Source organism: Colias croceus, chromosome 10, assembly GCF_905220415.1.
Source record: "Colias croceus chromosome 10, ilColCroc2.1".
NCBI classification, from domain to species: domain Eukaryota; kingdom Metazoa; phylum Arthropoda; class Insecta; order Lepidoptera; family Pieridae; genus Colias; species Colias croceus.
In genome coordinates, this window is record NC_059546.1 from 4,803,573 (window position 1) to 4,858,048 (window position 54,476).

Sequence of the window (54,476 nt, forward strand, 5' to 3'; positions counted from 1 at the left end):
GACGTCTACTTGAGTAATGAAAAACGATAAAACTGCGTGGGGATAAAACGAGGGTTGTTGGAACCTTCTACGTTTATCGCTTTGCGACGAATGATAGAGCTCTATTTTATAACCCCGCCAATTTCACTAGAGAATGAGATATAATGGCTGCTCACGACTCACGTACGTTTATATACAGTACTCCAAAATTAATAATGCGCCTGCAGATCTTCGCTAATTATCGTATTTCCAGAAACACCCGAATCTTTACTCTTACGACTAAAGACTTTACACTTATTAATAGTTCTAAGTAAATCAATAGTAGTTCAGGATACATCGCCCATTTTTGCAAGTGACTACTATCAAGCTGATTTTCCGTTTGTAGCTTTATTTTGATGAGACACCGAATAATTTCGTGTACGAAACTCTCGATTGTGGTAGCTAACAGAGATAACAAGGATAAATTTTTTTGATTTGATGGTTCTCAAATATTTATTACGCAATTTGTAGGACAATATGTCTGTTGAATTATATAAACATTAACTAAGTGAAAACAAAAAAATCAGCTTGTTAGTAATCATTTATGATGACCTCGTTATCGATACACTTTGGAAAGGGGGACTCTTTGAACAAACCATAGATTTTGTAGGACAAATATTTTTTCGAATCATTTAGGTAATTTTATTATCTTGAGATTGAAAATAAAAAAAAATTCTGTTAGTAATTTTTACCAAAAAATCATAACAAAACTCATAATTCTAATAAACTATGCATGAAGAAAATACATTTAACCACTCTATATACATATCGTCTTCGGAGGCTCGGAGAATATGACAGTTGCCGAACAGTCACGAATTTTTCTATGAGCATTATCAGTTTGGGAGTACTGTAAGTGTGAGTACTTACTGTGAAGATGCCAGCTTTCCTTAATCGGCCAGTAATTCACTTTAATCGATGTTTTTAAGCAGGTTACCTCTCTTCGTAGATTAAATTGATAGACGTCAATTAATGTTGCCTATAATTGGCTCGACCAAGAACTTCTTGGTCGAGCTACAAGATATAAGCTTCTTGGCAAGAAGCTTATATCTTGGGCTCGACTAAGCGTGACTAAGCTAACTAAGTACCTACTTAAGTTTTCATTATAATAATTATTTATGTCTACCAAATTCCTAATTCTTTTGACATTGTACATAGGTATAGGTGATTTTTAATACGTAGGTAGTCACTAGAGAGGCAGTTAAAGCGTAAAATCAAGTTTTCGTATAGGTACCTACCTATCTACCTACCTAGGTAGGTAAATACTTAATATTTGTTTATTTTTTTATCTTATTATTCTTTTTTACTTTTAAAGTGAATATTCTAAAGATTCTGTGTAAGTGTGGCCGTTATCAATATCGAGCATAAATAATAATAATAGTTTAAAAAAACTAAAAAAACACGCTTTTTATAGAAAACCGAACTAAAAAATAGAACATTTTATCAAATTAGTGTATTGTCATCGGTCCTCAATAAATCTACAAAGTTTGAACGAAATCTGGCCGTTTAAAGTGGGTCAAAATCGCGCCCAAAGAAGTCGGTTACAAACATACAAACATACAGGTGAAGCTAATATAAAGCGTGTAAAAAAAGCTTTCGTTTTTAGTTTGTTATAGGTATTGTATATATACCTACCTACTAATACTTATAGTAAGGAGCTCCCTTAAAAATAAAAATTGAAATGGAAGAGTAGGTATTACTAGGTACCTACCCACCTAGTCACCTACTTCAAAGGTTACAATAATTTATGTTTGTAAAAATGGGTGGATGTTTGCTACTCTTTCATGCATAAATCACTGAAGAGATTTTAATTATACTTGGCAGTGAACTATATCACATGAGTTACAACTTACACATGAGCTAACCTCCAAATAAATTTTGGTTCGTCCGCCGTTGAATCCGCGCGGCACAGAATGTCGAGGGCCCAAGTTGCATGAATAGAGGGGTCAGCTTTGCTATCGCCATCTAAATTATTTATTTCAGACACAGTCATCCCTACAAAATTAATGAATGAATGAATGAAAATGAATGAATGAAAAATACTTTATTGTACCTACACCTTATAGAATACATTTTTACAAACTTAAAAATATAATATATATATAGCAATGTACAGTAGGCGGCCTTATCGCTGGCAGCGATCTCTACCAGGCAACCCAGAAAAGATAAGCAAATGGAGTGTTGTATTTATTTTTATGAAAATAAATCTAGCATCGCAGGGGTGAAGGGGAAGTGGGAGGCGGACACGCGCAGGCTCGCTCGCGCACCTCACTGCCGCCATACCATAGAAATCTAAATAACAGTGCCTTGTTACCAATGCTGTACTCGATAGTTTACAAGAAGAAATAGTTCTTCTCATTTTAACATAATATTATTTATTTAAATTTAATATTAAAATTAAAACTCTTTTAAAATTAATGTATTAAAAATAATAATTTTGTGGTGTGTTATGTCTCACCAAGTTGTCTCACACACTTTCTAATATACACACCGCGACCGGCACAATTAGCGGAACAGAAACCGATGCGCGAGAACATCGTCTGGGATTTGATCGAATGGCAGCAGGTTCTCTTTACTAATGAGTGCAGAGTTCTTTTAAGACAGATTGATAGGAGACAGCGAATATGGAGACGCAAAGGAGAACGCCACATACAGTCTAATTTTGAACACACATTGGCTTATGATGGCGGTTCATTTATGGTTTGGGGAGGGACATGTTTGGGAGCTCGCACGGAGTTAGTGATAGTCACAGGAGGGACCATGACAGCAGATCGATACATCAAAGACATTTTAGAAGAACATGTTGTACCATTTGCCCCATTTATTGGTGACGACTTTATTCTAATGCAAGATAATGCTCGTGGTCGTAGTGCACAATCGGTACAGGCATATCTGAGCCACGTTGGTATACCGGTGATGAAGTGGCCAGCAAATTCCCCCAATATGAATCCGATAGAGTATGTCTGGGACTTGCTAAAAAGAAGGGTTAAATCCAGAATGCCACTTCCAGAACTTGGAAACGTATTACTTGAAGAGTTGGGATCGGTTGCAACAAGAAATCATCGATAACATAATCTGTAGCATGCCCAGACGAATGGAAACCGTAATCAGAGCAAGAGGGGGAAACAATCGTTATTAATTTTCGGTACATTAATTTTCTGGTTAAATTATTTAATGCTTACTTTTTTTATTTTTTGTGATGGTTCATAATCATCTAAAAATTTCACTTATTTCAAATTTCTTTATTTTTTCAATAAAAAATTACGAAGACTTTTCAAAGTCGTTGTTAAAAGATGTTAATCAATTTATTATTTTGTGTCTAATTACATTTTCGTAAAATATATGCCTTATTATCTCATAGTCTCACTTTTTTTTCTGTTCCGCTAATTGTGCCGGTGTGTATATTATGTATTCTGTGATATTATGAATTCGAATGTATTATAGTGTATAAATGTAAAGTATGTTACGACTAGCTTCCGCCCGCGATTCCGTCCGCGCGATTGAAAAAATTAAGATTTATTTTTTTCTACGTATTTTTCCGGGATAAAAAGTATCCTATTTTATGCCCAGGATAATAAGGTATAATTATACCAAGTTTCATCGAAATCGAACTATTCGTTTTCGCGTGTTTTTAATCACATATTTGGGTTTTGTATCGATCCAGTAACACCCTCTGCTATTTATTTTTTCAATATTTTCAATGTACAGAATTGACCCTTCTAAAGATTTATTATATACTAGCTTCCGCCCGCGACTCCGTCCGCGCGGATGTCGGTCATCGCGTGGATGGTTTATCTCTTCATTTTGAGTAACTCTGACAATGATAATATCTTATAAATATATATTGGACCCAAATACGGCTAGGCCTATAATAATACGCAACGTGTGTTCGCGGTTCTACAGAACAACGTCTATGGTTAAAACTGAAAAGATTAATTTTTTTCTACGTATTTTTCCAGGATAAAAAGTATCCTATTATACGCCCAGGATAATAAGGTATAATTATACCAAGTTTCATCGAAATCGAACCGTTAGTTTTCACGTGATGCCTGAACATACAGACAGACAGACAAAAATTTTTTTAAACACATATTTGGGTTTGGTATCGATCCAGTAACACCCCCTGGTATTTATTTTTTCAATATTTTCAATGTACAGAATTGACCCTTCTACAGATTTATTATATGTACATTTAGCCAGAAGGGCTTCTACATTTTAACGCGGACGCGGGGGTGAACTGAAGGTTCACCCTGGTAGCGACATGCACAAGGGCGTCCCCCCTTGACGGGGATCTCGAACCTTGGCTTGGGCTGTCGCTTGAGTGGAGGAGGCCAGAAGGGCCCTAATCGGACGGGACATCGCGCGGCGCGGATCGCAGTCCTTATATTATAGGAGTCGTGGCAGGCGTGGCATCGTGCGGCTCTCGTGTGACGCAAACGGTTCAAGCCAAATCCGACTTTCGGAGGTACAGGTTACGGCGCTGAATCCACTGCGGTACAGAACAACGTCTATGGATAAAACTGAAAATTTAAGTTTATTTTTTTTTTCTACGTATTTTTCCAGGATAAAAAGTATCCTATTTTACGCCCAGGATAATAAGGTATAATTATACCAAGTTTCATCGAAATCGAACCGTTAGTTTTCACGTGATGTCTTCACAGTATAGACAGACAGACAGACAGACAGACAGACAGACAGACAAAAATTTTTTTAATCACATATTTGGGTTTGGTATCGATCCAGTAACACCCCCTGCTATTTATTTTTTCAATATTTTCAATGTACAGAATTGACCCTTCTACAGATTTATTATATGTATAGATAGGTATAGATATAATTATATTTTAACCGCTAAATTGATTTTTAAAGATTTTGGTAGGAAAATAATTGATAAAATTGAATAAAAAAATTATTAATATTGTTTATTATTTCATTTTGACTGGCCGGTTGGCTTGGTTGGTAGTGGCCCTGCCTTCCAAGTCACTGGTCGTGGGTTCGATTCCCACCCGGGACAAATATTTGTGACTTGTGTGATGAACATAGATGTTTGCTCTGTGTCTGGTTGTTAATTATCTATATAAGTAAGTATTTATTTAAAATTATATATGTATGTTTATCATCTGGTTTCCATAACACAAGCGAAAGCTTAGTATGCGATCAGATCGTGCCGTGTGTGAAAATTGTCCCGAAATATTTATTATTTTAAATTTGTACGTCTAATTATTTATTATTTTTATTTAACATTTTTTAAATACCTACTATTATTATTTGATTTATTATTATTAAAAAAATAGTACTAAGCCCGATCTTTTATTTTATTAACTTTAATTTTATTTATTTATTTATTTAACAGTTTTATGTACCATTACAAATTTTACAAACTATAATATTAAAAGAAAAGGAAACATTCACAGCACATAAGGCAACCTTATCGCTTATCAGCGATCTCTTCCAGGCTGCCCAAAGTAAAGGATAAAGATTAATATTAAATGGGTACACGGGTGGCAATGAAAATAAAGATACTTAAAAGAGAGAAAATAAAATACATATTATATGAAAAATAAAAGAGGATATAATACATACTACAGTGCAACCTCGATATAACAAATCGGAAGGGAACAAATAAAAATTCGTTATATCAAGTAATTCGTTGAACTGAGGTTCGTTATGTTGAGGTTAGGTTGGTCTAAAATTCGTTATAAAGAGGTAAAAAAGTAGTTTTATTTACCTCAACATTAGCGACGAGCAGCAGTGTTTACATTACTTTCCATTAAACAAAAATGATCGTTTTAAGCACAAAAGCATGTCGAAACCTGTCGCGACATGAATCACATTCTATGAGAATTATGAATCATTACATTGGTTGGAACTTTATATAAAGGTTTTGGGTTGACGAAATTCGTTAATTAGAGGCAAATTAGAGGTATTTCTACTTTTTCTTGATAGTAAAAATTCGTTATAAAGAGGTTGTTCGCAAAAAATGTTCGTAATGTAAAGGGATATTTTATATTGACTCTTTAAGGACAATTCAAGGGGATTACGAAAAATTTGTTAAATCGAGGAAATCGTTATATTGAGGTACGTTATATTAAGGTTGCACTGTATTATTTTGAAGGAAAAGCTAAATCAGAGAAATTTTTATTTAAAAGAGTTTTAAAGGAACTTTTCGAGGAAGCTCGTCTTACAGCTATAGGCAAAGAATTCCAAAGTCTGATAGCGGTTTTTACAAAGGATTTACCAAGGAAACTAGTGTGGTGAGGAGGAAAGCTAAGGAGAAGGTTATCAGCGGAACGAAGAGTATAAACACCTGAATCTAGGAAATTAAATTGTTCTTTTAAATAGGAGGGAGAATTGGGATCAAAGAGGATGGAAAATAACAACTTCAACGCATTTGCATTCCGGCGAAGTCTTATAGGAAGCCACTTAAGTTTATTACGAAACTGGGAAACGTGGTCATATTTACGAAGACCGTAAACAAAACGAATGCAGAAATTTTGGAGACGCTCAAGTGTATTTAAATGCTCTTCACTAAGATCAGTGGTGCAGGCGTCAGCATAATCAAGGAGCGGAAGAAGTAGGGATTTAGCTAACATAATTTTGGTAGAAATCGGTAAGAAATGCCGTAAACGTCTTAGAGAACTAGCCGCTGCGTAGAGTTTGCGACTTGTCTCTTTTACGTGGTACGACCAAGACAAAGTCGTGTCAAAGTGTACCCCAAGGTTTTTTACAGACTTTTGAAATTCAATGACGGAGCCATTTACTTATATGAACTTTGGGGATGTATGTCCAGTCAATCCGCGAGATTAAATAGGGGCTACCAATGATTATGACTTGGCTTTTGCTTGGGTTAATATTCAGACCGTACCTCCGGCTCCAATTCGAAATTCTCTCCAAATCGGTGTTCGTGTTTAAGATTGCGGAGGATAGGTTCTCGAGGGTGGACTGGATGTATATCTGGAGATCGTCGGCATACATGTGATAGAGAGAAGATAAATTATTGGTTATGGAATTAATAAAAATAGCAAATAGGAGAGGGGACAAAACGCCACCTTGCGGAACGCCTGCAACAACATCACACCAGGACGATGACTTATCCTCCAATAATACATGCTGTCGGCGACCGTGCAAGTAACTGTGAATTCAATCAACCACTGTAGGAGATATGTTAATAGAATGAAGCAGTTGTAGCAGTATGTCGAAATCGACGGTGTTAAAGGCATTACTATAGTCTAGGAGGGTTAGAACTGTCAACTGCTTCTTTTCCATTCCATTACGTATGTCATCCGTGACTTTAACAAGTGCAGTAGTCGTACTATGTCCTGGACGAAAACCAGATTGGAAGGGACTGAGAATACTGTTTTTGTATAAGAAGGAACTTAACTGTTGGTGGATAAGGCGTTTAAGGACTTTGGAAAGGAAAGGAAGAATGGAAATTGGACGGAAATCTGAGAAGGATTAGATTTCTTCGGGAGAGGGATAATTTTAGCGTCTTTCCAAATGTCAGGAAATTCACTGGAGGAAATGGAAACGTTGAGGATGTGGGTTATGCTTATGACAGGAGCAATTATATCAAGGATGGGGACAAACATATTACGACTAACTGAGTCACATCCGACGGCATTCGATGAAATGGACAGTATATTCTTTTTAACATCACTAACAGTGAATTGATTAAAAGAGAACGGTGGATGAGTAGGAGTTGCAGTTGATGAAAGATATTGAAGTGTTGACCTTTTTTGATCAGGACGAAGATGGGAAGAAGATACAAAATGTTTATTCAACAATTCGATATTTATATTGGGGGGTGTGTTATTTGATTGGGATTTACCAACTCCTAAAGTTTTTAAAAATTTCCAAATTTTACATGTGTCGCCGTTCTCGACGGAATTATGGATATGGCGTCTTTGTGCATCTCTACACAATGTATTGCAACGATTCCGGATATTTCTGTACTTTTCCCGTGCAAAATCGGTTTTAGCGGTTTTGAGCTTGGCTTTAGCGTTATTCTTTTTGTGCAATAAAGTTTTTAATTCTGGAGTAAGCCAGGGCGCAGGAAGGTGCTTAACTTTAATACGTCTTAGCGGGGCATGCTTATCAAAAATCTGTAGGAGCAAGCAATTAAACAAGTTAATTTTTTCATTTATTGAACAGGCGTCATAAATCATATCCCAATTGACATTCTTGGCATCGTCTAACAGCATTTCTAAATCGATACCACCAAAATTACGCCGCAAAAGGTAGGAAGGCTTGAGTTTGGGAGGACGTAGGTTGTAGGATAAATGGATGAGGTCATGGTAAGAGAAAGCGTCGGCTGAACACTGACCATAGTTAGAGACTAAATTAATATTTGAAACTATCATGAGATCTAGGAGTGAAGGATTACAGTTGGGACTGAAATGTGTAGGATTCAAAGGCAAGGTTTGAAGGTTAAAAGAATCTAGAAGGGAGAGTAATCTATACTAATATTATAAAGCTGAAGAGTTTGTTTGTTTGTTTGTTTGTTTGAACGCGCTAATCTCGGGAACTACTGGTCCTATTTGAAAAATTCTTTCAGTGTTAGATAGCCCATTTATCGAGGAAGGTTATAGGCTATATTTCATCACGCTACGGGCAACAGGAGTGGAGCCACGGGGGTGAAACCGCGCGGAGCAGCTAGTTTTTAATATTTAAGAAGTCCACACGTTTTTCAGATATTCCAATTAAACATTTTTTTTAACTATTTATAATTAACACAAGAAATATTTAAATGGAATAAACACACCCTATTCACTTGGCAAACAAATTTAAAATTACATATTTACACTTTATTCATACATAACATCCATCCCTATTTGTCACACACACATCTATATAGTATCTATAGCTCATCGCAATTTGTGCAATACACGCGCTCTATACCTACTATTGTAATATAATATATTCTAAGGCCTCACCCCGAAAGAAGTCCCGTAGACGTGGCGCTGGGGGCGCCTGCAAGGGCGCCTGAAATAATGTTGCCAGTATTATTTAATCAAACTACCTAGATTACTAGAGTTTGGGAATAATACTCTATTGTTTCATGTTTGTATGGAAGTTTATTATATTACACGAGAGACAAGACAAAAAGTGCCAAGACAAAATAGTTTTACACGAGAGACTCGATATAGAACTATTTTGTCTTGGCACTTTTTTCCTAGTGAGTACTATACTATTATCTCTATATTATTAAAATCTCTCAACATTTTTTTTGGAAAAAATCTCATTTACTATTTGTTTTGAAAAATATAATTGTAGTAGTTGAAATATAACTTCAGGCCGGTTGAAGAGCTTTACCGACTATCAGTGCGTGTTTGGAAATACGCGTGCGTATGGTCGGTCTAGCCATGAACGCCCCAAAATTCAAACTGTCACAACCTTTAACTTCGCTGTTTGCGTAGTAGTAAAATAACTTCGTTAAAAACAACCGACTTCAAAAACGGAAAAAAAAGATTTGATATTATTAATTACCACAAATTTGTTTTGTTGTGTTGTATTTTTCAACACGACTCAAACGAGCCCAAACTCGATAAAGTTGAGTCAATTTATTACTGAGTTCCTATGGCCACCTTCCGATTCCATCGTCAAATCAGCTCTATGTCATGATAATATTTCATCGCTATCCAATTCACATACGTATACAAAATGTCAGCTCAATTGGTTACCGGGAAGTGAATCAAAGTTACTTGCTATGGGACCAATTCCACACCATTCTGCATCAAACAAAAAAAATAATCACGTAAATCGGTTCATAAACCTCGGAGTAATCGGTGTATATACGTATGTACATAAAAAAATATACTGGCCGAATTGATAATCTCCTCCTTTTTTTTGAAGTCGGTTAACAAGAAGGATGCTTCACAGTTCACTGCATCGTCAACTGCCAAGTTCATTTCAGTGAGATGGGTTTTTGAACTGTTACTGTAATAGGCATGACGAAAGATTTTGAAATCCTCTTCCATAATGTGTGTATACGTTTACTATACAAGAAAAACCCTATATTTCGCTAATATACTTAAATTTAACGAAGATAAAAGCCATTTTTGAAAAAATATTTATTAACTGTGCCAAAACAGCTCACAGGTGTCATGGCGTAGGCGTGACGTCACTCTTTAGTAAATACGTAATTATTTGTACGCATTGCGAAGAAAATTAAAAGAATATTTATTTAATATGTGTTATAGAAACGAATCTCAAAGTTTATAAGTGGAGTGCAGTATTGCAGTGTGGATCCACATAAAAATAATGCTCAAAAATGTGTTAGTAATTATTTCAAGCGAGAAAATAATAAGAAATGATTGTATATGGTTGGCGCGGAGAACCCCGAACCACGTATTCGTGAATTCGCAATTATATTTCTGTTGTGAGTCGATAAAGCATACGTGAAACAATAGAAAATAAATAAAAATGCGTATTCTCAACATATTCATAACAACAAAACACATCTGACGTGAGTTGTTTACTTAAGCGTGACGTCACGCGCGTTTTTGTCAAAATGGCGAACTGCAGAATTTCAATGTTTTATTTTATTGATAATCTCATTGATCTTAATGTTTTTAATTTATTTATTTTTTTCCATTTTCCCTTTTCCCTTATAAACAGTAATACGATCATTTATGGATATTGTCGTCATGCCTATTCTGTTTCTGTCGTGTGTTAGTCTAACTAAAGGTGTAATGAAATTACGCCGCTTTTCCTAGGTGTGACAAGCATATTTTCGAAAACTTTTTGAAGTGAAACTTCTTTATCGGGGATGGAAAAAAATTTAGTGCAACATTTTTTTCGTTACGCGTGACATTTTTCCGTTACGCGCCATCTTTTTCTTATCTCTACTACGCGTGATTCGACCTATTTCTGTAAAGTTGCTTAAAGTAAATTATTTTTTGAAAAATAAGATCATAAAGAAGTTTCACTTCTTACGTGTGTACACTAGTACACGCACACATTTTTTTAACTTCAGTAATTATGAATATAAATTAATAACGAAATATGATAAAAAAAACTTTTATTTTATATAGTTAATAACATTATCATCAACAAACTTACAAAATTATATTGCTTATAAGTAATTATGATCACTTAATGCTCTAGTAACTGTAATTTTTTTATCATTATCGATGTTTGAATGGTCGGAAACTGTATCTCTGCCGCTTTCCGTAGAATTTATAGTCCCGAACGTACCTTCCTGACACTGTTCGTCTAAGCTTTGCCTACTCGATTCTGCTGGAATAATTATTTCATAAGCAGCTTCGGGCAATGTGATTATTTCTTCTGTGCTTTGTGCAATATCTTTTTCTACTACCTTTTTTTTTCGTATCTTTTTTGCAACTTTTTTTTTTGCATGTGGTCGACTCTTCCCGTGAGACTCATTTTTACTGGATCTTTTGGTTACTATGTTGTCCTCTTTTATAATCTTAGACACAATTTGTTTTGACACACCTAAAAAAATACATATCTTTTACCAATACCTTTTTAATAATATTATTTAATACGGCTTCTAAATACGAGAAAATAATATAATGAAAAATTTGAAATATTCCAGAAGATACGCGTGTCATTTTATTATTATACTTCGATTATTATCGAGGAGGAATTATGCTGCACAATTAAATTGTTGATTGAAAAAATATATGTATTTGTAAAAGTGGCAAAGGCTGTTTTCCAATTACAGAGCATAATGCGACTCAGTGGCGCACAATGCCGAATTATGCTGATGCTTAAGGGTCTCAGCACACATATGGGATCGGAAAGGGATCGTAACCGTATCGCCTCGAGCCGTTCAGAATGGTTTGTATTAAACTCCCTACTGCAACGCACACTAATCGGAATAGTAACGTAATCGCCTCCCCTCGGAACAGGCTCCGAACTTGCAATTCCAGCGCTAACGGCTCATCGTCCCCGCGCTTACGTCTCTCCGTCCCCGCGCTTACGTCTCTCCGTCCCCGCGCTTACGTCTCTGCCTGCTACGACTTGCCGTACTTACCGTTTTTAGGCGTAACGCCGGTGATCGGCCGATCCCTTTCCAATCCCATATGTGTGCTGAGACCCTTAATTGGAACGTGAAATGCACCAGCAGGTTGCGCTAAGTTCAGTGTTGAAAAAAAAATATTCATAGAGTTAGCAATAACCTCATTAATGTGTAAATAAATTAGTGGTATACATAATAATTGGTTGAAAACTATTTACGGTTATTTTAAGTAATTTGGCTTTTGATTATTTCATTAACATTTTTTTCAATGTTTGTACCTTCATCCATACTTATATTTTTTTTAACACAATTTGAATTAACTTTGATTATTTCGAAAAAACTACAATGAAATGAAAGCTTTATTTTTTTTTCCAACAATTAATAATTACTAACAATAAATCGATTGCACGCATCAATTCACGCGCATTACTTTTAATACGCACTACACACTCGTTCAACTTCGCGAGGAGCGCATACGTTCATATTCAGAACGAACTTCGGGTTTTTGCGCCCGAGTCAAAGGGCGCAAAAACCAACAATAAACGGAAGTCGGCCGAGGCGAGGTAAAGTTGGACGAAGTAAGCCGAAGTGCCTCTCTACATTATTCTATTCGTCTAACCTCGTTCAACTTCGCGAGTAGTGTAGAGGGGGTGTTATATTATTTCAACAATACCAACCTACGGGTAAAACTAAATACTATTGTATGGCAACCTTAATATTTACCGGTCATGGCGGCCACTCGAGACATAACATTCATTATTGGGATCAGAACATCTTTATTTTTCTTTTCCGCTTCACAAAATAACTTCACTTTGAAAATCACCTCTCGAGCTGCACTTTCCAATACTTTTGGCATAGTAAACAACAATATAAACGTGGATTATTTAATAAAATTTAACAAAGCTCTTCAACCTGTCAAATTTAGTTCACACGTTCGCCGTGGGTCTCCATTAGTGGCGACTGGCGTCTTGCGGACTCTAGTACCTATGGTTCCCATAGAATTAAAAAAGATAAAAAGACCATAGAGATGAATTAAGCTAGAATTATTAAGAATTAGTCTATGGATCATAGTATGAAACTCGAATTCTGATTGGTTGAAAAATTCACCTTGTTTTGCTTTACCAATATGGCGCTGCTGGTGTTATGAGATGACAACATCGCAGTTTGTGTCTTGTTTGTCATTTTAATGTAATTTCTAATCTTTCATATCTACCTCAAAGTGCAAGAAAAATAAGTGCATTTAATCTAAATTTGTGATATTTAGAGACGCGGCTCAATAGAGACTTGTATTAATTCAAAGTAAATTCGAATGCGTCCCTGAGGAAAGTACTTAGGTAGCTCTTGTAAAAATGGCGGGTGTGTTATCTTTATGGTTTCTGTTTTCCTTTCTATAGGAGAAAGTCAAAGTGGATTAGGTACGTGAACACTGAACAACACATAACTGTGTTATTTCTTATCGTTTGTGCTTATAGAATAACAATATGAGATAAATATTATTTTGACATTTAAAGTGTAGTTGGTGAAGACGGCGCAGGTGTAATCGTTTTTGATGAAATTATCAGAATGTCGCGTTGGGGCAGAGGCCGAAGCGGCAGTGTGGCCGTGCCGCTCGATAGTGCCCTATTTAGAGAAAACAGTAACTGTCCCACAGCTGCCCGGTCCGCGGGTACCGTGGGCAAGTGGGGAATCACAAGCTTTACTTCCATTAGAAGCGCCCCTTACGGTAAACATTTTATGTTTGTTTTTTACGATTGAAGTTATTTTAATTGCGTAAATAAAGTAAATAAAATAAAGTATTTAACCTATTCGTTATATTATATGCTATAAATCTTGGCATTAAATTATTCTTATTGGTTTTTTAATGTCATTGTTTTCCTCTTCTAATATGCAGTGATCTAACAAAGCTATGATACCCATTGAAATTTTAATTTCAGCCTACCAAAGTAATGTTCACAAGAAACCAGTTCAAGACCAAAATAGCCCACTGACAGTACCTGCTGTAGAATCAGAACAGCCACCTCCAAAACCCAAGAAATTTTTCAAGTCACGTAACACTGAATTGTATCCTCCAGTACCTCAAATTACATATGCTCCTCCAGTTCATCCTGCACCACTTTCTCCTGAACACACTACTAAAGAGAAAAAGACAACTAAGCGAAGCAGATACAATAGAGATTCATCATCACCTGAACTACCAAGACGTAATTCGGAAAAATCTCGAGGTAAAAAGAATGCAGTTGCTACTAAAGCAGCGAAAAAAGAGGATCCTACAGCAGAAAATTCACAACCACCAAACAAGCGTTACTTAGTAAGAAATCGTGATAAAGTGATTAATTATGCAGAGGATGGAAGCAACAGTCCTATACCTGAATTTACAAGATATGAGCCATTACAGCCCAAGGTTTCAACTCCAAAGGCCAGTCCACTAGTAGCCAGTGCATCACCAAAAGCTATTCTTAGCCCATCTCCAGTTAAAAGTGAGGTAGCAAGCCCATCAACCAGTAAGGAAAGTAATGAAGAGCGTAAACCACCACCAATTGTACTTCGTATCTCCAAAGGTACATCTAGAATTGTCAGTACAGATTCCAATGAAGGTTTCACCTCCCCTGGATCAGACCGGCATTCATCTATGGATAATCATTCCGATTTAGGGTTAGACCATAAGAAGAGTCCTTCCGTGGATGCTATATGTTCACCTAAACATGAAGGACTTAAAATTACCATAAAATGTTCTGGTTTCAATCAAGAAGGTAAGAAAGAAAAAAAAAAAGAGAAGAAAGATGGCCACAAATCTCACAAAAAGCACCACAAGGTGTCTTCAGATGATGAACCTCTAAAGAAACCTAGCTCTCCACAACCTGGTTCAGATGCTTATGAACTTTATAAAACACTTGCTTCTCCAGCACATGAACCAATACCAGAAAAAAATTCAAACAAAATTAAGCAGATAGACATTATAGAATCCCAATTGGCTAAATTTGATTCTACGCCAGATGACACAAATGAACCTCTTCCTGAGCCAAAACCACCTGAAGTGGTATCAGGTAGATCTCGACGAAATAGACCCAACATCAATTATAGTGAAAATGATGATGAGGTGTATGTAGCAGCTGGAATATCTAATAAACATGTAGCAAAGACTGTAAATGAAGTTAAAAGAGAGTGTAGAAAGACAAGAAAAAAACAAGAAGGATCACTTGATCCAATACCTAGTAAATTGCAAGATGTTCCTCTAGAACCAGAAAAAGAATCTGAATCTCCCATCGAACAAAATGAATTGATTAATATTTTAGCAGGCACAGATAAAACTGAAAGTATACCTAAGTTAAAAATAAATAAGAACAAGAAAAATAAGCATGGCCATAATAAGCACTCAAGCCCTGATACCAATGAAATGATTGAAACTGTTAATGAAGCAAATGACACTAATGAAGAATTAAATTCTGAGCAACAACCTACAGAAGTCAAACAACAGGAAGCTACAGAAGTGCAAAGCCAGACTCAGACTCAATCTACTGACTCTGCATATAATAGTTGTCCCAATGAACTATCAGAAGAAGAAGTGCAGAAGCAATCTCAAGATGTGTTTAAGTCACCTCACTCTGAAGAACATAATGAAGAGAAACCAAGTGTTAAATTAGTTATCACAAAGAAAAAGGGATCTATATTCAAAAGCAAATCTTTGGGTAATGATAATCCATCTCCACTGCCTGCTCGTAAAAGACGACATCTTTATAAACATGAATGGGCAAATGATGTAAGTATTTATCTTGTACATATTTTTATATTTATCCAGATTGTATGCAAAAACTTTCCAGGCATAATAAATATTCTAAAGTTATGATAGAAAGAGCAACCAAGTCTTCTGGATAACAAATCTTAGAAGATAACTTGTTGATTACTAGAGGTCCGCCCCGGCTTCGCCCGTGGTACATATTTCGCAATAAAACGTCCTTTCTCGGGTATCAAAATATCTCTATACCAAATTTCATGCAAATTGGTTCAGTAGTTTAGGCGTGATTGAGTAACAGACAGACAGACAGAGTTACTTTCGCACTAATAATATTAATATGGATTATTATCAGTTTCTGATAAAAAAGAAATGAAGCAACCATAATTTTTTTTTTTTTTGTATGTATAAATGCAATCTGTTCAAGAACATTCAGCAAGCAACCATAATGAAATAAATTAATTATGAGAATTATTAGAAGAAATAAATTATTCCTATTGAGCAATTAATCAGTATCAATGTTATTAGTTATTACACTGATTCAAAATTGATTTAAATTGCATTAAAAATTACTCTAAAAACAATAGTTATATTTGTGTATGGTGAATGTTATTGTATTACATACTTTATATCACATACTTTTAGATACTTATGATTGAATATGGCTATAACTATAGTAATTAATAATTAATAAATAAAATACATAATAAAAATGAGGCATTGTGTTGTTTAAATCCTAATTAAATATATATGCACTGAAATAAGTAAACTTTTAACATGTTCATTGTTGCTGTTGTTGCAACATTAAAACCAATAATATCTATCAATCAGTTTGTCAGAATGTAAGGTTAAATGGGACTTTGATTAGAAAGAAAATTGCATTCATCTTAATTAATGTAAATAATCTGGATAACTAACATCAATTAAAGTTTAATAATGATGTACACTCGCAATCATTCCTAGTAAATGCCTTTTTTAAGAATCAGGAAATTAAAAATTATCTACAGCTTACGTCAATCTCATACATTTGTAGTCTATTCTATTGAACGCTACGCTAACAGAAAGCCACTTGGCTAGGGGGGCTGATCCTTTATCTATACTATGAATGTATGAGATTGACGTAAGCTGTAGATAATTTATCTACAGCTTACGTCAATCTCATACATTTGTAGTCTATTCTATTGAACGCTACGCTAACAGAAAGCCACTTGGCTAGGGGGGCAGGTAATTTTACCTAAAAAAAAATTATATATATAATTATGTATATCCTATAGGAGGAACACTAGTGCATATAATGTAATACTTGTTTTAGTAGTTAATGATTATTGTCAATGTTTACTATTTTGTTCATATCAATAACACAATATAATAATAAAATTACTATTTATCAGAAATGTTTAAAGTTTCATGTTGCATTTATTGATAATATACATTTTTTTTTTATGTATATCCATTCATAATAAGTAAGAAGAAGTAAAGAGCTTGCTTTGTATTCCTTATTTTTCTATGTGATGGATCATAAGTTCTAAATTTATGTATAATATCTTCAGAAGGGTAATGAGACTCCAAGACCTGAGCAACCAGAAACAACTGAAGTCCAGAATCCAGCCAGTCAAGTATCTGAAGAGCTTACCAGAGTTACTCGCTACAGGGCAGCTGATCCAATTATAGATGACCCAATATGTAATGAACCTGTTAAACCGTACACCAGTGTTAGATGTGCAAAGGAAGCTAAGGAGGTACTAGATAAAACTAAAGAAATATAATTGTGATATGTAAAGTAATATTTATCACATTTTTTGATATATTTAATTCTTGTATGTTTCAGTACTACACTGTTGTGAGGAATGTGAAGAAAGCTCATCAAATCCAAGAGATAGGTGAATTCCAAGAATTTAATGATGATGTTGAATATCTTCTAGATGCTTTACAGGTAAGCAACTTGTCAGCACTGGTTTATATGTCGTATTTATTAGTTATGTTCTATCCTTACTTATTATATTGTACTATCTAAAGAATTCCAAAATACTAATCTTGTTTAGTTTGAGACTAGGTAGAGTCTTGTCCAAAAACTTTAGTATATTGTTTGTAAGCTGCCAAATTAAATAAAAATAATTTAATCAGTTACTTTATGTGAAATCACACCTTACAAGACATTCTTATTTAGAGAACATATTATTATGATGAGTAATGTATAATTTTGTTTCACTACAAACAGGACAACAATCCAATGTCGACACGTTGCCTGTCGGCCATCACGCTGGCCAGTAAATGTACGGCGCCCGCGTTTCGCATGCACCTGCGAGCGCACGGCACCGTGCAGAAGTTCTTCAGTGCTCTACATGATGCTACTAATGATCAGGTATAGATTTTGTTCTTTTGATTAAAATTTAAAATTTAAAATGTATTATTTCAGGCAGTTTTATACAGTTCATATTATGCATACTTTGTTTAAATTTTGATACTTGTATTATTTTTTAATTGCATATTGTGCTACATTGTCAATAGATATATTTTATTAATTAAGTTTATCTTTGCTATAGTCACATTAAGTTTTGTACTATAATTCTCATATTAATTAATTTTTTAAGTATAGGTATTGATTAAAAACAAACTTGTTTATCATTGAATATGTTTCAGAGCTTGGGGCTGTGTACAGCAACAGTTATGTTTGTACTATCCCAAGATCGTCTCAATATGGACTTGGATCGTGAATCACTGGAACTCATGTTGAATTTACTGGAGTCTGATGCGTCTCACAAGTAAGTACCCTTAGATATTTAGTACATATTTATATGATTTCAATCATATAAATATGTAGTTTTATATTTTAACTATAAGTATTTGGCTTTTATAGATGTAGATTTGATTCATTTATTAAATGTTAAATGTGTTAGGAATGCTCTGGATGACTGTGGCTTGACATCAGCACAACTTGCTAAGACACAAGAGAGAGTTCGGGAACTATGTGCTGAGATCAAAAATCAAGGAAAAGCTAAGCATTTAGATTTGGATAATATTACTGTAAGTAAATTTTATTTTTTACTTTCTTATATAGTATAACTGTAGACATTTTATTACTTTTGCAATTTTGCAAGTAAGTGTCATTAAAGTGTACTTCTGTACAGGTGGGGCATTTAGCCATGGAGACACTATTGTCTCTGACGTCGAAACGCGCCGGCGAGTGGTTCAAGGAAGAACTCCGCAACCTGGGTGGCGTGGACCACATCGTGCGCACCATACAGGACTGCGCCGAGAAGCTGCAGGCGCCGGCCGCCACCTGGACGAACACACACCTGGATATATTGAGGAAGGCTGACCGGTGCATGCGGGTTTTGGAGAATGTGAGTTGTGATTTAATCTTATACGAAAAACTTGAAAATTAACAATATACAGGTGGTGGCTTAATCGCTGACAGCAATCAGGAAAACCAATTCAACAGAAACTAGAAAAACTTCAATAATATATTCATATATTTATTCACAATCAAAAGTTAAAACCATTCATATATTTGTTTAACTGGTTATATTATAACAGAATTTTATAGCATTTTCCTACAAACACATCTCTGCTCTCCATATTATTCCACAGTCTAATACGAAGAGTTACGCGGCGCGCAGACCTTTGAAAGCAAGCTCCTGGTCAATAGTCAATACCGCACGGTATTGACTATTTGTATTATTGTTGGGATACATTTGATCAATAGTTCAACAGTGTTATTTCCATAACATCCCACGCACTATACAGTGTTGAAATTTTTGATGGGCCCTGGAGGAAAAGTATTTGAAATACTGGAGGTAGTAAATTTTGCTGAAAGGAAACATTCCATCATTTTGAAAAAGAAATAGAATAGAACTGCATTCAATAAACCGAAATGTAAAGTTATTGACCATCTGTCTAGTGAACAATTAGTTGTAAGAATTAAATAACAAATTTTATTTTTTTAAATTTTTAGTTGGTTGATTTCCGGTCGTAGCAAGTGAATTTTCGAAAATCTTTGAATTATGTTCTATTTATTTTTCAAAATAAAGGCTTTAAGCAAAATTTGCTATCAACATTATTTCAAGTACTTTCCCTTCAGGGCCCATCGAAAATTTCCACACTGTATAATAAAGCATGTGTGCGAATCGCATATGAGAGACAGTAGCAGTTAACGAAATGTGTGTACGTACAGGTGACGCAGATGAACGAGGCGAACCAGCAGCACCTGGTGTGCGGCGGGCTGGGCGCGGCGGGCACGCTGGCGGCGCTGCTGCGGCGCTGCGTGGGCGAGGCGCGCGCGCACCTGCCGCTGCGCCACGCGCTGCTCGACGCGGCGCTGCCCGCCGTCAAGGTGCTCGTCAACCTGTCGCACTCCTTCGCCCCCAACGGTGAGTACACCACTACGGTGTGCGGCGGGCTGGGCGCGGCGGGCACGCTGGCGGCGCTGCTGCGGCGCTGCGTGGGCGAGGCGCGCGCGCACCTGCCGCTGCGCCACGCGCTGCTCGACGCGGCGCTGCCCGCCGTCAAGGTGCTCGTCAACCTGTCGCACTCCTTCGCCCCCAACGGTGAGTACACCACTACAGTGTGCGGCGGGCTGGGCGCGGCGGGCACGCTGGCGGCGCTGCTGCGGCGCTGCGTGGGCGAGGCGCGCGCGCACCTGCCGCTGCGCCACGCGCTGCTCGACGCGGCGCTGCCCGCCGTCAAGGTGCTCGTCAACCTGTCGCACTCCTTCGCCCCCAACGGTGAGTACACCACTACAGTGTGCGGCGGGCTGGGCGCGGCGGGCACGCTGGCGGCGCTGCTGCGGCGCTGCGTGGGCGAGGCGCGCGCGCACCTGCCGCTGCGCCACGCGCTGCTCGACGCGGCGCTGCCCGCCGTCAAGGTGCTCGTCAACCTGTCGCACTCCTTCGCCCCCAACGGTGAGTACACCACTACAGTGTGCGGCGGGCTGGGCGCGGCGGGCACGCTGGCGGCGCTGCTGCGGCGCTGCGTGGGCGAGGCGCGCGCGCACCTGCCGCTGCGCCACGCGCTGCTCGACGCGGCGCTGCCCGCCGTCAAGGTGCTCGTCAACCTGTCGCACTCCTTCGCCCCCAACGGTGAGTACACCACTACAGTGTGCGGCGGGCTGGGCGCGGCGGGCACGCTGGCGGCGCTGCTGCGGCGCTGCGTGGGCGAGGCGCGCGCGCACCTGCCGCTGCGCCACGCGCTGCTCGACGCGGCGCTGCCCGCCGTCAAGGTGCTCGTCAACCTGTCGCACTCCTTCGCCCCCAACGGTGAGTACACCACTACAGTGTGCGGCGGGCTGGGCGCGGCGGGCACGCTGGCGGCGCTGCTGCGGCGCTGCGTGGGCGAGGCGCGCGCGCACCTGCCGCTGCGCCACGCGCTGCTCGACGCGGCGCTGCCCGCCGTCAAGGTGCTCGTCAACCTGTCGCACTCCTTCGCCCCCAACGGTGAGTACACCACTACAGTGTGCGGCGGGCTGGGCGCGGCGGGCACGCTGGCGGCGCTGCTGCGGCGCTGCGTGGGCGAGGCGCGCGCGCACCTGCCGCTGCGCCACGCGCTGCTCGACGCGGCGCTGCCCGCCGTCAAGGTGCTCGTCAACCTGTCGCACTCCTTCGCCCCCAACGGTGAGTACACCACTACAGTGTGCGGCGGGCTGGGCGCGGCGGGCACGCTGGCGGCGCTGCTGCGGCGCTGCGTGGGCGAGGCGCGCGCGCACCTGCCGCTGCGCCACGCGCTGCTCGACGCGGCGCTGCCCGCCGTCAAGGTGCTCGTCAACCTGTCGCACTCCTTCGCCCCCAACGGTGAGTACACCACTACAGTGTGCGGCGGGCTGGGCGCGGCGGGCACGCTGGCGGCGCTGCTGCGGCGCTGCGTGGGCGAGGCGCGCGCGCACCTGCCGCTGCGCCACGCGCTGCTCGACGCGGCGCTGCCCGCCGTCAAGGTGCTCGTCAACCTGTCGCACTCCTTCGCCCCCAACGGTGAGTACACCACTACAGTGTGCGGCGGGCTGGGCGCGGCGGGCACGCTGGCGGCGCTGCTGCGGCGCTGCGTGGGCGAGGCGCGCGCGCACCTGCCGCTGCGCCACGCGCTGCTCGACGCGGCGCTGCCCGCCGTCAAGGTGCTCGTCAACCTGTCGCACTCCTTCGCCCCCAACGGTGAGTACACCACTACAGTGTGCGGCGGGCTGGGCGCGGCGGGCACGCTGGCGGCGCTGCTGCGGCGCTGCGTGGGCGAGGCGCGCGCGCACCTGCCGCTGCGCCACGCGCTGCTCGACGCGGCGCTGCCCGCCGTCAAGGTGCTCGTCAACCTGTCGCACTCCTTCGCCCCCAACGGTCAGTACACCACTACAATACTATTGCATAGTCTAGGTAATCGCGCTGCATCGTAGATTATATTCGCTTACCACTAGGCGAGGTTGTGGTCAAGAATTTCCCTTTATTACTTTCAAAAAAAAAAAAAAAACAACTAAATAACTCGCATCATTAAATGTGTATTTGTACATAGCGATTTAAAGAAAAGTAAGTAGTTTGCTTGTCTAGATTATCATGCTTGTGTGTTTGCATTATGATGTAAGTATAAGTATGTTAAAATAAAACTTATTGATATAATTTCGCACACAGAAGTATTATGAACCTTTATTATTATTCTATGTACAAAATTAATATCATTTTACGACATCATAATATGGCAAGCAGTTATGTTTTGGGCATTTTGATTATAAGTTAGATGAGCTTGTTTTTCAAATGAGGTTTTGCGTGACACAGTCTATGATAAATTCGATACAGATTAAATCTAGTTTCTTTGTGAAAAATCTAATAGTTTACAAACACCCAACAAACGTTTTCGTACAAGCAATTATCATTACTCTTTTTAACAATTGTCTATAGAATCTAGGGTTTAAAAATATATAACAATGATTACAGCATCGTCGATTGGAGCTCAGGTTGTTGGTGAACAACCATCAGTCATGGAGATGTGCTTGATAATGTTGAACAATCAGGACAACTTTATTCCAGACTCAAATAACTTTGACTTCTCTGTCTGTGTAAGTATTATTTAATCATAACAACTATAATGTGGAAAAGTAGAAAAAAACAAATGTAGATAAATACATACATAAATATTTGATAAAACACTTGTCAGTTGTCACTGAAATCGTGAAATTGTGAAATCTTTCAATTAATTATTTTGTTAATGTTAGTATGAAAAACTTAATATGAATTGTTTTTCATATAAAGTTAACAAAAATAAAAAATGTGCATACATTAGGCACATATTAATTGATTTTTTTTTGACAAAATATAATGTTCCAATATTTCACACCGTTAAGTGCTTTATTTTTCAAATTGTTTTATATATCTGTTTTCCTCCTTCCAGGTGTTAATGTTACTAATAAACCTAGTACAAAACAACGACGTGAACACCCAACGGTTGCTCAGCGTACGGATCCGTGTGGACAACGAGAACGATATCATATCGCGCAGCGTGTCTGCACTGGATTTGATTATCGACTTGTTCCATAAACGAGTCGAACTTGCCAAGTAAGTTGATGTATAAATCATATAAACTACCAACTACAATTACAGCATACAAAGAGTACAAACTTTTCACGGAATTCACTTATAGAACGAGTGACACGCGTTGCCGCGCAACAAATCCACTCGTTAAATATTTAATTACATATTATGTATAAAAAATCCATGGAATAAGTCATAATTCTTACTTAAAATATTATAGGCGAGCTGAAGAAAATACGGACGCCATACTTGATGGCAAAAAGGATGGCGAGGACAGTGATAACAAGAAACAACCAGATGACATTGATGAAACTGTTGCTAAACGTGAGTTTTGTTTGCATTCATTTATTTTATATCAGTAATAAATGTTATATTTGATCCACCCAGTATTATATTCGTATTTTTTATTTATAATTTTGTCGTGAATAGTTAAAATAAAATAAAAATAAATCTCGTGAAAAGTTGTCAATTTTAAATTAAATATATGAAATAAGTTCGAATCAAGAAGCTTATATCTAATACACTGGAGATTGCACTATGACCATTAAGTTGTAACAAGGAAATATGACCTAGAATGACGTCAGTCATGTTTTTTGTCTCTTTATGTTGAGTGACCACGCTGGTTTGTAAATTCAGGATTTTTCAAAATAGAAAAAACTAAAAATCATGGTCTATAAATAAAAACGACATAGGTATATTTTTAACAGTATTTATATTATAATATTATGGTCATACTTTATAGGTACATACAATTTTAATTGGTATAGAATGATAGTTTTAAATAACTTTTGGCTACAAAGCTTGGATATGAACCGATATATAGCATTAACATCCTTTGTAAATAGAGGAAAGTTGTGTTTTGGATTAGATGCTGTTTACCAAATTGTAAGCTACTCAGATCTTCTTTTTAAACGCGTTGCTTCCACTGGTCAATTTCAAGCCAAAATCATCAAAGAAAAACTGTTTAACGGCCTTGCACAAATTTCAGCTAACTTTACAAAGTTTATTTTTCAAAAGGTATTTTTTTCTGGGTTGTAATCCTCAGTAACCTTGATGGGCACATATATTTCTTTTTATTTTACTTTTTGCAAAGCTGAAATACGTAAAACAAAAAAATATAAGGTAAGTTAAAAAAGTATAAATTTCAATGTAAAAACGAACAATCTTATAACTACATGTGAGTGCAATACCGATGTCGTGTGTTGTTTCATTACTAGTAACAATCTTTAAAATGGTGTTCTAAATTTTCATCATAATATTGTTATTACAATATATTCTCCTCGCTATCCATAAAAACTGGTCATCATGGTTACCTTACTTGTTAAATTTGTTTATTGAAAACTTTTTGAAAAATGATAAAGTATTGGGGAAATAACAAATTTAACATGACTGCTTACTAAAATGATGCTAAATTAGACAATTTTTGCCATTGAAATGATTCTAAACAGGTAAATGCAGGAGTATTGAGGAATATTGTAAATAACGTAAATATACACTTGCCTGTATATTCTATGCCAGAATTTGGTATCCAAACACTTCTGCAATTTTGCACAATACAATGCATTCTTTATATTCGGAAAATATTCATTAAATAAGCAACAATATTAACTTAAATATTCGAAGCGACGCAATTTTTTTGACACACATGCCATATTGACAAAGTGAGAGTTGCTACAATTTTATTATGGTGACTACCCATATTCAGGGAGTATCGCTTTTTAATAATTGGTTCAGATACTTATTTTATTTAGCATAAATAATAATTGTCTCATCCAACAATGCTTCTGAATGACGTTTTTGGCAATTTATCTACAAACTCATGTACAAAAACTAACCTTTTGCACAGAATATTACAGCATACATAGTAGCCTTGGGAAAACTTCGTATTAACAGTGGCAATACCAAGTTAGGTGTGAAAGTGATAAAAAACATGAACTGGGCAATATTTTCTTGTTACACGTCAATGTTCATACCGAAATCTCCAGTGTATTAGATATAAGCTTCTTGGTTCGAATCAAGAAGCTTATATCTAATACACTGGAGATTTCGGTATGAACATTGACGTGTAACAAGAAAATATTGCCCAGTTCATGTTTTTTATCACTTTCACACCTAACTTGGTATTGCCACTGTTAATACGAAGTTTTCCCAAGGCTACTATGTATGCTGTAATATTCTGTGCAAAAGGTTAGTTTTTGTACATGAGTTTGTTGATAAATTGCCAACAACGTCATTCAGAAGCATTGTTGGATGAGACAATTATTATTTATGCTAAATAAACTAAGTATCTGAACCAATTATTAAAAAGCGATACTCCCTGATTATGAATAGTCACCATAATAAAATTGTAGCAACTCTCACTTTGTCAATATGGCATGTGTGTCAAAAAAATTGCGTCGCTTCGAATATTTAAGTTAATATTGTTGCTTATTTAATGAATATTTTCCGAATATCAAGAATGCATTGTATTGTGCAAAATTGCAGAAGTGTTTGGACACCAAATTCTGGCATAGAATTTCACAGGCAAGTGTATATTTACGTTATTTACAATATTCCTCAATACTCCTGCATTTACCTGTTTAGAATCATTTCAATGGCAAAAATTGTCTAATTTAGCATCATTTTAGTAAGCAGTCATGTTAAATTTGTTATTTCCCTAATACTTTATCATTTTTCAACAAGTTTTCAATAAACAGATTTAACAAGTAAGGTAACCATGATGACGAGTTTTTATGGATAGCGAAGAGAATATATTGTAATAACAATATTATGATGAAAATTTAGAACACCATTTTAAAGATTGTTACTAGTAATGAAACAACACATGACATCGGTATTACACTCACATGTAGTTATAAGATTGTTCGTTTTTACATTGAAATTTATACTTTTTTAACTTACCTCATATTTTTTTGTTTTACGTATTTCAGCTTTCCAAAAAGTAAAATAAAAAGAAATATATGTGCCCATCAAGGTTACTGAGGATTACGACCCAGAAAAAAATACCATCTAATATAAATAATCTAATAAATAATATCTAAATAATCATCATAAACTATCATTCTATACCAATTAAAATTGTATGTACCTACCTATAAAGTATGACCATAATATTATAATATAAATACTGTTAAAAATATATGTCGTTATTATTTATAGACCATGATTTTTAGTTTTTTCTATTTTGAAAAATCCTGAATTTACAAACCAGCGTGGTCACTCGACAGAAAGAGACAAATAACATGACTGACGTCATTGAATGTCATAGTTTCTTGTTTCAAGTTAATGGTCATAGTGCAATCTCCAGAGTATTAGAGGATATAAGCTTCTTGGTTCGAATAGACTTACTTCTGATTGTCATTATTCAAAATACTGTTCATGAAGGTTAAAATATGATCTCCTGTATTTTGTTTTAAATTCATAGTTATCACTTCTTTTGGGAGTCTTGAGACGCCCACATTTTTTATTTTATCCAATCGACATATCGCGAAAATCGTAAAGTGCATTAATCGTAATAAAAGTGCTTTAATCTAATAATATTATAAACGCGAAAGTTTGTGAGGATGGATGTGTGTGTGTATGTTTGTTACCTTTTCACGCAAATACTACTGAACTGATTACAATAAAATTTAGCACACAGACAGAGGGTAATTTGAATTTAATTCTTTATTTACGATAAACATGAGATATTAACATATAGGATAGATTTTATACCGGAAATCCCATGGGAACGGGAACCATGCGGGTTTTTCTTTGAAATGGCGGGTGAAGCCGCGGGCGGAAAGCTAGTATTGGATGTAACTGACGTGTTTGTGTATGTATGCGTGCAGTGCTGGCGCGCGCGGGCACGCACATGGAGCACACGATGGTGGGCGCGTACCTGGCGCTGCTGGTGGGGCAGGCGGCGCTGGGCGCGGGCGCCTCCCCCGTGCGCGCGCGCCTGCCCAGCTACGCGCCGCTGCTGCCCACGCTGCGCAAGTACTTCGCCTTCCTCTCGCTCACCGCCAGCGTGAGTATTCGCATTTTATGCTATTGAAAGATTAACAAGCCTATTTATTGACTGATGGTAGGCAAGTATATATTATTATATAGATGTCGTTCCGGTTACTCACCGCTCGCGTAAGTATTTTTATGATATTAGAATGCAGACGAGCAGATGCATTGCCGGACCGGTAGTGCGCTGTGGTCGACGTTCCTGTAACTCACTAACAGCGTTTGTAGTATTTTTAATTATTATTAGAAGGTAGAAGGACAGACGCATTGCCTTGTGTTAAGCGAGTGCGCTGTGAACGTCGTTTCTTTCCCTCACCGCTAACGATAGTGTTTTGTTTTTATTTTATTGAGGAGATTATCAAACAGATTGCCCGTAACTTTTGTTACGGAGAAAGCTAACAGATATTATGACACATCCGTTTATTAATGACTTGCAGTGCAGCATTTTTCATGAAAATGTTCATGGAATTTTGTCATGGAAATAGAATTTAATGCAAGTCGACCGTCTTACATTAAATTCTATTTCCATGACAAAAAGTTTGCTTCTGTTCCAAATGTTCGTGAAAGCATAACAGCGCACAGAGTTGAATATGTTGTTACATGCTTGATTTACCTGCGGGTTTTTTGTGGGTGAAACCACTCGGCGCAGCTGGTATAAAATAAACTAATGGACGCACGAAATTTTATGTGAATAAGCAAAATCTTTTGATGAAAAATATATTGCGGCATTCAGAAGATAATACGAGATCGCAACCATCTAAAAATTGTATTCCATATAAAAGTGTTCGTAAATTTTAAGACTTATTTTTGATACTTTTAACGACAATTTGTTAATCTATGTGCAAATCTTATCAACCGGACTATAGTGCATTTAAGTTATACATCACTGGACAATGCAATTAGCGTTCAATGTGTAAAAAGCTAATAGGCTTTCTATCTACGGCTGCGTGTGTGATTTTAACCCATTGAGCCCAGAGCGGCCCGATCGGGCCACGACACAATAGATTTTCTATTGTGTCTGTGATTCTGGGGGCTGAGTTATTTAAGAATGAAATTATCGTCGGCTATATTTATTTGTCCGCATTCATATTTTATGTATGTAAAAAGTATTAGATACGAAAAGTTAGTTCATAAATTAAAATTTCTTTAAATTCCATTGACATTAAATCACACAAGGCTATATACCTGATAATTAAATATTATTAAGAGTAAATATTATGTAGTAAACAAAACATTTGCTAGCTCGTCTGCGTGAATAGACTAGCAGTTCCGACGTATCTACAAATAATGAAGTCAAGATAATCGTTCTCAAGTTATGGCTTGATTAATTGAAAGTGAAGTGAAAAAATCGATAATATCAACATACTCCTGTATATTTATAATTTTAAAACATAATCCACTCGATATAGCTATCCAATTCAACGCGTAACTTAACATTCCAGGCGGAAGCGGCGATAGTGGCGCACGTGAAGTCGACGCAGCGGATAATCCAGTTTATGGAGAACAGCGACAAGGAGGGCGAAGCTCCCGCCCCTGCCCCCGCACCTGCGCCTGCTCCATACTACTCGGGCTACTACCAGACCTCACCCTCCGATGTGCCTCAGGACATGTCGCTGAGCAACCTCAACTACGGAGCCAACTATTCTTCCGGCTCCGACAGGATGTCCTCCTCCATGGAGGTCGACGGCTACCATTGAGTAGTGGGAATGACGTGTGCTCGACAAGCGTGGACATGTCTGTGGACATTGTGACAGTATGCCCGTGGTTGGCGGTTACCATTTGAGACTCTAGCCGTGTGACAAATGCTCGACAAGTATGGAAATGGAACCCACTTTGGCGTTTACTTTTTTTAAACGCTTTCGAATTGATGCATGTGGATTTGCATCAATTTGATGTGTTTAAATTTTTTAAGTGTAAATCAATTTCGATATTTTTGCTTGAATAGATAATATTGGTTGTAAGCTAGTGCCGGATTTAATAGGTTTTTAATATTTATTCAACCATGAGTATAAATACTGTCTAATAAGTAAGTTTTCTAATAAAATGCTCAAAGTTGGTTCTAATTTTCATACTCTTTGCAACCATATAATTTTATGTGAAAGGCTAGGTACCCTACTCCGCTCTGAGTTTGTAATTTACAATTTTTAAATGGAATCTTCAAAAATCGTTGATCATGAACAAGAATACTTTAAATGTGTATGGGTCTGGATACCTCGCGTTTACTCAAATACATAATATAAAGTTATGTGTGTTCCATTTGAAGCATTATTGTACACGGCTCAAAGCTTACGCTGAGTACTAAATGTGTTTTGTTTTTGAAATTTTATTGTGTGCGTGTGATTGGGAGACTTGTAAATAAAATCTAAATCAATTTTATGTATAGATAAATCATGAAAACATGCCATTCGTAATGTTAGAGTTTGTTTCCGTATAATGAATTGTTACATTGTTTTTAGTACCTCATCTTTTGTAATATTCCTTTGTCGCCTTTGTAAATAGATCCGCATTAGATAGTTGAGTTGGATATGGGTTATGATCTTAATGAAATTGAGATATTTCCGAGTTTAAGCCTTTACTGGCAGTATAAAAGTGCAAAGATAGTCAATAAGTGTATAATAGATGTGAATTCTGTTATGTGAATATGTATGCACTTTTTGTATAGAACTGAGAGTTACAATCTATCGAGTATTGTTCTCACGAGGCACAATTCTTTGTAACTAAATAAGTAGCTAGTTAAAAAGATCGACTCTGATCGACATACACTGGAAAATATAGCATTATGTGACGCTGGTCGGAACGAGACGGAATGTTTTCGCAATGTACAAACACTGTTAATTACATGAGAGACGTTTTAAATAAATAGGACAAAATATCATGACCGGACTTTTAATTACATGGTTATTTTATCGTTGACATCTGAAAAGAATATGTAGACAATTTGACTGATCGCTTCCATTTCACTTGTAGTACAGGCCGATTAAGGAAAGCTGGCATCTTCACAGTACTCTTATGCAATTTTACTATACAGTATGTTCAAAAATAAATGCGACTCTAGTTTAATTGTAGACTTGAATTGTAAAATCGGTGCGTTGTAGATAAATATAATTATGAAAGCTCTCATAATTTAAGTATAATAATATGTAAAATAAGTAAAAAAATAATCTTATCCGCGTGCCGCGAAGTATCTCGTCGAATACCGAACGTCTTTGTTTAAATTACATCATTCTGTATTTATAAACAATTGCAAAATAAAAACAATATTGATATGAATAAATAATGATGCGTATGCAGTATGACGTCACGCCGCGCGTCTTCACAGACACTACACATTGCACGTGAAATACACGTGCAATGTGTAAATGTGTTGACGTTACAGCTCTTAATCGGCCTGTATCTGTGATATTTCCGTACTTTGAAACTTTCTCTGCCTGCAATATGTTGACGAACAAAGCATTCACATAGTATTTATTGAGGTTGAAATAATTGCTTTATAATTTATGTATATTGTTGAATATTGCATCAGAATGAATTGGTTAGTTGCTAGTTTGTTATAGTGAATGATAGCCTTTATGAATAGCTTAGGGTTGAAAGAAATTGAATCCGGATAATTAATCTTTATAAGATTTGGAGAATATTTCAAATTTTCTACACTATTATTTTTTAACTCCATCACAATTGTTCTTATTTTTTATTTATTTTGCTCATTACATAAACGTTTGTAGCTTTAATTATTTTTGAGGATAGTTTTAATGTTTCTTTTCACGAGTAGTAATTAACACGATGGCACCCTACTTAATAATCTTTTAATATTCTGATTCTGTGTCCCAGATTATAAACTAGTGTTGGGTAAATTATTTAGGTACAATTTTAAAGAAAACATATTTTGGGGAAATCTTTTTATTGAATTAAATAGCTTCTAGTTTATCTTTTAAATGGGTATCAAATTCTCAGTCTTAACATGTAAAATAATTATATTTGTAATGTATAGGGAATTTTGTGTGAATGCCTCCCGATAGTAGTCGGTTTTGTGTTTTGTGAAATTCAATATATTACACACTATGTAGAGTTGACAGCTTTATTATATAGACGTACATACTTGCAGTCATTTTATTTGTGTTAGTATAGCCTGACTTTCGTACCTAAATTCGCGGCTTATTATAATAAATTGACTTTATAGACTGGATTATTCGTTGTACAGTTTTATTCTTATATCTAAATTATATTTTACGTAATTTATTGAACTATAGTTGTATGAATTTTGCTATGTACGCGTTGCGTTATATCTTGTATATCACATATGTTTTCTATATTATGTTGTTAGCCTGTGTCGAGAGTTTGATATCTTGAGAAATTATTGTAAATGTAACGTGTAATTATGTTTTAAAGTATTACGTGTAATTATTATTAAAAGAAGGACAAATAAAACAAGTGTTTCTATTACCCTTTAATAACCTCACATCTAAACGCTAGAAATAAATAGAACATATACATCTTTACTAATATTATTATGCTAAAGAGTTTGTATGTTTGTTTGAACGCGCTAATCTCAGGAAATACTGGTCCGATTTGAAAAAATGTTATCGGTGTTAGATTGTCCATTTATCGAGGAAGGCTAATAAGGCTGGCTATATACAGGGTGTCCCACTATCTGTATATTAAGCGCGAAGGGACTTGTAGTTTTGCATACACTGATCACGGGAAAAATACTTCAACGACAAAATTACGTCAACAATTTTTTGCTCAATTTTTCCTGTTAATCCATGTTTTCTTCTCTGGCTTCGCGTAGCCGGCATATACCGCTTCGCTAATGTGAGCATTTTGTCTATGAAAACATAATCTTAAACGATAGCTCACGTGCTGGTGGCAAAGTAGGGCGGGTTGTTTGTTATGGGTGTACACATAGAGTTTTAAGAATTCATCTAGTTGAAAAAAAAATGCCTCTTGAAATTTATAAGTATTTTTACATATTCAGCGTATGCAAAACTATAACCTCCTTTGAGCTTAGTATACCAACAGTGGGACACCCTGTATATCATCATGGTAAGACTAATGAGAGCAGAGCACTGCGGGTAAAACCGCGAGACACAGCTTGTTTGTTATATAATCATCATTTATTTAAAATAAATATAGGAGTACAAATTTCACCAATGTTATTTTATGCCAGTTTTATGACTCGTTAGTATACCGCCCAGGAACTTTCTTATACCTACTGAAGCTATCTACCAAGCGAAATACTATTTATTTAATTTAGGGCTGATTTTTCAATCCTTGGTTAAAACATCGAATAACGTAAATACTGTATCTAAAATTCCATAAGAAATATTGATCCCATAAGAACAAAATATCTCTCATAATAATTTATAACGATTTGATTAAGTTAGTGATCAGTTATATAGTTACCTACATGAATTTTACGAATTGTTGGTATCTACCACTATACTACTTGCCATTACGTCGAATATTCACTATTTTATGCTATAACCGTAAAATGATGTTTTACGGAAATTTAAAGAAAACTTTCATTTTCTAAAAAAATATATTTTAATGTGGCAATTGATCTATATCCTTTCTACCGCACTTACTCTAGCTACAGCTGGAGCACGTATAGCTGGCCAATCCCCACTTTCTGTAAATGTTTTATTTACAGTCATTAGTTGTTCAAAATTGGCTTTGGCCAGCTTGTGTTTATTTGCGACTTTTTGTACAAGCTCTTCATCATAAACTTCTTCGGGATTGTCTAGTTTTAAGTGCGCTTTCATTTCTTGTAGCGTCACAAGAAAGCAGTTCCACGGGGACCAATCTTCGTTAACGTGCCATCGACACAATCTTAGCTCTGATAAGTCCCCACATTCGCTGATAGCAGAATGCGCATGCCATAACTTTTCCACAATAAAAAATATATCTTTCTCTTGCAATACAAATGCAAGAGACCCCCAACATCTTCGCCTTCTTTCGTCTCGTTGCACAGCTCTCAATATGAATTTGTACGGAGTCATGTCCACCCAAATACGTTCATTAACAGCCTTCCAGGAGCAAGACGTGCAAACTAAGAATCCACTTATTTTCGCGTTCAACGGGAAGTCTTTATAAAGTTTAACTTGATGACACATTTCACAAAAGTAAAGTCTCTCGTTTTGGATTTCTCTAAATTCTCTGATATCGTTACATTTTGTCACTCCTGAATTTAGTTCAGATGTTTTTATTAATTGGAATAGACTTGCTGTGATCCTGCGTCTTAAAAATTCTAATTGATGATTATCACACCGCCTAACCAGTAAGTCGCATTCTCTGTCGAGTAATGTTATTATTTCTTCAGCTAAATGATGACGGAAATCTTGTAGAGCAAATTTCAAGTCGACGAGTATTTCAATTCTCTCATTCGTCTGCATATCATCTCGAAGAAATGAGTTATATAGTTCTTTGAGTTTCCTTGCTTTTTGAGTTTCTATGGTGTCCTTGGTTATAAGTTTACCATCGCGTCCATACCAAGCAAAAGGCTTAGATATTTCTTCGAGAAACTTTTTCTCTTTAATTTTCCTACTGTCTTCTTTCACTTTAATTCTATAATCTTCAATACATCGTAATAGTTCGACTTCTTTGTCAAGAAGAAGTGTGAATTCTGCTATTTTTGGTCCTTTTGAATGTAATTGGGATATACGTGAAATTTCTGCATGTTTCCAACGATCGACCTTAAAAAATGATGATTAGGTTTTCATTATAAAGTAAATACTCGATAGTAAATTAAATACTAGGTACAATTGAAATTTACATTGATAGTACCTAATGGACGCTGGTTGCAGTTTTCTGTTGTTTTTTTTTACATTAAGCGGTAGGAACAATAAAAAATTAAATGTTAACATTATAACAAGCGAGATTTATTTGTGATTATACTAATAAACGGAACTGAAAATAAAATATATTATGATATAGTCGTTACCTAAAGAATAACTCACCATTGAATAGAGTTGATCAAAGTCTTCTCTTGTTTTTGGAAATGTTTTTGTAATGAGGTCACCCTTCAGACGACGCTCTATAGCTTCCTGTTCTAACCTTTCTTCTTCTTTCATTCTAGCTATGCGTTCCCTAAAAAATGTTATAAAATAAAGGTTTAAGTTTTTTTATTGACAATTATTATATTATGAATTTTATGTAATTAATGGGTTATAACCGTACTCACATGCATTCTTTAAGCCATCTTGCAATTTTTTGTCTGAATTGGTGATGTCTAAAAGCTCTTTGTATAACTGATGCATAGTGGTTGTGGTTCAATCGTGCTACCATTTCCTCATAAGTCTCATAGGGTTTTGGTGTTAAGATTTTATCAGTCACATTAGGGATGTAGGCGTGGACAGTGTTCATTTGAGTTGCTCGACTATACGCTGTATCCTAAAAAGTTATTTATTTATAATAATTATCCGTGTGAGGATTTCGTCAGACTTTATAATATATAATTTATTATTTATACTTACATAAATTTTTTCACGCATTTCAGCCGTTTGTGTATCGCGGCATGTTTTATTTTCTGGTAATAATTTTTCGGGCTTCTGTGAAGTCTGCGTGTAGGCATGGTGATAAATTGTACCTAAAAATTATAAAATAAAAAATTTAACAATATCCCAATTCATTATTTATTACTTAGATTAAATTTATAGAAAATGGGACAGATAACTGATCAAAATTACGGGACCTAATTATACCTAGGTACTTCAGGCAAATTCAAAATGTAGTACCTGTATGAACATTTTTGTATCCCCCCAAGAATGGTTTCTTTATAGGTTCGGAAAATATTTCAACGTTAATATGTTTTAAAGTAGTTCCAAAGGGAACTATAACCGTTAAAACATCATTAACGGGCATTTCGTTGTAAAGCTTTTCCAAGTTTAATTTCGCATTATCTTTAGTTAAAAGCTCTAGCTCAGCAATGCCATATTTATCATAATCCAAGTCTAAAAGCGCCATTCGGTCTTTCAACGGTTGTTCTCCACGCAATAGAACCAAATTGTCCGCATCAACTTGAAAAAGACCAGCTAAATTCTTTTTTATTTCATGAACTTTTATAATGGAATGATAAGAACGGGTAAAAATTCCATTTTGATTGCGAACCCGAAATTTAATAGCAATGAATGGCATAGTTTTCTTTTTTGGAATAATAGATTGAAGTAGTTCATGAACGAAGGACTCTTTTGGTATTGACGAAAGAGAGAATTCTTCAGAATCCTTTGTGAAAACATCGATCACTAGGTTGCCATGAGCGTCGGCTTTTAAGTCAGATAGAGCAGTGGTCTCTTTCAAAACATTTCTATTTTTCGTCAATATTAAGTTATTGTTTGGCACAGATATTAATTTGGCCAATTTTCGTTTTACATATTTGATGGGTGTATTCGATGGGAAGACTTTGCTGAACACTTCGTTGGGATGTACGGGTGACTTAAACGTGACCAGAGTGTGACTGATGGGGCATTTGTATTGTTCAAGCTCTCTAGAACATGGTGCAGTTTGATTACGGGACTTGGAGTCATCATCGGTTGCGGAAGACAATCTTTTATAAGGTGGCGCAGTAAGCAGTTTTTCACGTCCTAATTCGCATTGGCACGCAACCACCCCAGTTAAGCAACCAGGGTTTGGAGCTATTCCTATTGTATAATTCTGATCCATATCTATAACTCGCAGCGGACACTATAAAACACAATACAATTACCACAATACTAAAACGATTGAAGACAACATAGCAAATACAGAGTTTCTAAAATTTCTAACAAATAACTCGTTTAGACAAGAAATAGTTGCTATGATACAAACATTGTCATAGCTAACACTGCTGTCAAGGCACTCACAATAGTGTTTTTTTAAGTAGTGTGATGCGGGGTGGATGCGGGCCTAAAACGTGAGACCCACTATATAATTCACTACTTCAATTTGATGTATCTTCCTATGAAGATCATTGAACAACAAAAATCGAATAGAATTGAGTCGTTTTATTTATTTTAGTATTCTTTCTATTTTATATACCTAATTGTATCACTGCATATCTTCTATCTATCTGTATATAAATAAATAAAAAATATCTCTTTATATTAACTTTTCTGTCTTTATTATACGTATTTATAACATTTCCGATAAATTCCCTAAACTTACGTACGATACGTAATTGAATAAAAATATTGGGCGTGTTCTTTCATTGATAAGCTCGGTTATATTATCAACGTTGAAATACCTCCTTTTAAGCTCCTTTTTCAATAAACTATCTACCCACCTCTAATGACCAAACACATACACGTACACGGTACACATAGCTTCCATCAAATATGTAATAATTAAGCTCTAAAATCAATCTCTATTACCTAATATAACCGATGATGAATAATGTTCTCCAAACTAGTTCCACATAAAATATTGTTGTAAAATTTATATAACTACAAAATACTTGAAAAAACTCTTAACTACAAAGCCCTAGGCGTTGTTGTTTGTTGCAACAGATTAAAGAAGCAATTTATACCTAAAAATAACGCTTGGCTTTTAAAGCTGTAGCCTGTAAACTCCTTTGTATATCTTCAAAAGATACAGTAATTTCACCAACGCTTTATGAAACTTACGGACTAAGTTCAACTTTTTATTTTCTTTGCCCGTGACAGCGGTACATAAACTGAGTATTTGAAAGGCAATTTTATAGGAGGAAGTAATAATTTATTTTCCTTCTTATTGATTTTGGAATAACTAGGACCTAAAATGGGTAGTTGAAAGTTAATAAAAATTGAGAAAACAATAAAATTACAGCGCAATAAAAGAGCGAATGTGCCGAGCATAGCTGGCGTCATATTAAATTCTTCCGAAAACATAAAAATGATTTTCGATCGTAAAACTATAATTTACAGACGTAAAAATGTGCTGAGTTATGTTTGCGAGTAGCGTTATAAAGCAACCATACCCTATCATAAGATTTACCTTACAAAGTTTTCCACATACTTTCCTACGCATTTTCTTCGTAGATACTATACTATACTATCCATGAATATTTTGATTCAAATAGAACCTACCTACCAGTGGCCAGTTGGGTAATGGATAATTCCAGAAATCTTGTAGAATTTAATGACGGCTAATATGTAGTAGAAAATCAAAAGGAATGACGATATGATCATAAGCACAAATCTATAGGTAATATAAATGTATGACGGAATGACTAGGATAGCCTGAATAAGGATTTTTGCAGTGCTTTTGTGCAGAGTTCATGTTCAAACTTTCTTTTCATAATAAATGTAGAGACTAAGCGTGAAAAGAGAACATAGCAGCCTAGCAGGCATGTACCTAGTATAGATTTCGATGTTCTATATTTTGCTTATGAAATGATCACAGTATGAACGGAGTGAGTGATGTTAGAGCAGATTATTGCGTTTAAACGGCGAGGACTTGCGTTCTGTAAACATATGTTTTAATCAAGCCTGTTGCTTCACTTCCGTTTGCTGTGGCCGCCGCTCGCTGAGCAAAGAAAAACTTTGCATGCGTTTTATTACGACAGATGCGGATACGCTTCGGGGCTTAATTTCGAAGTCCACGCATATCGCTTTAATTGTTTTGGCTTTAAAAAATGAAACCGTTGAAATATTGCACGATATTTCAAAACCATATTGTAAGTGTAAACATAATCATCGCGTGTTGTGAGATGATAATTTTTTCGTTGTTTGCAACAATCGAGGCGGATAAATGTATTATGGCTGCGAACGCCTGTGGCCGCCGGTGCGGGGGGTGCCAGTTCATTCGATTAAAGTCCGCTGTACACAGAAATTATCAAACGAAACGCACCGACAGCTCAGCGGTCCGTGAGAACCTCTACATTAATAGTTTTTGTTCCCCAACTCGCTCGTTTCGTACGGAGCAGGCAAAGTTACGCCCGGACTTTTTCTTTGTATGAGCGAATTGTTTCCCTCACCTCTCGCTTTGCAACTCCGTTTAGGAATTCGTCGTCCAGTTATGCAAAATAATATCGAAACAAAAATACCGTACGCTAATTTGATGCAAATGAAATTCTGTTGGATACATTTTCGAGAAGTTTGACATTTTCGTCCGTTTTAAAGTGCAATCTGATTACGATTTTATAAAGCTTTTGAGCCGGAAAAGGAAAAATCTACAAGATTTTTTTTCAACTAATACGTTTTACAGATTTTATATGTTGAAAATGATTTTATCTGGGTTGGATCCACGTAATACGGCAATTACAGAGTATCTAGCAATTTTAGAATTGTACAACGTGTAAAAGCAAACAAAATTGTATTGGAATCGATTGTAATACAAATTTGGATCGTCAATACCAGTAATGATAGTTTATTAGCGTCCTCGACGTGTAAATTAGTCAATAATCACGGTACGTGCGAACTTTCCATTACATACAAATCGAAAATCCACACACGTCCTTCATTATAACAAATGTAGCTATAGCGCTACGGCATGGCTACAGCGTTCATTATTTCAATCTTAGCCAAAGACTTGATTGGATATTAACTTATTTTTGCATTATAGATTGATGGTTCCTAAAGATGTGTGTTTCTATTATGATTAAAAGTAAAAACAATCTGTATATTGATAAAATATTAGTAGTGGTATGGATAATTCGTAACAACTACGCGTCAACGTATTGATCGTTGTAGTACCTACTGTTTACATTATTCCTATTTTTTAAGGGGAAGTTATCCTGTAATTGGGGAGCACTTAATAGTTATATTTTGACAATCTATATAAATAAATACATGTTGGACTTTCATTTAAACAACCCGAATACATATTGAAGCTTTTTTATCGGATAACAACTTGAAAAATTAAAACTAAGTAAATTATATCTACAATTGTGAATTGAACAAAATCACTAAACTTTACACTCCATCGCAATAATACAATATCAACACTCACGACAGCACCGATAATACCCAGTTATAAAAAGTATTTGTGTTCACTGCCTCTGTTTTAAAAATGAAAATTGATAGATTTAAAAGCTTCGATTGCGCCATCATTAGCAGGTATTTAGCCTTTTCCGGATTGCGGTTTTCAGTTAATTTGCCGAGTGCATTTCATCTGTGTCCCCTGCTCGCCGCTCGGAATGTGTTTTATTTATTATTTATGAAATTAATACCAGCGCAAAAACATCGATCTCGATGTATGGAGGTACTGCGACCGCAATCTTTATTGCATTAGTGGATCAGTTAACGTATCATTTATATCGATGTTATCGACTTAAAAATGCATTGCTGGCTCTTTTTAAAGGAAATTATTTTTTATTATGCAGCGATAAAAACTGTACTGTAGAGTATAGACGAGTAATTTAACCAACATATTTTGTATTTATTCAGTACTAGCTTTCCGCCCGCGGCTTCGCCCGCGTTTTCAACAAAAAACCCCGCATAGTTCCCGTTACTGTGCAGGGATTTTCGGGATAAAACCTCCTATGTGTTAATCCAAATTACCCTCTATATGTTCAAATTTCATTGTAATCAGTGCAGTAGTATTCGCGTGAAAGAGTAATAAACAACACACACACACACATCCCAACAAACTTTCGCATTTATATTTTATAATATATTTTTTTTTAAATACTAGTAGTAAATAATAAATAAATAAATAATAAATAAAATATCCTTTATTGAATTATTATGTACATTAATGGACGACTAAGATCCGTTAGACAAAAATAAAATACAAGAGTTACATTAAATTACACAGTTATTGAAATAATACAAAAAAGAATCAATTTAAAAATCATAATATTAACGCAGAAGCCGGGCATAAAATGCCAAGATGCTGCTACCAAAATTCGTTAAAGCATTTATAATCGAGTTACTAGAAGTAAAAAGAATATTCCTAAATCTAGCAACGCGATGTCTGATCAATGCATCGAGAACCGGCACGCGGGCTTCCGCAAACATGCTAGACGCGCTACACCAACGCGCTACACCAACGCGTAATAATAGTAGTAGGATAGGATATGTAGTATTGTAGTCATTTAAGTACTTATATATTTTTTCTTTGGTTGAAACGTGTTTTGGAAAATATCAAGACACAATCTCTTTTAATATTCCGTGAAATGTCGAAGTAATTCAAGAAAGTTTAAAATCTTCATATTCCGGGTTTATCACATGTGAATATTATGACATAACGAGACGAGTTTTATTGCATCGCGGACAGACGTGGCCAGGGATTAGGTGCCTGAATATTTCCCACTTTAATATCATAATAATAATTTCCACTTACTTCGTTGAGTATTTTAATATATTTGCATTTTAATAACTTGAGACTTGGTGTGCTATATATTCTTTAACTATATACAAAACATTTTTATTATAATAAATACACTAGATTTTTATTACAAGTAGTAGTATAAATTAACTTTATCTTAATTTTATAGTAGCTGAGTTGACTTTAAAGACCAAATCCTTATTGAGTTTGAAACTCATCATAACTAATAACAATTGTTGAAAATTTCTGTTCATACTGATTAAATATTTTCTTAGTAATTAACAAATTTACGCACACTAAAAAGGCTTTAAGGAGTAAAAAATGTCACAATGGATCGTCGCTTGTGCAAAGAAATTAGCTGCCAATTGCATGGAACACACTATTATAAGTTGGATTATTGTTTTGTTCGATGTTTTTAGAACTCGTGTGAAGTTGGATTAACTGCGTTGTTAGTAATACACGTTCACAATCTAACGTGGCTCGTTTGTTTTTATATTGAGCTAATTTAGTTCCTGAACTTTCATGTTTTGAATAAAAGTAATTATAGTTAAAATATTGTCCATTATAAATTTTTTTAATGTACGTTGCAATGCAGTCTTTGTATCTTTGATTTCTTGTTTTTGTAGGTATATAAATAAAACAGTATTATAAGAAGAATCTAATGCTCAGCTTAGAAGTATTTTAAAAACATGTTACATCTAAAATGTCTCCATCCGTCAATGCGGCTTGAACATGACACGTACGGAGAGGATTCAAATTTGGTCTCAATTTACGTCAACAAGGGTAGGGATTCTTAAGAATCTCTCAAAAGCTTTGAGGAATAACAAGGAATATACATTTTATTTCCAAGTTCTTATCGATTTCTTAGTATTGACGCATGTCTATTTTCATATAATTATGTAATGTGTCTCTGAAAACGGTTGTTTTGTATAAATTTTTAAAGAATAGAAAAAGTTGATCACGGGTCGGGATTGGAACCAACGGTTAGTTGTGTGAATAATCAATATGTAGAATGCAGATGCATGTTTAACTAGCGTTGGCAAAAATATATTATAAAATGCGATGTAACAAAAGTGATTTTACCTGTAGCTTTCACTGTCACCGTCTTCAATGTTATCGATCAATTCATCAAAGTTTTAAAGACATGAATTATCGATGCGACGAGTATCAAGTGTTGTCGCCTCGGTTTGTTTAGAGAGGCGGGGAGACGCACAAACATATTAGTATAGGTCGGTAAATCCTCAACAAACGAAACGCGGTGTGCGTGATCAGGCTGCCGTCCCCGGGATCTGGACCGCTACGCAGATTGCATAACCGTCCAACATTTCATACCACAGTGCAACTCAAGGACTGTTTGCTCGTATTTACTAAATATGTACTGCAAGACCTTGCTACCCTAGTGCAGGGATCGTGCTTTCCTCTGAGCGAATGTAGCTCGTTTGCTACGGCGTAGCGTGTAGCCGCAATATAGAGTTCGAATCTTCATGGATTTAAGTAAGGCTTTTGGCACGATTATAGGTGTAATATATGATATAAATATAAATTATATTGGAACTTCGTGTGTATAGGTATAAGATATATGTATACTAAATGACAATGTAATAGCGGTAAAATAAGTTAATGTAAAAACGTTCTGAAATTGTAATGAGTTAATTAATGTTGTACCTATAATAATGAACATGAGCTTGAAGCGTAACCGATGAATGATTCGTGTCCTATTATGCGTATTGTTTAATCTGTTTTTCCTTTATAATAAATTGATTGGTTTTCATGATACTATCAGAACCCAGAAATCATTTTACACCCTTATAAATAATCTGTTTTAATAATACATTTACATCATTGCATTAAATGTCCAATACTTCGATAATACTGATTGTGTAATGCTCGAACAAAATACAATCAGAGCCCGGATAAACGTTAGAGAGCATAAAAATGCACGTGTTTACGAACCCTGCACGCCAATATCCGACAGACTGATTGCTTCTTTACTGTTACACGATAAAAATTTTATTAGACGGCTATAAAATGTACTGAGACGACTCGCGAGACCCAGTAGCCAATATATTTAAAACTACCCTGTAACTAACCGTTATAGCTATTACTCAAAATTAAACGTGGACCTATTAAAGAGCTTTTATTTATCTAAGCGACGTGATGTTTAGTACAACAATAACAATTGGTAACTAAAACTCATTGATAATATACCTCGGTACTGAATGTACTTTTCTGCAAAACTATAGAAAGGAAAAATTCTAATTACAACATCCACCGTGTCTCGAATGTTAGATTTCCTAATAAAATAAAATAAAATCCATATTGACAGGTTTGTAAAGTGTTTATTTACACAGAACATCGTTTTAATAAAAACGCGTTTTAGCGTTAGCTCTTTGGCACACAAATGTAGCCAAAAATCAATTTTCACATTGAATATTGGAATTGCAACATCTATGCAGATATAATTTCATAAGCCCATGCAAAAAAATACGCGCGCTTGGCTGAACAAACCGTCGAACTGTTCAAATCGTTTAGTAAACGCCGAATAGGTTGTGTACAAGTGAGGTACAACGATTTTAATCGAATGGAAACGGAACAAAGTGAAAATGTACACCTCAATTATTCCAACAGTTGCGTATGGACAAATAGCCATCTGTCAACAAAACCGATCATAATATTGTCAGTAGTTGACCACTACAGTACATGTTTTTCACAAAGTACATTAAGTTCACCTAAATATTCCATGAAACGATACTTTAATAATTTTCGCCAGTTGAAAAAACAACATTACTAATGCTAAGAGACGTAATGTTCTAAATAAAATATACATATAAAGGCGGTATAAAGAAAAGCCTCCACATACTTGGTTTTACTTAGCTTTAATTACTTCTTATAAAATTTTCTGAAAACATATAAGTATGTTATAATTGCACGAGTCGACAGGTTATTTGCGAGACGGGTTGAATGGGTAACTCGCACTTACATAAGGTTATTAATAAATCAAAGGATTCTGTTTAAAATAAATTAATTTAAGGCTTACCTTGGATTCTTACTGCTTGCATTTGAACCTTTAATTGAATGCCTATGTACATACAATAAAATATACTTACGACATTATTTTGAATTAATTTTTGAATTCATCTAAACATTTACTATATGTATACAAATGATTTACTAAAACCTCACGTATCCCACGTGAAGTTTTAGTAAATCATTTGTATATGTTTCAATTTCCATTATACTATTAATTTGACCATTTGTGGTACTCTAATATTATACTATTCCCCTAATAGGGTGCTGGGTGCAATAATCATTATTTTTATTGTGGACTAGCGGTCCGCCGCGGCTTCGCCCGTGATACATGTTTACGTTTTCTCTTCATAAGGACCATCTTCGTAATTCAAGGAATATTATAAAAAAAAATTATCGAAATCGGTCCACCAGTTCATGTGGGATGCCGTGACCAAGGATAATTTGGATTCATTTTTAGGTATACATATAATACAGAGATTAATTATAGTAAACAAAAAGTAATTTATAAATTTTAAGTTTAAGAATGTCTAATACAAAATTATTACCAATTTACTGAAATTGGCAATAATTTTGTTACAAATCTTGAAACATTAGATAATTATTAGAGATAATGTAAGCAAGAGGTTCAAGGATTATTTTTATCACTTTTTTCCTCTTTATTCATCGACTACAGTGGAGCTTGGCAGAATATCCACAGCTAGTCTTTTATTTATTATATTGTTGGACAAACTGATACAACTTTTCACATCGTAAGTATCAACTCCAAATAAGATGTTAATAACTTAATAGTGCCTAGTAAATCAATATAAAACAGAGACATGAGACGTAGAAACTATTTTCCTACTAATGTAGTTTTCATAAAAAAAATTTGTTAAACCTTAGTAGTATCAAGCACTTTCCTTTTTTAAAACAGCTATCTAATTAAAAATACTTGATATAGCATGGACAATGAAAATAAAACAAAATATTATCGCATATTACGTTCCTGTAAATTATGAAGATCTGTAGCTTAATGAAAAAGCTAATTAAAGACTACCGTTTCTGTTAATATCGGACTGTATTATTGAGCTCATAAAACGAACTCAATAAAACATAAAGCTTTGGTCCGTGGCGTTTGGTTGGCCTCGAGTCGAGTCTTCTCCAATAAAATACAAATAGAGTCGATTGAAATGCAGGACGAAGCGGGCTGTTTACTTGATGCCGCTCTGGTGCCACCAACGATAACCAACATTGTTTTTTATCCTCTCATTACCTACTAGTCAAAATGTCACGGCTAATAATTAAAATTTGTTTCGCAGATTTCATAATTTCTTACATCAAAATTATTTATTATCTTCCAATGATTATTGATATTTTATTTTAGAAATACTTTTAAAGTTTTTTTTTAAATTCAAAATAAAAATATTCAACTACAATCTTATTTTAAATACATAATGTATTAAATCGAAGAATATTTTGTTAATATTATTTAAGTTTCAATCTGCCATGGAAAACTGTTACGCTGTACGCACAAGGCAAATGTTAATAACGCGTTTCAAATTTCGACACGAATTAATCCTCGCTTTGCTTTGTTTGCATTGATTTCATAGTTAAAATAGTTATGGTCAATTATAGTAACTTAATTAAATTGCTCTGAAACTCCAGTAAAGATATGAACATTCAATCGAGTGCCCAATCGCATTTCAATTTCCCAGTATAATGTGTTAGAAGTGTAAAACGGTAATGGACTTGTTGGTATATTTTTGTATGTGATTTATCTGATAGTAACGCTTTATTGCTACAGTAATTTATACCGTATTTAAAGTAGAATATTTCATTTCAGATTTCTTAATGGTGTTTCATAAAATATCAGAATCAATGCAAAACACTTCTGACAAAAATTTATATGCATTGTTAGAAAAACTGATTAAGCAAACTGAGAATGGTGAAGAGATAAATACTGATGGAATAGTAAAAGCCAGTGGATCCGTTCCATCAAAGAACAATTCAAAAATTATTTATTTGAAAACTGTAACAGAACCACAAGTTATTTATAAAAAAGAATCAAATAATAATGTTCAACCTAATGAAAATCTTAAAACAACCCAGTTTCAATATGACGATAAAGAAATAAATGAATCAGACTTAGAAAATGACAATGAACATTTAAACAAGAATGAAGAGGAACATAGACGAGCTGAACCTATGCAGAGTAAAACAAGTATAAACGGAGATATTTTAAGCGCTTCCCCTGCACCTGTAGAGAATTCTAGGAATGAAGGACAAATGTATCCCGATATAGTTATAGACCAACTAGTGTATGAAGAAAGTGAAACAAAAGTAGATAATTTGAAGAAATCTATAGAAGATTTAGAAAGAAAAATAGATAAACAAGACAAAGCGGACAAAAGAAACTTCATTGCCATATTGTCGGAACTAGGAAAATTAAACAAAGAAATTCAGAAATTAAAAAGAACCCACGATCAATTAAATGAAAATGATAACGAACCCGTGAGTAGAAATGTGGTGACCAATTCAGAATTAACAGATGAAATGGTTAAACTTCGACCAGTTTATGGAAATTTCATAAATCCAAGTGCAATTGCCATTTCTTTACCACAGTATAAACAAGGTGTCGTAAATTATATTTCGCCAAATTTAGTTACTAGATTAAAACCAGTTGTAGTGCAACCTACTGTGCATGTTTTGCAACCCGTTGTCCCAAGACAAAAAGTAATTTTACCTCAACTGCAAGTATCAATGGGACTCAATAATATAAAGCAAAGATTAGTGAACATCTTGCCCACGTTGTACAAACGTGTTCATTAGATCTAAATAAATAATAAACATACTGAATTGTTTTCACTTTCCGTTTTAAAGTGCTAATTGGGTCGTACTTTTGTCGCGGTTACGTAGTTAAGCATCAGTCACCAGCAGCTAGTTAGCAAGTTGTGATCCTGCAACACAAAGAAGCTATTCACAATCCAGTCTAACTAGTGAACATTGAGTCAACACGATCAAACCACCGTCCAAACTGCGCTTAAAGATCTAGTTAGCTGGTGGTGGGCTCTTTCGCACCAGTGTTTGCATTGCGTAAATTTATTTGGTCAAGAGCACAATTTTGTCAGATTTCAGCGTGCAGGAATACATATCTTATAACGAGAAGGTGGTTTTTATTTTACGTCACCAGTTTCTCAAAACACCGTGACATAATATATTAACATGCTTTAATGAAAATAAACCGTGGCTAATAACTAAACATGCGTTCATTATGATTATTAAAATTACATTATTAAAAATATAATTTCTAACAATATTTGTTCATTTTTAGAAAAGTATAATAAAATTTATGAAAAATTATAAAAATGTCAAAGAGACATATTATGATGATAAAATTTTGATCATAATACCATAACGACTACATTATGTCTCAGTACCTAACATAATTTACGAACTAACAATAATTGGAGAACTCTCCTTTTTAGTTAACACGCTCATAATAAGACAACTTCACACTACGAGTAATCCTCGAGCACCTATTATCAAGGCTCGTGTTAATCTCTGCTAGGTGCTTTCATAGTATTTCGCATATAGAAAAGTTTTTGTGAAAATGTTTCAAACTTCTCGACGGAACGCGAGAGTAAGTTGCTGTGTTAATGTATTTCCCATTGTATCAGGAACACGTTAAATACCTAGCACGCATAATGGAATAAGAGGATTATAAAGAAAGGGATTGTTTTGGAAACTGTCTAGTCACTGCTGTGTTTCGAATAGCGACGATGTTACTTATTGCAATATTACAAATTGATTTCAATAAGCTTATATTAATTATCATAGTACTAAGTACTAACTTCTATACTGTATACATCTATACATACTTATAATAAATCTGTAGAAGGGTCAATTCTGTACATTGAAAATATTGAAAAAATAAAGTAATGTGTTACTGGATCGATACCAAACCCAAATATGTGATTTAAAAAAAAATTGTCTGTCTGTCTGTATGTGAAGACATCACGTGAAAACTATACCTTATTATCCTGGGCGTAAAATAGGATATTTTTTTATCCTGGAAAAATACCTAGAAAAAAATTAATCTTAATTCTTCAGTTTTATCCATAGACGTTGTTCTATAGAACCGCGAACACACGTTGTGTATTATTATAGGCCTAGCCGTATTGGGTCCAATAGATACAATATAAGATGTCATTGTGAGAGTTACTCAAAATGGAGAAATAAACCATCCACGCGAAGACCGACATCCGCGCGGACGGAGTCGCGGGCGGAAGCTAGTATTGAAATAAGCCTTTTTTAAGTTTTAGTTCAATTATCTGGTCTGTGATAAGCAAACATAATATACCTACATTTATTAAGCCCTAAGAGTTTTCTGTTCTGGGAAAGGATCTAACGTAGGAATAAATAATGAGTGCCCGTATGTTTTAGCCTTTTTATATGCCCGGAATGCATTAGTTTTCTTATTAGCTCGAGGAGTTTGTATAATAATGGTATCTAATCCTAGCGGGAAACAAAGTAAATACATCCTCATGTAGCTTTAAGAAACTCATTCAAATCCAATTTATTTTCCATTTCCTCACTTCATGAAAACTTAAATATGCTCGCCAGGTAAACCACTTTGAAAGCAATCCTTTGATCGTGGTTATCTCTTTATGCGAAATTGTATCAAAATTTGATACATAATTTCTATTCACTTTTATACGCAAACTTAGCCGTTATTTACTCGCACGAATATTGTGTCTATAATAATAGTAAGTTTTTGCCAGGAATACTACGTACAATTTCATATTTGTTAAGATTACTGCAATGCCTTCGTTTGGGTAAAGCTGTTCCTTGTTTTATACTATCGCAGCGAACAATAAGTGATCAGCAAGATAAAGCAAATTGTTTGTTCTTATCTTATCCTTCCGATACACGGTATTGAGTTTCACGGACGAGTTAATAAGAATTCAAACGAGTGAACAGGTTACAGACGCTCGCTTAATACAAATCAGTAAATGAAACCGGCAAGGAAATCGTTTCATTAAGCACTGCTTTTGTAAGATGAAATTCTGTTTAGATATGTACTAGGAACTATATTGGAATATAAAATAAATAGAAATATTATGACTTTATTAGTTGGTATTTCTTTTCAACTTGATAGTTATGTAAGTAAATTTTGTAAAAATATTTGATGGCAAATATTGACAACCAATCGCTGTATATGTACCACAATATGTACTTATATTCCTGCACCCAAATAATATGCATGCATGCAATAAGTCTTATAGATTCAATGGTGTGGCCTCTTTTCTCTTTTTATAATTTTTGTTTTAACTTCCTTGTTTTGAACATTATGTACGATCTTATAAAAATGTATATTTATTTTTAAAATATATCACAATTGAATATCACGTTTATAAATAGATATTTCCTTGCAAATTTATTAAAAATGTTAAAATAAATGCATTTTGTCCGATGAAAGTGTATTAATGATGACGTGCACATAACTATCTCAATTGAAATTCTGATACTTGGAAACTTCTCGGGTTAGGTAAATAAAAAATACAGAAATGAAGTGCGCTTTTTATTCACAACAGGCATCGAAGCAAGCGAGGTAGCTCTTGAAAGTTTACGGATTGTGCATGAGACAGGAATTAACTTATAAAAGATGTTCGACTCACTCGCCACACACAGTTTCTTAGCGAGATGTATCATAAAGAGCAAAATATTAACACGAACTACTTATTTATTTGAAAAGCTATCGCAAAGTTTTGTACAATTTCGTATACTGACAATTTCCTACTAACTTCATCTGTGACTCTCTTGAAAACATGTAGCGTAGATGTTCCACTGCCACTACTTTTTATTTTTAATAAACACGTTTCTACGACGATGAAAGCAATTATACACTCGCGTATTAATGTACAATATTTCTTGAGATTTTCAAATAAAAACTGTATGAAGTCTAAGTTAAAGAATATAGTTTCTGACCTACTACAATACATAATATATTAAGTACCTACGTGACACTTGTTTCCATATGAAAAGTACTTTTAATTTTAATGTTTTTATAGAATTGTATAAATAAATTTGTTTGTTTTTTTTATTTATAGATTCATAGAATAACATAACATTTTAAGATTAATAAATTAATTAATAAGCGATAGTACCTACATCGTTAAAATGTTCGTAGAGGTTCTTCCCATCTTGGTAAATAATAAATATAGTCGCATCAAGTTGTTATTTATTCTAAGTAAATAACTCGTCGCTAAAAAGGCTGTTAAATCTCGTTGGGTCCACCATAATGAATAATTGATTGTCAGTGTGCCGGAGATTGGCATGTCGACGGGCGTGTACTATTTTTTTGTTTTCAATTACTTATCTATCCAGCATTTTACTAGTTGAAAAACACTTAATTTTCTTTCGTTTACACTTTTATATCAATTTGAATTAAATGAAATTAATCGTGTTACGTAGGACTACTTTATTTCTTATTTTAAATTTATCTAAAATATATTTAAGTATCAATTTTAGTTATTCTGAAACTATAAAGAAGTAAGTTATTTTATTTGAAAACTACATGTTACTAGAATTAATTTTTATTTTAAATACAAAAGAAAATGAAAATAAAATATTTTGGGACACAATCTCGTATCATGACGATATTTTAATTTTCTACAATGGTCCATCTACTTTTTCAGTGTGTCATTACCATCGCCCGAAATATTAAAGTGGAATTCCTAACTCTATTCAGATACATTTAGAAGAAGAGCGGTTTAAAGCCATTCTTATTTTTAAGGAGGGCGCATACGGGGCAAGAGGGTTGTGAGGATGCAAGTTACGCTTGTTTTACAACACTTTTAAACAAGCACTTACCCCAACGCTTGCGGGTTTTGCGGCTGAAAAGAACGCATGCAGGTTTATGTCTGCGGTCTCCCGGACTATTTTCAACGGAATAATTAAAAGTTTTTACGACTGCCTCTCGGAATATCGTGTAAAATTCGACAATGAAATCAACGTAGCGCAATTAGTTGAGATGTACATTTTGCCGCATTGCAAACGTTTGATATTTGTAAAATTTTAATAAATAACAAGTAAAATTATGTGTAATTGTTTTAAATTATATTAAAATAATATTTCTGCAGAGGATTTAACATCGACGCATAGCAAAAATTAAGCAAAATACGATACCATATCCATTTTAATTTAAAAGGTTTTATATGATACTGTAGACGCAGATATTAAACTGAATGTCCCAATATACATGGGGTTGTTCACGAGTTAATATCAATTTCGGTTTCGGCTTTTACCAAAGAACGCAGGTTTTAAAAATTCAAACAACATTAATGGCGACTCATTTCATAGCGTTCGACTATAAAAAATGTACCTACGATATTTTCAATGTTTATTTTCAACCTTTCCCAATATCGCCCTGGGCGAAACGTGTTTCTCAATTTCCGAATTTCGTTTCAATAATATAATAAGATTTAAATGAATAACGTTTAATCATGTCAGGTTTATATTTCTAAAGGTTCACTTGTTATGATAAATCATCATCATATTGCAGATATATGTGTGAGAAATACTTCCCTGTAGAAGGTTCTAAAGATAAATCCATATAATATTAACAGTGTCAAAACTAAACCATGCTTGTAATGATTCAAATAACTGCATTAAAATTAAAATGTATTTCAAATATTTACCTGTTTGTACATTACAAAAATAGCATCAAATATCATCAAAAATATGCCTTAATTTTAATCTAGAATAAAAGCATTTGTATAAAATATTAAAGACGATAGTAAAACAGTTTCATTTAAACCCAGCAATGCATGCAATGTTTCTGCACTTATGATACTACGTAACTTTAATCAGCTTACGTAGGTACAAAACTGAGTTATATAGTTTCCATGTGCATTGTACATTCTAAACAAAACAAAAATGCTCTAAGCAGGGACTATATGTCCTATAAATATAAACTGTTTTAAAGAATAATTATGAAAAAATGTTATATAAATCATATTGCTCTTTTGTTTTCTTATCCAGTACTAGATGGATATTGTAATTAATGAATATTTTATTGAATAATAGCAAAAAAACTGAAATAAACTATCTTAAAGCGAGTAAATAAAATGATAATGAGCTTATGAGCAATAATGACAATGCTTCAATTCAAAAGATTTGTTTTGTAAAGTGTTTTTAATAAGTAAAGTTTCGCCCCGTTGCATCTGCCACCTCCACCTCATATTAACGTTAGTAAAACAAGGCTATATGAACATGAATTATGAAGTCTTCTTCATGTTATGTGCTCTTGCACATAACATTTTATGGCCTTTATTAGTTATAAATATAACTATTAACGATAAAATCAACTGACGTAAGTATTTAATGTGTTCTCGATTAATTTTGTAAAAATAATTAACATTCGAAAATCTAATAATAAAAATCAATGCCACTTTTCGTTGTAATTCCATAACTCGAGAACGGCTGAACCGATTTCGATAATTCTTTTTTTATTATATTCCTTGAAGTACGAGGATGGTTCTTATGTAGAGAAAACGTAAACATGTACCACGGGCGAAGCCGGGGCGGACCGCTAGTACTATATAAAAATACATTACGATGCGTTTCCCTAGTCACCACTGTATATTCCTATTAATTTCGTTTTAATGATTGTGACCTGTATCGTAAGTGTACTTCAATGGTGTACTCTTACATGTCATTATCATTTGACTCCGACATAAGTTACGATAAATAATTAATATTAAATTGTTTTATGATCAAAATTTTAAAGGAAAGCGGTGCACGCGCATAAGGTTGGGTATAGTCAATGTTCATCTACTACTAATACATCGTCAGTCGTTAACAATGAATCAAAATTTTAAGTATTTTTAAATTAATATATTTCATAACTAATTAATCTGATTAATTACCTAGTTTACAAATTAATATAGTGCATTGTATTCACACTCAAATTTGTGTGCCCAATGTATAGAGCCATGCACGAGGCTTGAGGTCATAGGTAATAAATTAATAATTATAATGCCATATAATTCAATTGTATTATTTAATTTAATTCATCCTTAGGTCTAGTGTTTCTAGGAGCTTCATAAAAACTTAATACCTCCAAGTTGAAATATAATGAATCGTCAAATATAATTAACAGTCGTAAGAGACGGGTGTGGCCAGTAAAATGGAGATCATGACACAGTCACGTAAATGAATGTCGTAAACTGTAAAATTATATGCATCCAGCACCACAACTTTTGGGTCATAACCATAGCATAATACTCATATGATAATAAAAGCACATATGATGAAAATTCGATTTCAATCCGATCTAAATACAGATTCATAGCTGTAGATATATTTTATATAGCAATTTACTGTATGCATAATATTGTATAAACAAAATGAAGCATAAAGCGCAGCTAATTACGAAATTAAATAAAAGATTTTATTTTTATACAGTAGGCGTAAAATTGCCATTGCGTATGGCTGTATCTATACAAATACCTACCTTCGCAGCAACAACAAAATTATAGATCATATTAGAGTTGGAGTCAAAGTTGCAAAGTTACATGCCAATTTCGATGAAAAATATTGAGCGCAATATAGTAGCAAACAGGTCAAACGTTCCCGTACATCGTTTGAAAGTTGAAAAATAAACAGAGCGCATGAAGTATCCGCGTTTAAGCGTTTGGAACTTGAAAAAAAACCTAATTTTACACTATAAATATAGACTGTTGCCAAATATCTCTTAATTTTGTAAAATTTACAAGATATATAAATATAAACTACAAAACTAGAAAGCCAAGCCAAACGAGATATTAAATTCAGTCATGCTATTTTTTAATACCATACTTGAATGGAATTGATATGATATATTTTATTTTTAATATAAAGGTTCATTGAGCGAATCGTTCTCCTGCAATTAAGGTTACGAATTCAATCAGTTCCTGGTTCTATCCTATTACTATCTGATTTGCTTAGTTGACTTCTAATAAAATACTTGTAAAATTAATCCCAAGAAATCGAGACTTAGAATTTCAAATAAGTATAACTTTATTGAAATGTTCATGTCTTTATAGTTCAAAGACCTCTTTAAGTGTATTTAAGGAGAATACAATCGTAAAGTATACTTTACCAAAATTATTTAATGTAATTGAAGTTTCAATAGAATATAATAGAGTTTATGTAATAGTTTCTTCTTTTAACATTACGGTATATGAAAAGATACCGTACGAGAGTGTCAGACTGGCCTCTTAATCGTCACCTTGTTAAACGCACTCAACCTTATTTTACTTTCTTTAATTTCCGATCTTGCATAATTGATGACCCTTAACGTTAATGTATGTACACGTGGTGACATCCTTGAACATAATTACGGAAGTCAGTCAAAAAGGTCAATTAATTTTAATTATATTACAAATATGCATTTGTAATATACGGTATAATAAGAATAGTATACGGCAATATACGTTAAATCAAGTTAATACCAGTAACTATTAATTTGTTATAAATACAAATGTATCAATAATATGTACTTCTAGTTTTAAACTTTCATAATTTGCTAGAGTGAAGTTTTTCTTGCGATCCACCAAAATAATACCGAAAATAATGTAAAATTATCAACTACACATAATACATATAACGAAGTCGTCTTTCACTCGAATAAAAGATCTAGAAATAGTGTTTCCATTTTATGTGTTAGTAACTACAAATATAAGACTTTTCATTTCTGTAAAGACAATATTTCTGTTTCTATAAAAGTTTACACCAAGTTATTAGAAATAGTCATCAGCATCATGCTTTTATCTAAGCAGACAAAGAAGGAAATTCAAAAGGAATTTTACGATATTGCTTTTCATTGTTGTCTTCGGTCGGTGTTACAGCAAACGCTATATTAATTACTCCGGTTGCCACCATTTTAAGCATCGGTCCACATGCTAAATAAGCTTGCCAGCTTTCACAATTGCGTAAAGAAAACTTATGAAAGTAGGTAATCATAATGGAGAGCTTTATTGTT

At 35.1% G+C, this 54,476-nt stretch overlaps 4 protein-coding genes across 5 annotated transcripts; 2 read left to right on the plus strand and 2 right to left on the minus strand.

The window, feature by feature from the left end:
• Nucleotides 1-11,018: 11,018 nt before the first annotated feature.
• LOC123695011 lies at nt 11,019-12,944 on the minus strand. Its single transcript, XM_045640691.1, has 2 exons — nt 12,722-12,944; nt 11,019-11,469 (listed from the first exon to the last, which is right to left on the minus strand). The coding sequence occupies exons 1-2, from the start codon at nt 12,852-12,854 to the stop codon at nt 11,090-11,092; spliced, it is 513 nt and encodes a 170-aa protein (XP_045496647.1). The 5' UTR covers nt 12,855-12,944; the 3' UTR covers nt 11,019-11,089.
• A 183-nt stretch (nt 12,945-13,127) lies between these two features.
• LOC123694830 (protein wings apart-like) lies at nt 13,128-31,648 on the plus strand. Its single transcript, XM_045640416.1, has 15 exons — nt 13,128-13,413; nt 13,515-13,721; nt 13,933-15,755; nt 17,279-17,467; nt 17,557-17,661; nt 17,947-18,090; nt 18,369-18,490; nt 18,626-18,752; nt 18,857-19,072; nt 19,903-20,098; nt 22,637-22,758; nt 23,091-23,254; nt 23,451-23,554; nt 27,061-27,239; nt 28,666-31,648. The coding sequence occupies exons 1-15, from the start codon at nt 13,368-13,370 to the stop codon at nt 28,918-28,920; spliced, it is 3,999 nt and encodes a 1,332-aa protein (XP_045496372.1). The 5' UTR covers nt 13,128-13,367; the 3' UTR covers nt 28,921-31,648.
• Nucleotides 31,649-32,416: 768 nt separating this feature from the next.
• LOC123695015 (IQ and ubiquitin-like domain-containing protein) lies at nt 32,417-35,908 on the minus strand. The gene is made up of 5 exons (XM_045640695.1): nt 34,954-35,908; nt 34,693-34,805; nt 34,401-34,609; nt 34,177-34,306; nt 32,417-33,912 (listed from the first exon to the last, which is right to left on the minus strand). Exons 1-5 carry the CDS (start codon nt 35,876-35,878, stop codon nt 32,782-32,784), a joined length of 2,508 nt encoding a protein of 835 aa, XP_045496651.1. The 5' UTR covers nt 35,879-35,908; the 3' UTR covers nt 32,417-32,781.
• Nucleotides 35,909-45,128: 9,220 nt separating this feature from the next.
• Nucleotides 45,129-46,615, plus strand: LOC123695040. Of its 2 annotated transcripts, none has more exons than XM_045640730.1 (2): nt 45,129-45,190; nt 45,294-46,615. In XM_045640730.1, exon 2 carries the CDS (start codon nt 45,302-45,304, stop codon nt 46,277-46,279), a length of 978 nt encoding a protein of 325 aa, XP_045496686.1. In that variant the 5' UTR covers nt 45,129-45,190; nt 45,294-45,301; the 3' UTR covers nt 46,280-46,615. The 2 variants fall into 2 exon arrangements, with proteins under 2 accessions (XP_045496686.1, XP_045496685.1); XM_045640729.1 differs by having other exon boundaries at nt 45,135-45,215.
• Nucleotides 46,616-54,476: the final 7,861 nt, after the last annotated feature.

What these genes read in the sequence shown, in the direction of transcription:
- LOC123695011 (XM_045640691.1), bottom strand. Translation starts at nt 12,854, where the DNA reads ATGCCAAAAGTATTGGAAAGTGCAGCTCGAGAGGTGATTTTCAAAGTG. An exon ending in TCGAGTGGCCGCCATGACCG is followed by an intron (nt 11,470 to 12,721) that starts GTAAATATTAAG and finishes GTATTTTTTTAG; the next exon opens with GTGTGTCAAAACAAATTGTG.
- LOC123694830 (XM_045640416.1), top strand. Translation starts at nt 13,368, where the DNA reads ATGGTTTCTGTTTTCCTTTCTATAGGAGAAAGTCAAAGTGGATTAG. An exon ending in GAGTCTGATGCGTCTCACAA is followed by an intron (nt 18,491 to 18,625) that starts GTAAGTACCCTT and finishes TAAATGTGTTAG; the next exon opens with GAATGCTCTGGATGACTGTG. An exon ending in ACTTTGACTTCTCTGTCTGT is followed by an intron (nt 22,759 to 23,090) that starts GTAAGTATTATT and finishes TCCTCCTTCCAG; the next exon opens with GTGTTAATGTTACTAATAAA.
- LOC123695015 (XM_045640695.1), bottom strand. Translation starts at nt 35,878, where the DNA reads ATGGATCAGAATTATACAATAGGAATAGCTCCAAACCCTGGTTGCTTA. An exon ending in AGATGGCTTAAAGAATGCAT is followed by an intron (nt 34,307 to 34,400) that starts GTGAGTACGGTT and finishes AACATTTTTTAG; the next exon opens with GGAACGCATAGCTAGAATGA. An exon ending in TTGATCAACTCTATTCAATG is followed by an intron (nt 33,913 to 34,176) that starts GTGAGTTATTCT and finishes TCATTTTTTAAG; the next exon opens with GTCGATCGTTGGAAACATGC.
- LOC123695040 (XM_045640729.1), top strand. Translation starts at nt 45,194, where the DNA reads ATGGACTTGTTGGTATATTTTT. An exon ending in GGACTTGTTGGTATATTTTT is followed by an intron (nt 45,216 to 45,293) that starts GTATGTGATTTA and finishes ATTTCATTTCAG; the next exon opens with ATTTCTTAATGGTGTTTCAT.